The 65,164-nt window shown below is 48.7% G+C and overlaps 5 protein-coding genes and 1 long non-coding RNA gene across 7 annotated transcripts; 4 read left to right on the top strand and 2 right to left on the bottom strand.

Annotated features, from left to right (window-relative positions):
* The first annotated feature begins 17,083 nt into the window (after positions 1 to 17,083).
* LOC136474897 (uncharacterized) lies at positions 17,084 to 20,330 on the top strand. 2 transcript variants are annotated; one of them, XR_010763039.1, is made up of 6 exons: positions 17,084 to 17,212; positions 17,358 to 17,449; positions 17,533 to 17,630; positions 18,431 to 18,497; positions 18,670 to 18,745; positions 19,892 to 20,330. It is a non-coding gene; the product is annotated as an uncharacterized lncRNA (long non-coding RNA). The 2 variants fall into 2 exon arrangements; XR_010763038.1 differs by lacking the exon at positions 17,358 to 17,449 and having other exon boundaries at positions 17,092 to 17,212.
* A 4,432-nt stretch (positions 20,331 to 24,762) lies between these two features.
* Positions 24,763 to 26,764, top strand: LOC136474896 (transcription factor bHLH94-like). Its single transcript, XM_066472468.1, has 3 exons — positions 24,763 to 25,488; positions 25,913 to 26,350; positions 26,456 to 26,764. The coding sequence occupies exons 1-3, from the start codon at positions 24,991 to 24,993 to the stop codon at positions 26,564 to 26,566; spliced, it is 1,047 nt and encodes a 348-aa protein (XP_066328565.1). The 5' UTR covers positions 24,763 to 24,990; the 3' UTR covers positions 26,567 to 26,764.
* Positions 26,765 to 37,762: 10,998 nt separating this feature from the next.
* On the top strand, positions 37,763 to 39,070 carry LOC136474895 (blue copper protein-like). The gene is made up of 2 exons (XM_066472467.1): positions 37,763 to 38,063; positions 38,187 to 39,070. The coding sequence occupies exons 1-2, from the start codon at positions 37,892 to 37,894 to the stop codon at positions 38,657 to 38,659; spliced, it is 645 nt and encodes a 214-aa protein (XP_066328564.1). The 5' UTR covers positions 37,763 to 37,891; the 3' UTR covers positions 38,660 to 39,070.
* Positions 39,030 to 39,863, bottom strand: LOC136470613 (uncharacterized mitochondrial protein AtMg00810-like). Its single transcript, XM_066468397.1, has 2 exons — positions 39,555 to 39,863; positions 39,030 to 39,107 (listed from the first exon to the last, which is right to left on the bottom strand). Exons 1-2 carry the CDS (start codon positions 39,861 to 39,863, stop codon positions 39,030 to 39,032), a joined length of 387 nt encoding a protein of 128 aa, XP_066324494.1.
* Positions 39,864 to 41,719: 1,856 nt separating this feature from the next.
* LOC136470612 (uncharacterized) lies at positions 41,720 to 43,288 on the bottom strand. Its single transcript, XM_066468396.1, has 4 exons — positions 43,133 to 43,288; positions 42,509 to 42,733; positions 41,975 to 42,463; positions 41,720 to 41,872 (listed from the first exon to the last, which is right to left on the bottom strand). The coding sequence occupies exons 1-4, from the start codon at positions 43,286 to 43,288 to the stop codon at positions 41,720 to 41,722; spliced, it is 1,023 nt and encodes a 340-aa protein (XP_066324493.1).
* Positions 43,289 to 49,200: 5,912 nt separating this feature from the next.
* Positions 49,201 to 50,095, top strand: LOC136474893 (uncharacterized). The gene has a single exon (XM_066472466.1). The coding sequence runs from the start codon at positions 49,288 to 49,290 to the stop codon at positions 49,816 to 49,818; it is 531 nt and encodes a 176-aa protein (XP_066328563.1). The 5' UTR covers positions 49,201 to 49,287; the 3' UTR covers positions 49,819 to 50,095.
* Positions 50,096 to 65,164: the final 15,069 nt, after the last annotated feature.

The raw sequence follows: 65,164 nt of genomic DNA, 5'->3' as shown, positions 1-65,164 counted from the left end.
AACTGCGCGTCCGTGGGGAGGACGCTGTATGTTCACACTTTTTGGTTATCGGATGGCCCACTTTTCTGCCACCTTCACCATGGTGGGCTCAAGCGATACGACTCGCTTTGGCTCACTGGAGTTTCCTGCACTCCCACCCATTGGGATGCGGATTCCACCTATCTTCAAGCCGTCCTAGGCCTTCCTCTTTGGAAGCTTGGACTTCATCGCTGACCTGCTCAGTGTACTACACCTCCGCGGGGAGGCAACCATCCTGATGCCCGTCGGAGGGGCGCCCTCCGTTGGCTCTAGGACACCCAACGACTTCAACGATGAGGCACCTACGCTTCATTCCGAGCAAACGCTCTGCTCAAACCCCGCTATGAGTAATGTATACACTATTATTTACTCCTATTTGCTAGCTTCCATCGATTATCTGGAGGGACCCCCATTGTCCCTGCCATGACCGCCATGTGACTGGTTCCCCTATGGTCTCACGTCCTCCCTAGATGCGTACGCCTGGGAGCTCCGAAGGATGCCGGCACCGCCCCCTATCACATTCGAGTTCATGGGGATGGTGAGCTATGCTCCACCTATTTCCTTGACCTCATGGATGATGATGTTGAGAGTGACAGCTCTAGCATTGGTGACATGGCACCTAGCCACCGTCTATCCCAAGAGTGCGCTATGGTGGATGCTCTAGAACAGCCACTGGTGGTAGCGGAGTCCTTGTAGACTCACACCCCTCCAGACCCTCGTGCGGGGACTCTCACGCTCACACAAGAGCACGATGAGGAGCTACGATAATGGTGGCAGAACCAACCGCCACCTGTGCTGGCATGCTCGGCACACCATGTTGCGCCCTATGTGCATAAACCAACGGTGGCACCCGGGGTCGCACCCGCCAAGTCCAGCGCAACATCATGGATGGGGGGAATGATCCTCCATAGTTTGCTCGGGTTGACCAGAACATCATCACCGCTGTGGCAATGTTTCTACGTGGCCTTCCCAAGATGAACGACCCCCAGGAACAGGCGATCCACCAAAACCTCCGGGCATTGATAGAAACCGCCGCAGTTCAATAGGCGGACAACTCCGTATCATGACACTGACTCATGGCCTCTCTCCCCGCCAGGGGAGTGGGGATGCACTAGACAAATTGCTCCACCCACTCACCGCTATAGCCGTGGAGCGTGGCATAGGAGGCTGCATCTATGCCTCGGCTTGACCTGGCGCCCGCTCCACACTGACCGCCTGTACACGAGCAGCTCGGACCGAACGAAGATGCTCGCAGCGTCATCAGCAACCGGCGTCGGTCCTGGCATGATGATGGCGCCCATCGAGCGGCAGTGATGGCAGGTGACATAGACCCTAGCCGAACCATCACGAGGAGTGGTGAAACACACCCCAGGCGTGGTCGCCAGTCGGACGACCGGAGTCATAGCCCAGATGACCTGAGACCACCGGTCTTTGTCCAACGCATCTGGAGCGCGCCACTACCGCAACACTTCAATGGAGTCCAAGGCAAAGGCAAGGCCAAGCGTGAGGATTAGGACAAGGGCCCCTCCATGCGGAGGGGCAAAAAGAACAGAAAAGATCATTGCCGACCGACCACTCCGCGTTAGTCACCATGGCTGATCACATGGGCAAGCAGCCCCAGCAGGGCCCTCCAGACCACTTCAATGAGCTCATGGAGAGCCCATGCACGAACCACGCCTACCCCATCAAACACCTCAACAAGGACTACGAGCTCCTCAAGCGCCTTCTGTGACAAGCCGGCGAGCCAAAGGAAGGAAAAGGCGAAGAAGCAAGGACCAAGAAAGGGGGCATAGCGGGCAAGGATTCGGACAACTGAAGGTCAAGGTGATCTGACCGAATGCCTATCGACTAAAGGACGACAACATTCTCACCAACACTTGGAACAACAACATCGTTTCTTCCCCTAAAATTTAGTCTTACCATTGTTTACTTAATGTTTGCTCCTATAAAAGCGCCCCGACCTGAACACTTTTGGCCTGGGTTGCTCGGGGGCTCCATGGGGGGTGCACTACCACCTCTCTTTTTGTTTACTATCATATGGTAAAACTCCTTACTACCCGAACAAAAGGGTAGTTTGTTCCTTTAAATTACCTTACGTAGCTTTGCTCTAAATATTTCAACCGATCACACCCCGCCTCTACCTATGATTACGAGCAGCTAAGCCTTGCGGGTCACCCCTAGGCTCCTAAGGTTGTAGCCTATGGGACAAACATGCAAGTGCATAAAGAAAGAATAAAAGACAAAATTATGCTAAGGTAAAACTAAAGAACGAATGTGACAAGCTTTCCCGAACAGAGTGATTCCATCACAAAAAACAAACTGATTGTATTCATTGAGCACACAAGAGATGTTTACATAGGGGCTCCCCCATGAACTTAACTTTTTACATCTGCTAAACTACTTATACTTTATAAGCTATTTCGGCTGCCTGGGGGCATCTGTTGTCGGTGCGACCAACGAAGGCACGGGGTTGCTCGCTCCTCGACTAGACGACATTTCGGCTCTTGTCAGAGGTAGGGCAATGTTCATCTCTGACCTGGGCTCCACTCCACCATCCCCGGCTAGGCGACATCCTCCTGACGCATGCTTTCGGCCATGTCCATGCGTGCGAGCACCATCACCCCCTACACGGAGATTTGCTCGGGCACCAACTTTGCGTATGGCAGCAAGCTCTCCCCGAGCGATTGGATGTACTTCGTGCTCAAGCCATCGGCATACCCGTTGTATATGGTGGCAAAGTCTAGGTCCAGGTGGTATGTTGCCACCAAAGTCAACACCCCCGATGCTCCATAGAATAGCGCATCGGTGATGAGGGCCCGAACCTCATCCGGAACCTCCGCCAGCCGGATGGCGGGCGTGCTGGTACTTGGCGTCGACCTAAAGACCTCTAAGATGATAGGCTAGGCAACATTACGGATTTGGTCAAGTTTCCCCCTCAAGAGCATGTTGCTCTTCAAGGGACTTGGCCAACACCTCCGCATTCTGGCCAAACGTCACCTTGGCTGTCTCCAGGTCCTGCTCTAATGACTCCACCTTTCCGCCCCAGCTCTGGAAGAAGGGGCGACAATCTCAAAAGCAAGCTAAAGGAAGAAACCAACATGTCAAAAGTTGAAAAGGTACATTACCAAGGCGGATGTTCTTGAGGATGGAGAGTCCCTCCGCCTACCAGGTCACCTACTCATGTAGCTGGGCATTCGCTTCCTCCATCCCCATCACCCAGCCCCAAAGCGCGAGCACTTCCTGGTCGGCCTCCGATCGGGCCTTCTGCTCTGATGTCAGGGTGCTCTGCTCCATCTCCAAGGTCTCTAGGGTACCTTGGAGCGTCGCCTCGGTGTCCACCAGGGACATCCGTAGCATTGCCTTAGACTCCACCGAGCGAGCCTTCGCCGCCTCAAGCCCCCGCTCGGCGGCGGTCGCCCGCTCTGCGTGAGCTGCTCTACCGCCCGCACCTTGGTCACCTCTACCACCCAGTCTTGGGACACATGGCAGGTGGACTCTAGCTCATGCTCGAGCTCGGCCATCCGGGCATGCTCCATCCGGAGGAAACAGGACTTGCGGCACGTCATCTCCTCTAGACCGTGCAAAAAACGAGAAGCAAGAATGCTAAGGCAACTGATGAAAGGACCAAGGGATCAAGAACAAACATAGGAAACTCACTGCCATGGCATGGGGCAGGTTGACCTTGATAGCCCACTGGATGGACTTAACTAGCTCCTAGGCATCCTCAAGGTTCATCGACAGCTTGGCAAGATCGGACTCCATGGCGAATCCTCTCCCCTCGAGTCCTCCTGTGAATCCTGAAGGACTAACCAAACCTTGGTCGGGTCCTCGGGGCAGGGCCACACCAGGTCAGTGTCCTCTAGCCCACTGGAGAGCCTAGCGTCTAACCAGACCACCGCCAGCTCCCGTGACAGCACCGGTGGCTCCACCTCGCCATCTACTTCATCGTCGGAGGGGACCTCCACCACCTCGATCTCACGATCCTCCAACGGTCGTTCCACCTCCGTCCTAGTCACATCTTCCCTTGGCACCTCCAAGTCCGACCGAGAGGGTGAACCGTGCGGCCCTCTGCTCAGTGAGGCAGGGAACTCGGTCTCCCTCTCCTCTTCTGCCATAGCCAGAGGAGGAGGGGCCACAAGGGTTACCTCTTTTGTCACCACTAGAATCACCACCAACACCGCTGCTACCGCTGCTGCTGTACTAGCAACCAATCCAAGGGGCGTCACCCCTGCAAGGGAAGGATCCACCACCACCGCCCTGCTCTCCCTGCCCGCTCGCCACAACACGCTGCAAGGTGGGCCTTCAAACCTCCTGTACGAGAGTTGGGGCGATGCTCAGCCCCATCAGCGTCCAGCCATTGTAAAAAAAATACAGGTCAGTCATACTCTAAAAAACTCAACAGCAAGATCAACAAGAAACAAAAAGGCATACCGAGATGAAAGCAGTACAACTCTAAACCCCTAACCCAAGGACAATGGGCCCATAGGGCAAGGACCGCTCCCGGGCCACGACCCATGCCCCCTCACTTCAACCGGGGGAGTCGACTCAACCGACCTCCTGCTTAGCCTATGAATCACCATGACCATCGGCTCGGGGCACGCTGACTGGAGCAGCTGGAGGACATCTTCCCACTATGAGTCGCATGCTGGCACTGGCCCTGACAACATGCGGGTTGCAAGCCCGCTCCTTTGACCGCCTGGCTTGCTCCACCGCTCCAGCGGCAGGCAGGGATGGGACCAGCGACGCCACAAAGGGCGCGGGTGACCGTGTCCACTTTGCCTCCTATTTGCCAATGGTGTCCATGCTCGTAGCATGCTTCTTTGGCATTGGAACATGGTCGCACCTCTCTGCCTCCTGCTCGCCGCTAGCAGATGCGGCCATAGGATCGTGATGCTTCACCGAGGTCGCAACGACCTCTCGGCTTTCCTCCTCCTCGGAGAAGATCATGTCATCCCCTACCTCTATGGGGTCCTCTGACTCGAGCTCTGACTTGACGTCACTCCTATTTTCCCTAGCCCACACGTGTTTGGGTGATCTCCTTCTCCTTCTCATGCTTCCGCTGAGCCTCCTTGGCTTTATTCTTCTTCCTGGCATCCACCTTCTCCTTCTGGGCAGCCTACCGAGCTGCGCCCTCTGGCCCCTTCAGAAGTTATGGCCAGGACTTGTAAACTCTAAGTCCCTATGAAACAGGTGACTCAATCAAAAAATAGGAGAACAAAGGGGAAAGAACACTAAGTAAGAAAGGGAGCCATACCAGTTTTGGACACACCGAGGAGTTGAGAGGTCTGGGCTTTCCATCGATGTTCTCCTTGGGCCCTTAGCTACAGCACTCAGTTAAGGCGACTCCAGACCTCGTCGTCTAGCAGCTCCTCTGGCAACGCACAGTCGGGGTCTATCGGGCCACTGTACTTCCACATCGGCCACGTCCTCTCAGCCAGCAGAGCAATCCGATGGTGGAAGAGGGTGTGGAACACCCGCACCCTATCAAGGCTGCACTACATGAGCTTCTAGAGCTCCGCCCTTAATGATCTCCACCTTCTTCTTCTACCGACTGGCGAGGCCCCACGACCAGCTGTCCAGCATCTCTGGCCTCCTACTAGTGAAAGGGGGAACGGCGCCTCCATTGGATTCCTAACGTAGAACCATTCCCTATGCCATCCCCGGTTGGAGTCACAGGGGATATACATGGGGTACAAGCCCCCTGCACTTGGTTTCTTCTGTAGGGCGAAGCCCCCCACCGGCGCAGTCTCGAGCGGATTCCCCACCGATAAAGTTCACCTAGAGAACATCCACTAGAAGAAGTCCACATATGACTCCATCTCGAGGAAGGCCTCGCACACAGTGACGAAGCCAGTGATATGCAGCACCCCAGTCGGATTGAGGTGCTATAGCTCTAGACCCCACTCATTAAGGAGCCCACATAGGAACCAGTGTGCGGAGTATCCTAGCCCACGCTAGTGGAAGGCGAGGAAGGAAACCACCTCGCTAGGCCAAGGTTGCGGGAAATCCTCCCTCCTAGGAGCCCTCTAGTGCACCACCTCCTTCGGTGGCAGAAACCCCTTCTTGGCGAAAGCAACTAGCACTGACTCCCCTCACGACAGATGACCTCTAGCTCAACATTTCACTCTAGGTTCATGGATGGATCTATGAGTTTTCTCCTCTCCCTCGCTCACCCCTTTATCTCCTAGGAACCACCGCGGGCACTCAGACGCTCTTAGCAAGAAAGAAGAAAGAGAAGAGACAGCAGATGAGGAATAAGCGAAGGAATAGGGCATAAGCCCTCTCCCTTCCCCTACTTAAAGAAAGAGGCACAACAGTTGGGAAATGTGTGATGATTAGGGAAAGGTGAAATGACGGGGGCAAAAAACCCTCTCCCTTCCCCCATTCAACGCGGATGGGATATGATGGGATGTGCCCTGACCTATGGGATGCCACCCTGCCTGACCCAACGGTGCCTGGTCAGACGGGACATGGCCTAGGTATGGCCCATGACTACGCATGACCGAGCATGAGAAACAAAGTGCCACCAGCATGGGCAGCTCTCCACCTTCCTAGGCAGGACTTGGAAAGACCCAAACAACGAGATCTCTATTAGGCGAGACCAATAGGCTTCCTGAGTCTAATCGAATGGCTCAGGCGAACACTGAGAGATAGGTAAGGAGCAAAGGGAATGCCCCATGTGGGCCATGTTGACTCTGTCATGAACGACGAGCATGGATCCCAGTCGGACATTTCTAGTTGGAAGCTCCTCAAACCTCGTCACTCGAGTCATCAAGGGTAACATTACCGACCCCCGTTCTTTCTTTATATAATTCATTCATACATCCATACATGCATTCATTCAATCCATTGCACCCGTGTCCCCTGGACGATTCTACCTAAATTGCCTAGGGGCTCGGGGCTTAAAGCATTGCATATGCAGTCAAATGTATCACAACGCTCTGTGTTGTGTCATGAAGTGGCAGTTGCCTCATTCAACATGAGCCAACGACCGACTGGGGTTTGAAGGCTGGCCCACGAAGGGCTCGAGGCCACCACGTGTCAAACAGAGCTAGGGAGGAAGAAAAAACACAGATGAGCCCGTGCGGCCCTCACCCAGTCCTGCCTCGAAGCAGACAGGGTCATCTCAACATTTCGTTCGATCCTAAATCTCGCCAAACCCACAGAAATCTCCATCAAGGGGAGGCCAGCGGGCCACCCGGGTCGGTCTTAGAATGACCTAGGCATCTGCCGGGTTGCAGGTTAAGGAGCAGTGGAATGTCACAAAAGGGCTATGCCAACCCCATCACAAATGACGGACCTGGATTTCTCTCGATCATACTTGTTAGCGAGCTCACCGAGTGCGTCACTCGAGCCTGAGCCATCGAGGCAAGCGACGTTAGCTTAGCCCCTCCGATTATGAGAAACCGAGGATGGGGTAACGTACAAAACTCAAACCGACACCTACCAAGCCCAACGGGGCTCAGTGGCTTAAGACACCCAAAAAACGCCATGGTTGCACCTAGGTCTGTGACTCTGACTCACCCAAACCCCTCGGCGCGCCCGACGCCTAGATCCATGAGTCTGTCTTGGCACGCCTGATGCTTGGATCCATGAGTCTCTTTTAACCCCTCGGCTACACCTGACGCTAGGATCCGCAAGCTTCGTCTTGCCCAATCCCTAAAACAAACTACCTCGGCTACACACGATGGGTCCACGAGTCCACCTTGACTGATCCCTCGCCTACGCCCAACACCAGGATCCGCTAGCTCCATCTCGCCCGATCCCTAAAAACCGCCTCGGCTACACACGACACCTTGGTTGATGACTCTGTCTCGACTAAGTGCATGCACACACGCCCGCTAACAAAAACCCCCTAGACGATCCTGCCCAAATCACCCGGGGGCTCGGGGGCTACATCCGCGGGTGCGCTCGCGTGCACCCACTAACAAAACTAAACTGCCCTGCTGGCAACACGAAACCCCCCTAGACAATTCTACACAAATTGCCTGGGGGCTACACCCATGGGTGCGCTCGCGCCCACCCGTCGTCAAAACAAAAATCCCCCAGACAATTCTACCCGAATCGCTCGGGGGCTCGGGGGCTCCTGTCGGGTTCATGAACCTGGGGTCCCTCATGGACTGGCTTCCCAGCAAAGGCTCGGCCCAGTAGCCAACGTCACAAACAATGCGCAACTTTTGGGCCGGCCCGAAACACCTAAATGATAGGCCAGAAGGACAATCCAATCTCCGACCGAAAGGCCTGACTAAGAAGGAACGGCGCCCGCTTCCGACTCCGCCTCTCTGACCGGAAGGCCCCACGAAGGAGGAACAATGCTCGCTACCAACTCTGGCCCGCCTCTCCGACTGGAAGACCTCATGAAGGAGGAACAACGCTTGCTTCTGGACACCGGCCCATCTTCAAACGGCCTCTCTGACCAGAACGCCTAGCCAAAACACCACTTCCGACTCTGATCTGCTTCTCCAACTGCGAATGCCGCCAAACCCCTGCTTACAGCTCCTCTCTGACTGAGGCAATCAGAGCCGACTGGGACCAACCGACTGAGGATGCCCACTCGGTAAGGACCAAGAAATAGACGGAGAAAGTAAGGCAGGGCACCCAAGTCAACCGCAATACCAAGGACCGTACCCTATACACCTATAGGACAGTACCCTGTGACCTCCCTGGCATGATAGAACCCAAGTAGTGTTGTAGGCGCCGACATTTTCCCCTACAGTATTATGGGCACCATCAACTCCCATACTAGACAAATACGGTAAATCCCCCCACATGCCTCTAGGCATCAACAGTATTGTGGGCGCTGGCATTTACCGTACCAGACAAACATGGTAAAACCCCCTACGTGCCTTTGGGCATCAATAGTATGGCAGGCACCGACGTCTGCCATACCAGAAGAAGACGACACAACCTACCATGTGCATATGACATTAAATAATATTATGGGCGCCTACCATCATCCTGTACCCGCCGGCGTGGGCAACAAGACTTAGTAGCATACACACTCTCTCCCTCTCACTTGTAAGGCCATCCCCTTCATTTATAAAAGGGATGTGTTCTCTCCCAAATAGATAGATCGATCAGTTCACTTGCATTGATTCACCCTCTGTAACTTTAGACACTCTAAAGTTATATTGAGCACACGCTCGAATACTTGACACATAGTGGGGCTCCCATCATTCTTGGCCCTTCAGACCAGAGTCCGACCGGACCTCTTGTACCCCCTATCTTTCTCCCTTTCGTTTGTAACTCCACAGCAAACTTCGAGCACCTGGGCTCAGAAATAAAGTCACCAATCGACTCAAACTAGACGTAGGACACGTTGTCTGAACTAGTATAAACCTTGAGTCATTGAGTGCTAGGCCACCTCTGATCACAATGTATAGCAAAACTACAAATATTTACTTGTTGGTCACTTTCTGCACCGACACCTACCGATCAACTTATGAAAAATATAATTCATCGCACTCTGATAAGTTGCACCAGCATTCTTCAATCCAAAAGTTATCACAACCCATTCAAATAAGCTGATTACACCAGGGCACCTGAAAGCTAATTTTGTTGTCTTCTTCAGGCATAAAATTTTGATTATAACCTGCATTACCATCCATAAAACTAATAACCTTATGCCCGGCTACTGCATCTACCAACATATCGGCTATTGGCATCGGATAACCATCCATTGGTGTAGCCTTGTTCAAATCTCTAAAATCAATACAAACTCTCAACTTCCCATTTTTCTTATACATAGGAACTATACTCGATATCTACTATGCATATCGGCATGGTTGGATAAATTTTGCTTCTAGTAGTCTTTCAGTGTTCTTCTTAATATCATCAAGAACATTTAGATTAAATCTCCTCAGAGCTTGTTTAAATGGCTGATATTCAGGTTTAATTGGCAACCGATGTTCAATAATTGATCGATCTAAACCAGACATCTCATAATATCCCCAAGCAAAACAATCTTTAAATTCTTTTAACAAATCTATCAATTCTTGCTTATACTCAAGATCCAATTTAGCACTACATATGTTGGCCTATGCCTATCTCTAGGACCAATATCTACCTCTTCTAACTCATCGACCGATATAAAGCCATGTCCTAGTTTACCATTTGTACCATCTATTGGATTATCCATTAAAACAAACTTTTAGAGCTGACTGCTTGGATCGGCTGTTGGCCTTCATCATTAATTCTAATGAAGCCTCCTTCCATAACTTGCCAAAAAAATACTTGAAATCTTCTAGTTCCCAATACATTGGATCAGCTGTTGCTATACCTATAGAATCATCAGCATGAACTAACTCAACATTGTCTCCATGCCACTAAATTAAGCATTGATGCATAGTCGATGGCACACAACAATTGGCATGGATCCAATCATGACCAAGGAGCAAACTATATGAACCCTTTCCATCAATGACAAAGAATGTAGTGAGCAAAGTCTTGCCTTCCAATTATCAATTCAACGTTTTATTGCCCTCCTGGTCTTGGATGCATTACCCCTAAATTCTTAAGCATCATGTCAGTCTCAATTAGATCTTTTGGTCCTTTACCAAGCTTGCAAAAAGTAGTATAATACGTTAGATTAACAGAGGCACCACCATCAACCAACATTTTACTCATCGGCTTCCCATCGATAAAACCGTTCACATATAAAGCCTTTAAGTGCCGATGCTTAACTGGTTTATCAAATATAGCTTGTTGTATCAATGTCAACTTGGCTACCATCTCTTCATACTCTGATTCATCAAAATTTGAATAGGACTTCTTGATCTGCTAGGGCTTTAAATTCTAATGGCAAATAAAAGCCATTTGAATATTAGCCGATGGTTGACCCTTATCGGCTATTTATTTAGCACACCATACTTGAGGTTTACCAGATTTCTGAGCCTGTTCTAATTCTCTGCTCCTTAGGCATTGTATCCTCCTAGACACCACTGTCCTTCCTGCCAAACATACTCTTCTTCATCATCTTCTTCTTCATAATCGGTCCAATTTTGATCAACAACTCGCTTCCCAATCCGATCATGAATGCTTCTATTTTTTAAGCACCAATCCACATCATTATGTTGATACTCAATTCGATCATGGATAGACTGGCAGTTGGCTTGAGATTGCCTAAACTCCTAATATTATTCGCTATAATCCTAGGCAATTATTTCTAGTTGGCAATCTCAAACCTTCATTCCAACAATGTCTGAAGAAAGGGCAATTTCAATGTGACTCAGCTTGTTCTCTTTCATATCTCTCTTCTTCTTGTGAATATGGATATTTTGATTTTTGATCTGCCTTGCTTGTATGCGGACCATGCTACCAAGTTTATCAACTCCATCTATGTTCTTGTGGATCCTTCCCTATATGCATGTATCATACTCCTTCAAATGTCCAATGTATGAGTCTCTCACCGTTATATGCAGCTAGCATGTTGCTTTCGGATTCCAATTTGTTCGCATCAATTTTGTATCTTTCTTGGACTGATATCTTTGATTATTGGACATGTAGCAAAACACCTTGCTCACATGCTAACTTCTGGAAGCCTTTCCTATGTGCACCACTTATGAACTTGTCCTTGATGATATCGGCCATCAAACTGATTAGGAGGTCATCGGCCAAGTATAGAATAACGTAGTATTTGCTCTTCTTCACTTCTCTTGGCCGAACCTTATCGATGAAACATAACCTGATGAGTATCTGACTTCTAATCAAAGGAGTATGGTCCCATTAGGTGTGCCAAAAAGTGTGTTGACAAAAAATATGGCGATGTGATCAATACACAGCAAGCCAGAAGATCTAAATGGAATGAGACCAGAGATCTGCTTAGCTTCAACACAAAACCAGCCGATTCTGAAAATCCAATGACGTGCCAGTCAATTTGACCTGCAATTGACAAGGAGAGAAAATCTTATCAATAATTTAAGATGGAAACATGTCGGTGTTGCTCCAGACAGTTCTAAATATATGGCTAGATAGCCGATTCAATAAGGCTATCGACTATATAGTCGATATCCAGCGTATTCATGAAATGAAGATCTTTAAATCAAGGATTATTGGTTAATATTAAATGATAATAATATGAATCAAAACAATCGATGCTCATGGATCATAGTAGATTTATGGTGACTGATTAATCAAGACAAAAATGAGTACAGTACACCCAAATACAAAAATCAGAAGATATTTCCTTAAAATTCCAATATATATAACCAAATGGTCGATTGATGTTATCAATCGATTACAGAGTTGATAATCAGCAAAGAAGCGATATGAGAAAACATCATCGGCTAAATAGAACATAATCAGTATAAAGTGTGAGCTGATAAATTTGATGAAAAGGGTATGACATGCGAATAATCGACTATCTAATATAAATAAATCCACAAACAATCTGGATCTAATCTATTATCATCAACAGTGAGGTTCGACCGGATCGATGCAGCTATGATAATGATAACAAACTAAAGCCGAAGAATCTATAAAACCATCTATATGTCGACAGATTCATGAAAACATGCTATATGCGTGAAGCTATAGGCAATTGGCTAAATAGCCGATACAGGCATAGCAAATAAACAAAGTACATATCTCGATCATAAACAAAACCACTAATCAATAATTTCTAATCTAAAGTCTTACTAGTGAGGTTCAATCGGATCGATGCAGCTATAGTAGTGTCATTAAATTAGATCTTATTAACTAGTGAGTTCATTCAAGATTGAAACGTGTCTTTGAATGCATACTATGTTCGATTGAAATAGAGATAAAACAACCGATCTAGCGGATTAAGCTATCAATCATAAGATTTAAAGCATGACCAGATTGGGAGATGACCAATTAAGATAATATGATGCCGATCTCTCTATATTAATGATAACAAGATCGATAACTGGTGAATCAACCAAAAATAGCAAGGAAAATCTTACTAATCTTAGTAGATTCGATAACTGGTGATATTGTATTAAATAACAAGTTATTTAACACAAGATCGATAACTTTAATCTATATTATGATTCGTAAAAGATCAATCAACTGATGTAGCCTTACAAACAATAGTATGGATCGATAACTAACTTATATTATAGCTCATAAAAGATCAATCAGTTGATACAGCTTTACAAACACAATACAAGTTATGATGGTACTCACAAGCAAGCTGGAGGTCGATCAGTCGATACAACCCTATTTGCTGAAGAACTAGCCGAGATCTATAGTACTTCTACTCCTAATGCGATGGCGAAAGCCAGAAAGATTGTATTGATTGAGTGTTTGTGTCCTTGTACAATAACCAGGGTCTAATATTTATATGCAGAACCTAAATATGAATCCTACTCAAATACGACTCATTATAATTCTTGAAATAAAAGGAAACTTCCTAACTTAACAATAACTTGGACCCTAATTTTCCTTATTTGTAGAGTTCGACACATCTTCCTGACGCCATTCAAGCATACATTGACGCTGTCTGGTGACGTCATCTACAAAATAGCCAATTCTGATATCGCATCTAAATCAGCTGATACAGATTCACATCTAATCGATTCCTTGATGATACAATCTTGGAAGCTTCGAGTTCCCGCGTTCCTCTTTCTAAATTTTGGTGTAAACAATAGTTATCTTCTCTATTCACTTTTATGCCTTTCATAGTATGGTTAGTATAGTTATCATATCTTAGCATGGGATCTTTGCTCGCATTGAGTGCTCTAGTTATTATATGTGATTAGAATAGTAATTAATAGTGTAGATGCGGTGTCTAGACTATGAGTACCTGAGATTGCACCCAACCCCACGGATAGTTGTGGTAGCCCCAGGTGGTGACAGTCCTGATGGCCGATGTAGTCCACCACGTTTGGGTTGGTGTTTTGTAAGACCATAGTCGGAGCTCTTAGTCCCTTTCTCATCTCTTTCTGTGGCTAGTGTTCTGATGTCCCAAAGTGCTATTGTGTGTGATCGCTAAATCTACCTATGCTTTAGTTATGCCCTCTAGTCTAAACTAGAATAAAACCGAAGTAATAGAGAAGTATTTAGGAACCTTGAACTCAACTGTTGTCCTCTCAATTTAGCTAGACTGCTCATTTATATACCATGGAATCCTCCTATGTGTGTTATTATTCATAACTCTTAACATCATCAACACCTACCCCCACTTTAGTTCAGTTGGTATACTAGTGAGTAGATACATGATGGTGAACTATCAACTTCTTTAACCATTGTTTCCCTATGGATAAATACGATACCTTGAAATACTCACGGGTGAAAGCTACAATGGTATCCGTTCGCTTGCGGATTTATCTATATGCGTTTAAAAATACCAACAGCCACGCAAAAGAGGTACTTCTATTCTACACAAGCAAGAAGTCAACTAGCAAGCTACTAAAGCTAAACTAGTCACAAGAGCAACTACACAAGCACAAAGTATGAAATATAAATACAAGCTTGTGTTGCGTGGAATACAAACCACCTAGAAGATGATGAAGACAATATTGACATGGTGATTTTCTCCCGAGGTTCACATTGGTTGCCACCAAGCTACGTCCCTATTGTGTTGACCACTCACTTGGTGGTTTGACGCCTAATTGGCATCACCCGCTAAGCCCGCACGTCGAGCACCACAAGAACCTACCCGAAAGTGAGGATAGCTCAATGACACGCTCAACTAGAGTTGCTCTTTGAGATCCCCATGGGGTGAGCACAATCTCCCTCACAAATCCTCCTCCGGAGCACCGCACAATCTTCTCGCGTGCTTCAATGGAGTCACAAGCCACCAAGTCATCTAGGAGGTGGCAACCTCCAAGAGTAACAAGCACCACCGGCTTGCAACACAATTATCTAGTACCACTCGATGCAACCTCACGATACAATCGCACTAGAATCGTTCACCTCACTCGATCGGATGATCACTATCAAGCACAAGTGAGTTAGAGGGCTCCCAAGCATATCTACACAAGCCACCAAGGCTTAAGGGAGCTCAACAACCAGCCCAAGCCCGAGCTCCACCTCTATTTATAGTCCCTAAGCCAAATAGAGCCGTTGGAGCAAAGCTACTGGTTTCTACGAGGGCACCGGACACGACGGTGCCCGCCCAACGATTGAATTCCAATGGCTATTTCAACTAGTCGTTGGTCACCGGACAGGGTGGCGATGGCAACGCCCTAGGGGGGCAGTCACCCAAAAACCCCTCTCTGGAAAATTAGGGTGGTGCACCGCCGTCACCATGGCGGTGACCATGGTGGTGACCAGCCCTGCTTCCTCCCTCTCGACTGAAAAGGGGTGGTGCCCACGGCGGTGGCACCGGACATAGCCTGGTGGTGCACCGCCGTCCCAAGGGCGGTGCACACCACCACTGGCGGTGCCAGCCATAGCACCAGCTCCTCTCGGCCCAATCCAGGTGGGCACCGCCCTAGGGGTGGCGGTGCCACCGGATAAGGCACTGTGGTGCCAGCTCCAACCCCTGCTCTCTGCCTCGACCAACCAGTAACCCCTACTAGGGTGGTGGTGCACCAGATAGCTAGGGGCGGTGCCCCTAGGGCAGCACTCCGAGCCTGGCTTCGCCTCCTTTCTTCACCTTTTGACTTCTCCTTTGCAAATGTGTAACACCACCAAGTGATCATCACCTTGTGTACGTGTGTTAGCTTTTCACAAATATTTTTTTTAAAGGATTAGCACTCTTCTTGCCACGCTACTCGATCCTAACACGTATGTAAAGTTAGATCGCTCAAGTGGCACTAGATGACCGATATACAAACAAGTTTGCCCCTCTTGATAGTACAACCATCTATCCTAAATCCAGTCATAAACTTCTCTACACACTTATAATCGATGAAATGAAATGCCCTAGGTTATATCTTTGCCTTGGGCATTCCATTCCATCTCCTCTAATATTGATGCAACACATGCACCAACCTTGATAAACAAATGATATGATCCACTTCATATCATCACGTGACCTTGTTGGTTCATCGATCTTGACTTCACTTGCTTTTCACCATTGCCTTCATCCATCGGCGCCAAGTCTTGCTCAAGCTTCACCGCCACGCGGTCCATCGCTCCAAAACCTCCAACTTGCCCTTCACACTTGCAACCAGTTCATCAAACAAAGTCTTGTCTTGATCTTCTCCACCTTAGTCACATGACTCTATGTCATGTCTTATATGCAATGAGCTCATTCATCACATGTGTGGGCCTTGCTACATATCAAGCCATTTCCACCTCCATGTCATGTGTTGCTCACACAAGTGTACCTGTGGACTAATCACCTATGTATCTCACAATTAAATACATTAGTCCACCTAAATTATCACTCAATTACCAAAATCAAACTAGAGACCTTTCACACTTCCAGAGAGCTCCCCGAGCGGCAAAACAGCGACCGGACACATCAGGTGCACCACGACCAGACGCACCCCAGCGTCAAGTCCTTGTTCTCCTCTTTGTGCGTCACCATGTCATCAAGACCAGACTCAGCCACCGCGTGTCAGGTCACAAAGTGACCCAGCGTCCGTTCAAACTATAGACAGAGCCCGAGCGCGCCTCCTTGTTTTATAAATGACCGGACTTACCGATCCTACGTCCGGTCACACCAGGAGCAGCGTACGGTCACTGTTTTTTTAGTGACGATCACCCCCTTCACTTCACCAATTTCTCCATCCTTGCTCAAATATGCCAACCACCAAGTGTATCACATTGTGCATGTGTGTTAGCATACTTTCACAAACATTTTAAAGGGTTTTAGCACTCCACTAGATCATAAATACATATGCAATGAGTTAGAGCATCTAGTGACATTTTAATAACCGCATTTCGATATGAGTTTCACCCATCTTAATAGTATCGATCCTAAATATGATCACACTCGCTAAGTGTGTTGATCACCAAACAAAAAGCTCCTATCAAATTTCACCTTTGCCTTAAGTTTTTTGTTTTTATCTTTCTTCTTTTCCAAGTCCAAGATCATGTCCATACTATGATCACATCATGATCTTCATTTGCTTCACCACTTAGAATGTAATCACTTTAATAAATTAGGTCAGCACATAGAATTTGATCGATTCATCGAAACCAAACTGAACTTTCAATCGTCTCCCGACCGCCTGCGTCACCGCGGGTCTCCTAGGCGGCGCAAAGAAGGCAGCGCAAGCAGCCACCTCCTCAGGCGGCGCGAATGACACCGGAGCTCTGATGCGGCGTCCACGGCGAGGTAAACTGCCATTTCCTCTCTTGCGCTTCAACCTCCTACCATAGATGGGATGGTGATGTCTCTTAAATTGCTTCTCTTTCATTCATGAGTACCGTGAGGTCCCCATCTGATGCTTCCTTTGCTGTTGGTGTTCTGTGCCCTTCAGGTGCTCGGTGAAATGCCCAAAAGGGCTTTGCTTGCTAATTTTGCTCAGTTCGGCGCCTTGCAGTCATCTAACTATTCCTCTGTGTTGCTTATGTATATATAGCTGAACGTGTGTTATCTTTGCAGCTTCAGTATGCATGTACTTTAACATCCATTAGTTTTGCTTTGTGCTGCAGGAAACCCAACCAATCAATAGCTGAATGAGGCTGACTCATCTGCTTCAGCTTTGCATTTACGAATGCCAATTTCAGAAACCCTGAGCGTGAGCATCTAGGTAATATTGACTCATCTCCTTCAGCTTCACATTTCCGAATGCCAATTTCAGAAACCCTGACCGATTGGTCAGGCAATAGCTCCAGGTTTCGCCTTTAAAATTTTATTTCCCTGTAATATTGCCTACTGCTATCCTCATTACATTGCATGCTTTTCTGGCTATGGTGTCAGGTTTCCATTATTAATAAAGCATTAATTAAGTTGACATAAGGTAAACTTGAAGCTCCATCTGAAGACACGGTTATTTGGACAGCCATGCATATGTGTACATTTCTTATTACTATATGACTACACCTTAAAAAAACGTAGCAGATATGCCTTCTGGCTATGGTGTCAGGTTTCCATTATTAATAAAGCATTAATTAAGTTGACATAAGGTAAACCTGAAGCTCCATCTGAAGATACGGTTATTTGGACAGCCATGCATATGTGTACATTTCTTATTACTATATGACTACATCTTAAAAAACGTAGCAGATATGCCTCATGTATGCACAGGCAAAGGCCAGCCTGCTAATATGATAGGTCCCTACAAACGCAAGAAATGGAGCAACACATGCATAAAAAATCCGCTTCTTTTTCCCACCTGTGACATTGCCATTGTTTTAGGTTTATCCAATTCTCCAGGTCTCTACCTCCAGCTATGGAACACATGCTTTTTCTATGATTACTTGATCAGTAAAATGTTTTCCCTACGATCAATAAACTGCCTTTTCCCTGATTGGTAAAATCCATCCCTCCATACCTGGCCAAACTATGCATGTCATCATATGACCGAACTCTGCTCTTTGTTTACAACAGATATGACACGTGCAGGGTTGTCCATTAGGACTGAAAATCGCAGGATATGCTTCTCCAAGACAATAAGGTAGGTTCCCATATTTTAGCAAAGAAACAAGAGTTCTAGACATCACATCGTTCTTATTTTCCTTGCGTGTTTTTTTTTTTTTTTTTTTTTTTGCTCTTAGCCATACTTCTTCTGTATCTTCATAACATGATTATTGGTTATACATATTCATACTGCATCTGATCCTTTTCAGGATAGCAATAGGTATAAATACTATCAAATGCAGCTAACAGCTTAACACCAAGCAATGACCCACTTATACTCCACAGGTACTTACGTTCCTAACATTCACGCACATCTAACAATGTCTACATGCTTCGAGGGACTTCCCATAGGTGTCTACCCACGTCACCTAAAATATATCGTGTCTTGAAGCCTATGCAAATGCCCTTCTGTATGGTTATTTAGTATTTTAAAAGTTAGAACCATATACTTATTCTCCACTGTTACATGAGCGTGCTACTTGAGCACTTCATGAGACCATTTACACCTTTAATAATCTCTATTCCTTTCATCTTTATTTAATCATTTTGGACGGTTTAATTTCATCATAGGTCAAATAGCTCCCTGCGGCAACAAAACTAATCTTATATTTTCTTATACTAATTGTGCTTAAGGTAACAGAGGAACCAATCTGGGTGGCAAATTTATCAGTTTCGCAAGTTAAATGCTCTGTTTCTTATATCCCAATGAGTTGTTGCTTCATTTTGAGTAACTCTTACAATGCTCTAATTCTCTCCCGGATGCATCTAGGTACTTTTCTGTTTTACTGATCCCCTTGGCTCTCAATTTGAGGTCAGATTTAACTGAACAAAAGTGAATCTCGCCTGAAAATTTTGTGAAGCCATTTCATTTAGGTTTCCGGCTGCTTTAGTACAATTGTACCTGATTCTTGATTTTGGGCTATCAGCCACCAAAACATTTCCCATTACTGTTCTTACCATATCATGTCCCTTTCCTTTTTCTCTTTTGTTGATTTCAAATTTTTGATATCATTCTTCCACAGCCTATATTTGATTTTGCACGCTAACAAATCATACCTCCATCCCCTCGCAAAGCGCGGGGTTACCTGCTAGTTGGAAGTTATTACCCTAGGAAAAAACTTAATCCTTTGAATCTTTAGTATCTTTCAAATCTTTATTATCCTTCGAGTCTTAAGCATGTTTTGAATCCTTGTAGGGAAGGCTATAAATTATATGGCCCTTGCTAGAATCATAGTGACTTACCTTAATTTTGATGATGTCCCCCATCAGTATTTGTATAGAGCTAGACCAGATCTTTCCTAAAATATAGCCTAGGATGATAGTGTCATTCTCTGGGTGTTGGGGATTCAACCTCAAATAATGCAGCCCCGAAGCCGATTAACAAGTTTTAACTAATGTCTTTTCAAATCGCAAATTGTCTTTGTTGTTCAGGATAGACTGCCTAAATGAACAAAGGAGAACCTTCAAAGGGCGTCGGCGAGGCCCAAAAAGCGAAATCAAAGTTTAAGAGATTAAGGACCGAAGGCCTTCGGTTTTTTATCATATTTTTTCTCTTATTTTCCAATTTTTATTTTCAAGATGGGAAGTTCTGAGATAGAATTCAGATACTACATATGGGACCATTATCGCATATAACATAAAACTTCTCTCCCAATTCTATTTATCCGAGCTTCTCGATCTGTCATTATACCTCGAGTAAAGAATAGCAATTTCCATCCAGCTCAAAGCCTTTAGGACTTCCTTGATAGCTGGCATTAACTCTTACGCCAAACCAGCTGATAAGCTTTAAAAAGTTCTAGTTCTACATATTCTTTTTTTTAGCCTTTTTCTTTTGATATCACAAAATTGAAACCAAAAGAATTTCTATTATTTTCCTCATGTTTTCAAACACGTCCAATAAAGTCCTCCCATAAAAATGTTTTAATAGTTCTTTTTGCTAATATTTGTGTACACTACTCAAACATTTCCTTTTGTATTCATACCTGTATTTTTATATAGGATAGTAAATCAGCAATAATATTTTTCATAAGACTCTAATTCCATGTCTCTCTTATTTTTTCTATAGTCAACGTGTTTTCTTTTTTTGCTTTAAAATTTTGGATCTTAAAGCATATACACGTGGAACAACTTACTGTTTTTTCTTTAATTTATAATCTCATCTACTTTATTTATAATACTACTTCATGAGCTAATAAAATTATTTTAGTAAAATTCAATTCTCTCAGCGACCACGTTAAAATCTCTCGAGGTCCTTATTGGAATTCAGGGAGTCCGCGATTGGAAATCAAGAAACGTTACATTACAGGAGAGAGGAAAAAAAAAGAGGACGTAAATAGTCAGACCACCACTCTCTTCACTGTAGGGTTCACGCGTGTGCAATAGACCAAAAGACGTATAGTTACAGTGCTCTTTTCTTTTGGAGTTACTATAAGGTATAGTATATATAATAGTCGCTCTGTATACTGTGTACGGTACATATGGTATAGTGCTATCCTGAATTCTTGATACATACTCCCTCCATAAAGGAAAAAAATGCAATTCTCGCTTTTCGAGGAGTCGAACCGTTTGAATTTTGACTAAATTTATATAAAAAAACTAGGGAGAATTGTCTATTGGGCATTCAAAGTGATGGTCCTTTACTAATGGACACCTCCTTTGAAGCATTTTATCATAAGACACTCTGGTTCGGTAAAATTAGACCACATGACACCGCAGACCGGTTGCAGCTGGTTGAGGAGTGAGAACAGCGATGAAATGACATTCTTGCCCCTGCCGCTTTCTTCTTCCTCTCTCCCTTACTCTTTTTTCGGTTTCCCGTTCACTAGCACGCCGTCCAGCCCTGGACGTCCCCTCCCTACGACAACCCGTGACGGCTCCTCCCGACCACGGCGCCAGATGCGTGGCCCCCGGCGTCGGCGCGAGCAGTAGCGCCGCTCCAGCGCCGGCGAGGTCGCGGAGGCAACAACAGCAGCTTTGGCGAGCTCGTGTGGGTCCGGCACGGAACAGCAAGGTCCGACGGCGAGGTGATGCGCTCCTCCCCCGCAACAACCCTCTCACCATGTATGTGTGTGCGCCCCTCATCATCAGATTTGGTTGCTTGCAGGTTCGAGGAGCTCAAACTCAGATCCGATGGTGCTCACGGCAGGCTAACCTCCTCATACCGTGTCCGACGCATCCGGCCTCAAGCGATGGTCGTGGCTTCCGGATGTGATAGCGGCGGCCCCGACTTCCAGCTGCGACGGCGGCTAGGCTATCCCCGCGCAGATGCGCCTCCCGCCGGTGGCGCAGCCAGCCTGGTGCAGACGGTGCCTCCCGACGGCGGCGTGGCCAAACCGCGCGGCACCAGCTGGCGGCGGCGCACCCTGTGTGCACGACACCCCCGAAGGTAGTGGCGGCGGCCCCTTCCAATACATCGGTCGCAGCGCCCCACCCTCCCAACGGCAACAGCACCGGTGCATCCGGGCCATAAGGCGGCGCGACTCGCCCTGCGTGGATGCTCCCCCGCGGTGGACGGCACGGCCGTGTTTGACGCCGACGGCCCGGCCTGTCGTGCACACAAGGCGGCCATGGGCGGCGGCGCGGCTCGCCTGGCGGGCGCACCGGTCGGCCAGCCACGTGGCCCCCGGCGTCGGCGCGGCCAGATGGCCCCCCGCGTCCGCTCTTCCTTCTCGCGTGTGGAACAGACGGCGACGGCCCGACCAGGCGGTGATGTGTGGCCTGTGTTAGTTGGCCGGTTCCCAACAAGTAGCAGCAAATCCCGGTGGCATTCATGCAGCAGGGACAGGAAACAGAAAAAAGAAACGGAGAGAGAGGAAGAAGAAAGCGGTAGGGACAAGAATGTTATTTCATCATTGTTCTCTCTCCTCAATCGGCTGCAATCGGTCCGCGGTGTCATGTGGCCTAATTTCACCGAACCAGAGTGTTTTCTGGCAAAATGCCAGTAAAGGACCATCACTTTGAATGTCCAACAGACAATTCTCCCCCAAAAACTACTATCATTCATGATATAAAATAAATATCATTAGATCGACTCTATATACTATGTACAGTACATACGGTATAGTGCTATCCTGAATTGTTGATACGTACTCCCTATATCCAGGAAAGAATGCAATTCTCGCTTTTTGAGGAGTCGAACAGTTTGAACTTTGATTAAATTTATATAAAAAACTACTATCATTCATGATATAAAATAAGTATCATTAGATTAGTTATAGAATATATTTTAATAATAAATTTTGTTTAGAGACATAGGCCCTGTTCGGCTTACCCCATATTCGACTTGTTTGGCTTCTTTTTTCAGCCGAAACAGTGTTTTTCTCTCACAACAATTCAGCCGGAACAGTGTTTTCAGCCAGTTTCAGCCAAGTTTCAGACCAGCGAACGGGGCCATAAATGCTAATATTATTTACTATAAACTTGATAAACTCGAGTTGCATTCCCATGATTACATTCTTTATCGGACTGTGGGATTATCGTTCACGTATCAGTACGCCGCAGGCAATTCCTGCTAGGCTGCTACCCTACCATCTAACCACGATTCATAATTAGCCTGTTCGTTTCGGCTGAAACGATCGTGTATTATAAGTCAGAAGTATTATTGGTGGGTTTAGTGTGAGAGAAAAATACTGTTGCAACTTATAATTCACGATCGTATAAGCCGAAACGAACAGTCTGCAAAACACCTGTTTGCTGTAGCATAGCAGCATCTTCACTCCGCTGCACACGCACAGTGAGCGCGCGGCGAACTGTCCGATCGCAATTGCGCCGAGGCTTTCGACGCTGACCGCCTGGCCGGGGCGGGCCGGAGCTGCTCTCGCCAGCTCGCTACCCCCGGCCGCACCGATATGCGCCATCAGGTGCATCACGCATCAACCAACAGTGCCATCCAACAGCTGCGACTGTGAGCGACCGTGGCGGGACAACCCGCGGTTTTCCAGATTCCGCCACGGACGACGCCCGGCCCCGCTGTAGCCGGCGCGCTGCCTACGCCCGCTCGTACCGACGTGTGCACCACCGCCCATCGTTTCCTCCCCGTAACCCCAGCCGGTGTCGTCGGCTCCCTTTGCATCCAGGAGATCCAGGAGGGGCGGGCAGGGGCCAGCCCATCTCTCTGCGCGGCTAGCTCCCTTTTGCACGAGGACGACGAGCCCAGCGCAGCAATTTCTCGGTTCTCGCAACGGTGGTGGTGTCACTGTCTGGGCTTCTCAGGCCCGCGATGTGACGGCGCTCCTTCGAGCAGTGTTCCTGAACATGGCCGGGCATGCAGGAAGGCTGGGCGTTTGAGGTGAACGGACGGACCAGCGCGTGGGACGGGAGACTGATGGCGATCGGTGCCTTCCCTTTCGGGCTCCAGCACAGCAGCGATGGCAATGGGCAGTGAAGTCAACAGGACTAGCTAGTGTGTGTGTCTGCACTCGACCAAGATGATGAGGGTCCGCGTCCGTCCAACCGGAGCTCGGTAGCGTTAATTGGGAGCTAAGCCGGCATGGTATCTCACCGATCGTCCCCTGAAATCCGGGGCAAAAAGCCTTTAGGACCGGGATTGCCACGAGACCTGCAGCCCGGTGAGGTCAGTTTCTTGCGAGCTTTGGGTTACTCGTCGCCGATGGCAGGTGCGCGTACTTGGCTTTCTCAATCGGGGAACTCTTGCAGGGGCAGCGCACCTCGTGCTCCTGGTTCCCGACTGCGACGCCAGTGACTCAGTGACTGTGCAAACGCATGCGTCGTTCTCGTTCAGCATCCGTGGGCCGAGGGCATGCCGGCTGTAGCTGCGAGTGCGAGCTGCTCTTATTCGGTTTCTGCCGACTGCAGGGTTGCAATGCACGCCTCTTTGTTGGGATTGGGGGTTCGTCATGGCAAACCGAACTTTTTCTTAAAAATAAAATAAAATACATCTACTGAATGGTCAGAGTCATCCTGCTACTCTGCGCTGGTGAAGCCTAGCGCAAAAATAACCGAGGTAGCAATTGAAAACTACCGGTCCGTACAGCAAATACGTAGTTAAGTAAGGTAGCATTTGAAAACTACCGGTCCGTACAGCAGATACGTATAGTTAGTACCAAAAAAGAAAAAAAGATACGTATAGTTAAGTAAGGAGTAGACATCAGGAACAGATTACTTGCTGTTAATCTTGCTCTCAGGTACACTACCAACCATACTTAACGAGAGTAGCTCCAGAGCGACAGGGCGGACATGCGCAGATATAGGAGTATGTCGTTTGCCTCCCCTGACCCGCCCTCCCGCGCACTCCGTCGGCCCTCGCGTTCCAGAGCCCATGCCCCGTGGCACGGTGGCAGACCGGGTCGTTGTCTCCATTGCCCGTCCATGTTATTCCACACCCGCTTTAAAGGGACCACCTTGTCACTCTTCCTCCCCCATGTCCATGGTCATCGTGGCGAGGGCAATCCAGCCGAGAGTTAGTCACGGTTAGTTGTTGCCTGCCTAGCATGCAGCTCTAATTCAATCCGTGCAGCAGACGCCAAATCGTGACAGGTAGTAGCTAGGAAGGAGGGAGGGAAGGGCAGGCCATGGCGCTCGAAGCTGTGGTGTTCCCGAAGGAGCTCCTTGCGTGCACGGTGAAGGCGCGCCCGGCGTCACTGGGATGCGGCTTCCATACCGAGGAGCTCGAGGACAAGGGCGGCGTGGTTCTGCAAGGAGAGGCCGCCGAAGCGCTGCCGCCGCCCGGTTCCGGTTCCGGTGCGGCCACCACGTGGGAGTGGGACGCGGTGCTCTTCCCGTGCTCCACTGCACCTGGCGCAGTGGAGGAGTGCTGGGATGTGCAGCACCAGCTCTCCGTGTCCCCGCCGCCGCCGGTGCCCTCCGCCATCGCAGCGTCGTCGTCCGCGCGCGGCAAGGCTGCCGCGGCGGCACGGAGACGACTGCGACGCCCGAAGGCGGTGAAGAACACGGAGGAGATGGAGAGCCAGCGGCGCAACCACATTGCCGTGGAGCGCAACCGGCGGCGGCAGATGAACGAGTACCTCTCCGTGCTCCGCTCCGCCATGCCGCCCTCCTACGCGCAGCGGGTACGTACGTACAACAATCTCCTCCATGGCTCTCTCTCCAGCTGTGCAATGAGCGTAATGTACCCGCCGCTCCCCGGCAGGCAGTATTGTCCTAGCTGCAAGAACTTTGCAGGTCATGTCACCATGCCATGCATGTGCACGAACGGCTGCATTGTTGATTGCCGCTGTCCCCACAACTTTTACTGTAACGGATGTCAAATCTTGCTGGCCCCCTGGCCTGGCCATCCGCTGCTGGCTTCTGCCTCGCCGCGCCATGCGCTTTGGTTGCATATGTCACGGAATCTCTAGCGATCGTGTACTGCCTGCAGGTGCAGGCATCAAAAGCCGCACCTTCTTGAGCGCCGAGCTCTTGGTCGCGACCGAATGGCATGTTCCGTTTGCAACGTACCGAGCGTTTACGTTAACATGGTGTACGGCGGTGCAGGGTGACCAGGCGTCGATCGTGGCTGGTGCCATCAACTTCGTCAAGGAGCTGGAGCAGCTGCTGCAGTCGCTGGAGGCGCAGAAGCGGCGCCAGGGCGGGTGCACCGAGCCACCGCCACCTCCGGCGCCGTTCGCTGGCTTCTTCACGTTCCCTCAGTACTCCACCGCCGCGACGGGTGTGGTTGGCTCTAGTGACAGTGCTGGCTCCGGCGGTGATCAGAGTGGCGGCGGCTGCGCGGGAGCGGGAGCGCGGCGGGGCGTGGCCGACATCGAAGTGGCCCTGGCAGAGAGCCACGCCAACGTGAAGGTGCTCGCGCCGCGGCGGCCGCGGCAGCTGCTGAGGATGGTGGTGGCGCTGCAGTGCCTTGGCCTCACCGTGCTCCACCTCAACGTGACCACCACCGCCGATCACCTGGCCTTCTACTCCCTCAGCCTCAAGGTAACAAACTACCGGCACTGCGCAGGCGCGTGGCTATTCGATCGACTCCAGCTGAGCTCAGCAATAACACTCACTAACACATTCTCCTCGTCCTTGCTGCTGCAGATGGAGGATGAGTGCCGGCTGTCGTCGGTAGATGACATCGCCGCCGCGGTGAACGAGATACTCGGCAAGATCTCCGACGAGTGCGCCGCCAATTACTTATTAGCTGCTTAGCTGGAGCACTACGTATATCTTAGCAAGTGTCATGTATGATTGTAACATCAATTTGATCCTAGTACATGGATAACACTGGCAAGTGGCAATTCGCGCCACTGTCAGGCAGTACTACCACTCCATATGTTTGCGTGCAAGTAAACATGTATCGATTGGACCAGCTTACGTATGTAGTCTTTTGCAGCGCAGTACTGTACGTATTTGTCTGTATCCAGAATTCAGATTCACATCTCACATCAGCGCCAATTATTAGCACCGATCGATCGAGATGCCTGCGTGTGCACACGGGTGACCTGTTCGACTGTTCGAGGTCGTCGATGAACTGGTGGACCAGCGCTTTTCCTGACGAGTTTTGCTTCAGAAAACTGCTTTCTCTGACCAGTCAGCACGCATTAACCAGATAAGAATTAGCATGGATTATCCAGCTCCTATCGTATTTCAAGGTGATAGAAATAGAATTAGCCGGCTGCAATGCAATCATCTCATGTTACCATCGTCGCAAGTGGCAACGATCTTGCGTGTGTTCTGATGGCTCCAGGCATCGAGTTTACACATGAAGAACGTCGTTGACAGCATGACACACTGACACGTCTCGTTCATTGCTCTCGAGTGCAAGTGGGTTGGGTGAATGAACCTGCATGTGTAGAGCCTTCGCTTACATCATTCTGCTGGCACTGATCGGGGCAAAACTTGCATTGTAGGATCGGATCAGAATCCTTTCCCAGCCGCAAGGTGACTTTTGTTGGACGTGAATCATTAGGGCATAGGGTCTTTTGCTGATTGGGCGTTACGAGCATCAGTTCGGAATCATCGCGTTGTGCCATGAATTATGAACAGCCATGTTTGTATATGGACATGAGAGGCGACCAAAACGACCTAAAACAAAAGGGTTGAGATTCGACTGTATGTACGGACAAGTTTATATATTTACGAAATCGCTAATAAAAACCATCACGAAAGCGTGTTCCATGCAATGTGTAATGACATTCTAGGTTATTTTTCTCCCCCTTGTAGGGGCAATGAATCCGTGGAAAGATTGGAGGTAAAAACAAACGAGCAAATGGACCAACGGTACTGTGGTTACTGCTGTGACTACTGAAAAGAATGTTACTAGGACGTGCATGCCTAAGAACTGGTGCACCTGGCACTAAAGTCTTTCGTGCATGCATATGCCAGCCTGCTTTGTGTGTTTGCTCTCGATGCTACATGTCGTAGCTTTGCTTCACGTCCTACCCTCCCCCTGTTCCTTCGATTTGTAGCCTGACACTTGCTGGACAAACAAAACCGGGCCACATATGCAGATTCCGTGCAACTGTGGAACTATATACATGTCGCCCTTGAATTTTTGTTTCAGTGGATTTCCTTTTGGGGTTTAGAGTGACAAATAAAACTGCATGGCTATTTGTTGAAATGTTATGAGCCTGATCATATTCTATTGCTCTCTGTTAAGACTTCAGAGTGATGACTGATGACTAATGACAAGCATAGACATCATGCAGCTGTAGCATGACAACCGAGAACTCGACTACCAACGCAAACAACCCGCAAAAGGTCATCTAACAGCCCCCCACAGATTTTGAAATTAGGCTTTTTCCAGGCCACTCAATCAAGGCACATTCTGATGCTTCTAAAATCAGACAACAAGATGCGTCGCCTTCGGAGGAAAATTTGAAAATTTCGTAAAGCGACACCCCCCCCCCCCCCCCCCCCCCCCCCCCCCCCCCCCCCAACTAAGGCTGCCTAATTGTGGAGAAATACTCCAACTCGCCTTATAAAGTCCTGCTACATATTCCCAGTGGGGCAAGGAATCATTCGCTCGCACGATTTCTAGGCCCTGGTGATAACTATATGGATCAGCAGCCTGAAGAAAGTCGCAGAGCAAGACAATATACATTCCCTTGTCTAGAGGCTGATAGTCTGTACCTCTGGATCTTGTCCTGAACTGGCTACGGCATTATACATTCCCTTGTCTAGAGGCAGGCTACAAGGAGGAAGCACATGCGGATGTACACACAAATTGTGGGATTAACTGAAGTACTGAACTACTAATACTAGTAATAATACGTAACATCACAGATTAGATTAGACAGCCAGATTAGAGCATTTGGGATGTCTGAAAGGAACGTTAATCTTCAGTGGTCCATTGAGCTTCCAATCGAGGAACATGCCAATGGCGCTACCATCAGAAGGATTCCCCGCATCAGATCGACGGAGGGGCTGCAGAGACCGTATAGAAAAGTTGGATAGGGACGGCGGAGTGGCATACGTGTCTCCGCGGACAAGTCTCGCTGTTAGATACGTGCCTCAATAATTGAGCTTAAGAAGTTAAGTATCAGAAAACGTAGCCTCAGCTCCTGATAACTAAACGAAAATAAAAAAATGGGAGCATTGTTATGGCATACATGGAGATATCGATCTCCATGTAGACGAAGTAGAAATTCCAACTAATGTTTTCAGACATCGGATTCAGGGCATCTTGGTGATTACACGCCAATTTGGGAATCGACTAAATCCTAGTGGTGGCATACTGGCATGGTTGTTTCTTTTTTCCAAAATCAAGAAGCCTGCATAGCAATAAGAAAACTGAGGCCGGGAAACACATTTAGTTCAGAATGGCACGCCAGACATGCGTTAGCCGTATGCAGACACAGATAAGCACAATTCAGACAATACGTCTTACCTACCATCCGATACCCTTCTTGCCTCTTTGGATCATCCAGCTACAATGCATGCAGTATTATTTTGCTCAGCAGTCTATCAGCCTAGCGTGCCATCGCCTGTCTGTACTATCTGGATGGTGCATATGCATCGAGCGACAGGCAGGGCAAACAGATCACCTGCTGCTGCTGTTCCGCTGCGTGCGGCATCAAAGACTTGTCAGGGGGATCCCTTACCTTCCCCGGTGATAAAGCTACCCTGCTGGCCCCTTCAGTCGATTCCTGTGCTAGTGTGCTGCACTGGGCACTGCTGCGTCGCCCCATCTTATGAAAAATTATTGCAGAGATTAAGAAACGACAATGCAATGGGGGAGGGACTGGCTGGAAAAAAGGTCGAGTCGAGACCGAAGGCAGCAGTTGGAACTTGTGCGTGGTACACCGGCAACAGTTTTAGTCTTTTAGGGGCTGATTGGTAGCCAGGTCCTCGCACGGTTTACCGACTCGTTCCAGCGTCGTGTTTGGTTTTTCTCCTCGCATCTTTCGTCTGCTCGGTCTCGTACCTCTACCCCCTCCATCCCGCACACCTCCGTCTTCTTGATTTCCACTTCCCTCTCGATGCAGGACGACTCGATTCTTGGCGCGAATGCTTCGGGCGAGCGCGGGAGATGCCCCCGTCCCGGCGAACGCGGATGTCGGCTAGGGTTACTGTCCCCCCGTTTCGCGCCTCTCCTTCCTCCATTGCTCTGGTGCGCCTTTCCTCTTGCTCCCCCTTGATCTCGGTTGACCGCCGAAGTCAACCTTGCCCGGCGGATTCATGGTGGTCCTCCGGTGCCGCGACAATAGACATCACCTGCGCCTCTCTCCTCTTCCTCTCTGTGCGGTGCTTTTGTTGATTTATGTATGGATTTTATTTGAGCTGTGCCATGATTCTAGAGTTCTTGTTCTTACATACTCAGATCTATGACCTGCTATTCCTGATCTACTTGTTCCTTGTTGTTTTTCTCTGGTTCCACGCTCAGATCTGGGGTACGGCTAACTTTTTTTATCTAAATATATGGTACACCGCAAATGCATGATCCCTGTCTGAATTTTTGCTTGCTCCTCGGCTAGAGTGCCTGATTGCAGGGGATGGATGTGTCCCAAGGCTTCATGGCTTTTCTGACACTCGGTTCCAACTATTTTCTTTGTAATTGTCTTTGATATTCTTGTTAAGCCTACGATGATACCTAAACTGCCATGTGTACTGGATTATAAAAACCTGATGACCTTGAGATTGTGAGGTACTCGAACTCTAGTCTAGTTCTTATTGGTTTTCATGTTTGTTTCTTACCAATGCTATGTTGCCTTTTGTGTTTCTTATGCTCCAAGCTCAAGGTCAACCGAGGAAAAACTGTTATCTGAGGCCAATCTGTTAACCACTTATGAAGATGAAAAGGTTATTGAGAAGCCTGTTGCCACTATCGTTGCCAAACCATCTTGGCTATTTCTTCTTTAAATGGTTCAGTCTTTCATGTTGCTGGTGCTCATCTTTTACATTGTTAAACGTGGGAAGAACTGCCTGTGATGATTAACCTATAACCATGTACTCATCAATTTACTTCAACATTGTGAGGTACTGGGACCGATTTGTTGATGTTTAATAGCTGGTTGGACTGTTGTATTATTTTATAATATCTCTTATGCTCCAAGGTCTTTGTTGATGATGATACAAATTGATCTGAGGTAATGTTTGTGTTGTTATGTTTGTTTGCGTGAAAATGATAGTAACCTCACCAAAGTGATACATGGGTGCTCACACCTCGTGCCATACTGCAAACCAAACACAAGGAGGAGGATCAGCTCATTCTTAAAATTAGTGCAAGTAGGCAACCAAACAAACTCACTGTCATCCAGTATCACTCTCAAAGTTACAACCAAACACAGCTAGGTATATGGTTTCACCCTGTCTCACTCCGTCTAGGACCGGCCTTCCGTCCCGGATCCCCTCCCCCGGAGCAACCAATCACGCCCTTGGAAGAGGAGTACTCCCTCAGTCCCTAAACGTTTCCCGATAAACAACTTTGACTAAATATATATTAAAAAGTATTAATATTTATGATATATAATTAGTATCATTGGATAGATATTTGAATCTAGTTTTTTTAATAAAATTATTTAGAGATAAAAGTGTTGCAAGTATTTTCTATAAATCGAGTCAAAGTTATCGGTACGTAAATCGTGGCGACAAACGTTAAGGGACGGAGGTAGTAGGTGCCATGGACCGACCATTCAGGTTCAGGCCATGCCTGCTCTGCGTGCCTCCTGCCCTGTTTGCTTGAACTTATCAGCCGTACCGTTTCAGTGAAATAATAATGTTTTTCTCTCATAACAAATCAGCATCAGTATCAGTATCAGTATCAGCCGTTTTTTCAGCCAGTTTGTGCCAGTGTGTGTGAGAGAGAGAGTGTGTGTGAGCGAGAGAGACAATATATGGTCACATTCTGAGTTCATGGATCGTCAGGCTCGTGCAACAGTAGGCTACGAGAAAGTGAGAGCAAATTCAGCTCGTAAAGAGACGAGCAACTGTTGGTCGTTGAAGCGGCCGGATGGGAATAGACGAATAGTTGGATGCCGCGGCCCGCGGATCTGAAGCACTGATGATGAACATGTCACGCCAGTGGAATTGCAGGAAGCCGCCGTGACCGCCGTTCATTTTTCTGAAGGCTCCTGGTCCTGGAAACTTGGACAGTGTCAGTGTGTGTGGGCATCCAGTATTCTGTCTGTGTTCGTCCAATAAAATCGTTAGAGAAAAAAAAGAAGTGAAGAAAATGTAGGTTAGTCAAAGATATTGTTTCACTTCGCACCGCTGGACTTTCTAATTCTCACGATTAATTCCTGCCTAGTACTCTGGTGCATTCATACCACATTACCACTCACATTCATCATTCAGAGTTCAGGTCTCTGAAGACAGGAACTGAACAAAGCCGTTGGTGTGTTGTGGACGACCAGCAGGCCGGACTACACGGCCCCAGCCAGGAATCCACGACAGGGAGACTGGCCTGGCCTAGTCAAAAGTGGACGAGGCAGGATACCGTAGGCACAGCCCACGGACCACGCTACGCTCGTGCTGTGGCAGACGGGCCAACCGCCCAACAGCCTCGTGGGGGGCGCATGCGGGATGCTACTGTGTTAGAGAGCATGAGCGGCTTGCTGGGCTGCCCCGCGTTGGAGCCCACCGGCCAGGAATTCCTTGCACGAGAATTAGGAAAAAGTCCACGTTAACTCCCTCATCTTATGTGAAAGTATGTTTTTTCTTCCTGAACTCTAAAACTAGGTAGAGCATACGAGGATCTTTACCAACATTTGAGTACGAAGGAAGGAGAGAAGGACATTTATAGGATGGCTAGGGTTCGTGAGAGAAAGACACGGGACTTCAACCAAGTTAAGTGCATTAAGGATGAAAGGGAGCATCTCTTGGTAAAGGAGGATGAGATCCGACATCGATGGCAAGAGTATTTTGATAAATTGTTCAATTGTGAGAATATGGACACAACCTTTCAGTTGGATGACTCTTTTGATGACACCAATAGGCGCTTTGTGCGGAGAATCCAAGAATCTGAGGTCAGAGAGGCGTTGAAAAGGATGAAAGGAGGTAAGGCGATGGGACTGGATGGTATCCCAATCGAGGTGTGGAGATGCCTCGGGGACAGCTGTAGTATGGTTGACCAAGTTGTTCAACCATATTTTTCGATCGAACAAGATACCTGATGAGTGGAGGAGAAGTATATTGGTACCGATCTACAAGAATAAAGGAGATATTCAAAGTTGTACAAATTACCGGGGAATTAAGTTGATGAGCCATACTATGAAGCTATGGGAGAGAGTTATCGAGCATCGCTTGAGAGCAATAACGCGGGTCTCTATGAACCAATTTGGTTTCATGCCCGGAAGGTCAACCATGGAGGCAATTTTCTTAATAAGACAAGTTATGGAGCGGTATAGGGAGAAGAAGAAGGACCTACACATGGTTTTTATTGACTTGGAGAAGGCTTATGATAAAATACCAAGGAATGTTATGTGGTGGACTTTGGACAAACATAAAGTCCCAACGAAGTACGTCGGGCTCATTAAGGACATGTACAACAATGTTGTGACTAGAGTTCGAACAAGTGATGGAGACACAGATGACTTTCCGATTAGGATAGGACTACATCAAGGGTCAGCTTTGAGCCCTTATTTGTTTGCTTTAGTGATGGATGAGGTCACAAGGGACATACAAGGGAACATCCCTTGGTGTATGCTTTTCGCGGATGATGTAGTGCTAGTTGATGAAAGCCGGACAAGAGTGAATCAGAAACTGGAGTTATGGCGGGAGACTTTGGAGTCCAAAGGTTTTAGACTTAGTAGAATTAAAACTGAGTATATGAGATGTGACTTCGGCACTACTACTCGGGAGGAGGAAGATGTTAGTTTGGAAGGTCAAGTAGTGCCTAGGATGGATACCTTTCGATATTTAGGATCAATGCTACAGAGGGACGGGGATATTGATGAAGATGTTAGCCATAGAATCAAAGCAGGGTGGATGAAGTGGCGGCAAGCGTCTGGTGTCCTATGTGACAAAAGGGTACCACAGAAGCTAAAAGGCAAGTTTTATAGGACGGCGATTAGACCTGCTATGTTGTATGGTGCAGAATGTTGGCCTACGAAAAGACGACATATTCAACAGCTAAGTATCGCGGAAATGCGTATGTTGCGTTGGATTTGCGGGCATACAAGAAGGGATCGAGTTCAGAACGATGATATACGTGAGAGATTAGGGGTAGCGCCAATTGAAGAAAAGCTTGTCCAACACCGGTTGAGATGGTTTGGACATATGCAACGGAGACCTCCAGATGCACCGGTGCGTAGTGGAATCCTAAGTCAGGATAGTAACGTGAAGAGAGGCAGAGGAAGACCGAAGTTGACTTGGGTAGAGGCAATAAAAGGAGACTTGAAAGGATGGAATATACCCAAAGACTTAGCCTTAGATAGGAGTGCTTGGAAGACAGCTATTCACGTGTCTGAACCTTGATTGTTTCTGTTGGGTTTCAACTCTAGCCTACCCCAACTTATTTGGGACTTAAAGGCTTTGTTGTTGTTGTTGTTGTTGTTGTTGTTGAACTCTAAAACTAGGTAAACCACCTCGCTGAGCTTTTAAAACCGTTCGTTTTACCTCCCTGACAGGTTATAAGCGGTTTTATCTTTATCTTTTTTATTTATTTCGACTAAATCTTTAAAAAATCATAGTAAATCACAGAAAAATCATAAAATAGAAAATCCAATTTTATTGAAATCCATATGAGTAGATTTACACAGTATACATATAATATGGTATGTTTTAGTATAAATTTTTTGTTGTAGCTTTAGATCTATGATTTTTAATAATTAATTCATAGCTGTAGTTTTTATGGTCTAATTGTGGTGAAATTTTTATGGTGGACTAATTATTATATGCTTGAACTGTACTTATTGGATCATATATAACTTAGTTAGATTCATAATGATAACTTATAGGAAAAAATGCACATTACCTTATCAATTTTTATGAAAGTCTATTTTTTCTTCCTGATCTCTAAAATCGGATAAACCACGGTTTTTTAAGTTCAGGGAGAAAAAATAGACTTTCGCAAAAGTTGAGAAAGGTAACGTGAACGTTTTCCTATCAATTATATGGAAGCGTTTCCTTGAGCTACGGCAGTAGCAGAGTTCTTTCGGTTAGTCTGACCAGAGCAGCTCACCACTAGGCCAACAGGCTTGCGACTTACCTGGACTAGGTATTTAAGTTGCTTGGCAGAGCCCCCAAAGTTGAACTTCGGTGCCTTCCTTTAACCATAAAACCAGAAAGGGATCTCAGTGACTAGAAAATCGAGCACCGCTCTTCATGGAGCAAAGTGGAGTACTCGCGAGGTATGCTTTACGCTTGAAAGCAGGGAAGCCAAAACAAGGGTATACACCGATCATATAGCCTTGCAGTCTTAAGACTTACACGGATGTATAATGGTCAATAATTAAGATTGTGTTTATTAGTTTAGCTTCGAGAAAGTGTTTCTATTGCCAAAAGACAGAACGTCAATCAAACGGATAGATTCTGAAGCTACTTTTTTTTTCGAAGCACCTGTTTTTGTATAGTATAATTTTTGCAGCACCTTAGACTCTGCTTTTGAATTTTCTAAATGGGTTTCAATAGCCAAGCCGATTCTTTTTGAGGGGTTGGGAATTGTAGATTTGGAAAATTTTAGCAGAGCACTGAGACTGAGATGGTTATGGTTTGCTTGGACCAACCCTGAGAGACCTTGGAACGGGATGCAGTACCAGACTACCAGTGGACTCAATAGATTTGGCGTTATTCAACGCTGCGACAAGAGTAACTGTCAACAACGGGTGTAAGGCCGCCTTCTGGAAGACTCATGTAAGTTTGTTCCCACTCCTGGAAGACTCTAGCTAATCAGCAAAGATAACAAGAAGGAGCACTCACTGACGATCTTGACCACTTGGAGTATCTGGAAGCATAGAAACGCGATCGTTTTCAGGGATACTAGGAAACCGGCGCAAGAGTTTTTTGAGGAGATTAAGGACACATGTAATACCTAGTCTAGGGCAGGGTGAAAAGCCCTTCCAACTCCTAACATTTGTAAGAACTAATATCGAGTAATAGGTTTTCTAGCTCTTAAAACCTTCGCAGCTTAGGCTGTTGATGAAAGTAGCGCTGCTCGCGCATGTAAGCTAGTTGTATTGCTACCTCTTTATTATTTATAAAAAGCTAGGTAACCGGATCTTTTAAAAAAAGGTGAAATTAGATAAACACTTCACAACTGTTTTAACATAAAGAAGGTAGGTTTCATGGTTGTCAACCAAACAGTTTACAATATTTTCTTAGCATATACTTCACAATAGTTTTTTTTCACATCTTATAGTAGCTTTTTTTTACTGTTGATATAGCTAAACCAAACACATGATAAGTAGTACTCTTTTTGTTTCAAATTGTAAGTCATTTTGGCATTTCTAGATTCATAGTTTCTATTATGTATCTAGACATAATGTATATATCTAGATTAATAGAAAAACTAAAATGACTTACATTTGGAACCGAGGAGTACGGAGTACTTAGCAATTGCGGACTATAAAGTGGAATCGAGCCATTCCTTCGAATACTTAATTTGACATCCCTCTCAAAAGCAACCGGCCGGAAATCAAGAAGGTACTCAGAGCATCTTTGGCGGTTTGACCGATCCAACAAAGGATGCAGAGCCCTGCGCATAGGCCTTAAATTCAGGTGCTCATGCGGTGCTGTCTCCAATCTGAAAGGAAGAAACCGACCAAAAAGAAAACAAAGTGAGATGAATGGAAACTCTAGACTGAAAAAGAAATCTAGGAGGAGCTGTGTGATGAACTGCAGGAACTTTAACCCTGAACCTGCAATCGAGTGCTTTTAAGCTCGTAGTACAATCGAGTGCATTCAAAGTACGAGGTACAGTTCATGGTTTGTCTTCTTTGGTGAGCAGCCTAACCACTAACCAGTTCATGTCCGGTAACCAGACGACCAGTTTTCGAGATTGCATCAGTGCGCTGTTTGATCGACGTTAAAAAAATCTGGATCAACCCATCAGTGCGACTGCAGCAAATACTGCCATTTTGCCTTCTAATCGGGGTCTAATTCGCACTGTACCTCAGCTAACAATTAATCGAGCAATGTTTAGGTCAGGGTCTTGGTCATCAATGATGGAAAACATAGAAACTGTTTCTTTGTGTATCTGTGTGTTAATCGCCCATTGGTGTAAGTTCGAATTAAAGCGTTTTCTCATGTCCGCGGTATGAAAAATGGAAAATATGCACCTTGAGCGATCGACATGCAAGTGTGAAGTCATTGTCAAAAGTTTAGGTAGCTTAACCCAACTGATCTCCATGTGAAGAAGAAAATCAGATGCCACGCCGACGGCACCGGACACAATCAGATTCACTTCACTTTGGCCTATACTATCATATGAAAAGATATGGCACCTAAAATGCCAAATATATAGGCGCAAAGCGATAAAGGTGTTTTTGATGCATATCTCCCTTGGTCCGCGAATCTGTAAATAAAATAGGTGGAGTTTCATCTGAGCCACCCGTTTAAGATCGAATGTTCGGGACTAGTGTTGGGAGAGAATCTGTGTAGACGAAAAGATACTACATAGCTTAGTGGAGTAAGATTTACTCAAAGGATTCAGTTAAGCTGAGTGAAATGGATGTGAGAATGAGATCATATAGCGACAAAATCTATGGTCTCACTGAACGCTGATGAACAGACGACAAGATCCATCCATGCTATACAAAAGTCCTGTTGTTATGATGGAAAACTTGTTGTCGAAACTTCATTATGAAAACCTTATCATTGGTTGGTGGCATGAAAGCCTCCGATCCGAGCCTGAACAATCGCCGCTCTATTCATCTCGAAAGCGTTTCATTTCCTCATAGGTAAAGCGGCTAGCTCCATATATTCTTTCCCACACGGCCGGTGAAAGCCTATTGGCCACCAACTCCGCGTTGCGGTTATATAGGACCGTATTTCCCCGCGTCTTTGCGTCAGTTGTCATAGTGGAAGCGATCGACACCATCCATACTTTCTCAAAGCTGCTTTCGTAAACACTTGATCAGCACTACTGCTCGATCAATGGCTTCTTCCTGGGTTTCTCGGTTGCCTCTGGCAGTGCTGCTGCTCGTGGCCTGTTCCTCCACGGCAGCCGCCACCAGCTACACCGTCGGCGACGGGTCCGGCTGGACGACCGGCGTCGATTACACATCTTGGGCCGCCTCCAAAAACTTCAAAGTCGGGGACAATCTCGGTACGTATGCGTGGTGTCTTACCTCATGCATGTACTGACGTACATATGCATGCATGTCGATCGTCACGCGTTCTGATCGCAACAGATAGATTGGCTCACGAGTTTGTTTGATGGGTTTTGCAGTGTTCAACTACGCGAAAGGGCTGCACACGGTGGTGGAGGTGAGCGCGGCCGAGTACATGGCGTGCACGGCCGCCAACCCGCTGGGCTCCGACAGCAGCGGCGCGACCACCGTGGCCCTCAAGACGCCCGGCACCCACTACTTCGTGTGCAGCATCACCGGGCACTGCGGCGCCGGGATGAAGCTCGCCGTGACCGTCGGCGGCTCCAACTCCCCTGCCACCACGCCGACACCGACGACCCCGCGGACGTCCCCTACGACCCCAACCACGCCTTACACGACGCCAACGACCCCGACCACCACCACGCCGTACACGACGCCGACGACCCCGACGTGCTCTGGCGGTGGTGGCACCACGGCAACCCCGGGCATGACTCCGTTCATGTCATACCCCAGCGCAGCCGGCCTCGGGTCGGAGGCGTTGGCTGGCTTTGCTCTGGTTTGGTGTGTGATCGTCCAGCTAGCGCTGCTTTAGGCAAAGGGCCACATGGTCGACCAGGATGGAGGCAGAAATAGGTCATGTCGCCTGTAAGCTGTGACGTACTTACTAGTTACTACTGATGTGTTTGTTCTTTGTTCTTGTTCCGGATCGAGCTCGGGTACAGTATACTTGGACGAAAAACTGTTGGCGCTGGGATCTTCGGAACGGGTGAGCCGATCATTCATCGGCGATGCCGACCACACGCTATGGCTAGAGGTAGAAGAAGGAAGGAAGAACAGAGCGCACATATACAGTACAAACATCAGCGTTGGCCGGAGCTCTGCAGAGGAGATGGCAAAACTGAACTCGCTCTCTTTACTGAGTTGCAGTAGGAAACTATATATACAACTCTACCCATCTAATCCTAGTACACAGACATGTCAGGCTGCCATGCTGCTATAGTGACTAGATGTGACAGCAGGACTGACTTTGACGTCTGCCCCTGCCGAGCGTTCACACAGGGAAACAACAGATTACTTAACAATTCTTCTCCTAATCCCGCTGCTAACCCTAGAACCCCCGCCACATACTCTGCCTCGCACGTGAACAGCGCCACCACCTTCTGTTTCAGCGACAGCCATGAGATTGGAGCCGACCCGAGGAAGACGAGCACGCTAGAGGTGCTCCGCCGTCCGTCGATGTCCCCCACCGTGTCTGCATCGCTGAACACAGTGAGCTGCAGCCTACTTCCGTCGATCTTGGAGAAGACGATCCCATGATCCACCGTTCCCTTGACGTAGCGTAGCAGCCGCTTCACTACAGCCTAGTGATCCTCTCGAGGATCCTCCATGAAGCGGCTGACGTAGCCCACGGCGAACGCAATGTCCGGCCTCGTGTGGACTAGGTAGCGCAGACCTTCGACGATGCTCCGGTAAAGTGTTGCATCTACCTTCGCCGCGTTATAGGCCTTCGTCAGCTTCAGCCGCTCCTCTATCAGAGTCATGCACGGCTTGCACTTAGCCATGTCGCTCTGCTCCAACAACTTTGAGGCGTATGCGCTCTGACCGAGTGTGGGCGCCTCCTTCCCCTGTCTCACCTCGATGCCGAGGTAGTAGGAGAGTGCGCCGAGATCACTCATTCGAAAACGAGCCATCATATCGTGCTTGAAGTTGTCGATGTCCTCCGCACGCGCGCCGGTGACGATCAAGTCGTCCACATACACGCCGACGATGAGCTCCTCTTTCCCCCGTCGCCGCATGTAGAGCGCGTGCTTGGTTGCGCACCGAGTGAACCCAAGCTCGCCCAGTGTGGTGTTCCATGCTCGTGGGCCTACCGTAGCCCGTAGAGCACCTTGCGTAGTCGGAGCACCCTATGCTCCGCTCCCTTGACGGCGAAACTCAGAGGTTGCTTGACGAAGACCGTCTTCGCTAGCTTGCCGTTGAGGAAGGCCGATTTTATATCCAGGTGATGGACGCGCCAGTCCTTCGCTGCTGCCAAAGCCAGAAGCAGTGGGGCAGACTCCATGCACACTATCGACGCAAAGACTTCCTCAAAGTCGATGCCCTCGCGCTGGACAAAGCCTCGGATGATGAGGCGCGCCTTGTTCTTGACAATGGTGCCGCGCTCGCTCCCCTTGACCTTATACACCCACTTTAGGCCGATCGGACGACATCCTGGAGGTGGATCGATGAGCTCCCAAGTCTCGTTTTCCTCGATCGCCTTCATCTCCTCCAGCATCGCCCGTCACCAATTTGCATCGCGCTCGGCCAGCGCGAACGTGGGTGGTTTCTCTGCACTGACAAGAAGCAGCTCTGGGTCACTGAGCAGTAGACCCACCAGGCCTAAGGACCCTGTGTCGCCAACAATGTCGTCCAGCCTGTGAAACCGCATCTCCTCACCATCGTGGAAAGCATCCACGAATTCTGTGATGTCGTTTGAAGGTGAGGCAAACTCGATCAGCGTCGATGGAGTCCCCTGTTCTACCGAAGTGGTCGGCACAACACCTGGAGTGCTCGGCACCCCAGTAGCAGTGCTCGGCACTACTCCTGGACTGCTCATCACCACTCCTAGAGTGATTGGCACCACTGCAAAAGTGCTCGGCATCAGTCTTGGAGTGGTCGGCACCACTGCAAGACCTCTCGGCTCCGCTAAGGGAGCGTTCGGCACCCGTCCTGGAGTGGTCGGTACCACTGCAGGACCGCTTGACACCACTCCTAGAGTGCTCGACACCCTTCCCGGAGTGCTCGGCACCACCCAGGAGTGCTCGGCTCTGTTGCTGGAGTGGTCAATACCTCTTCTCTAGCATCTCCACCACCGAGGATGACCAAGTGCTCGACGATGAAGGTGCTGGTGAAGCCGCCAGCTTCCCTCGTGCCCGGACTATCCCAGTCCTAGGCCGCCTTCTCATCGAACATGACGTCGGGCGAGACGACCACCTTACCTCCGTGTGGGTCGTAGAGCCAGTACGCCTTGGTACCTTCCTCATAGCCCAGGAGCACCATAGGTGTGCTCCTGCCCTCCAGCTTGATGAGGACTGGCTTCGTCTTCCTGACGTGGCTGATGCAGCCATACCAAGCTTCGAATGATATCTTACCCTTTAGGGCCTTGGTGGGCGCACGGTTGAGGATGAACACCGCCATGGTCACCGCCTCACCCCAGAACCTTACCGGCATGCCCTTTGCCTTCATTATGGATCGAGCCATATCGACCACCGTTTGGTTCTACCGCTCCACCACACCATTCTATTATGGCGAGTACGACGCGGTGTGGTGTCGCACCACACCCTGATTCATGTAGTATGCAGCGAACTCCACTAAAGTGAATTTGTCGTCGTGATCAGTCCTTAGCACGCATAGCTTCTTGCCACTCTTTGCCTCCGCACGCGCCTTGAACTTCTTGATCGCCTCCGCCGCCTCGTCCTTACTCGTCAGGAGTTGCAGCCACATATAGCGACTGCAATCATCCACGAGCAGGAGGAAGTACCGCCGACCACCGTTTGTGGCTGGCGTGATTGGCCCACAGAGATCGCCGTGGACAAGCTCGAGAGCGTCCACCATGCGATACTTGGCCGCCTTTGGGAACGACAACCTCCTTTGCTTCCCGGGCAGGTAGCTATCACACTACTCGCTTGCATGCTTGATGTGGGGGCAGCTCTCGGACCATCTTCTCCAGTCGACCGAGCACGTTGAAGCTGAGATGGTTGAACCGGTCATGCCGTAGCCATTGCTTCTCGGTGTGCCATGCTGCCAGGCACACTAGCTGCTCCACCTTCAAGTCGAGCAGGTACAGTCAGTTCCGGGACCTTTTCACCTTAGCAAGAAGGAGCTGCTCCTAGTTCCTGATCCTAAGGACACCGTCCTTGATTAGTACCTCGCTGCTGCGCTCATCCAGCTGGCCAATGCTGATGATGCTATAACGTAGCTGTAGGATGTAGTACACATCCATTAGCGTGCGGTGCTCACTATTCTGGCACCTGAAGATGATGGTATCGTGCCCTCGGATCGTCACCCTTGAGCAGTCACCAAACTTCACCATGCCGGTCATGTTGCCGTCGAGCTCAGAGAAGGCTTCCTTGGAGCCCGTCTTGTGGTTGCTAGCGTCAGAGTCTAGGTACCATCGCTGCTCCTGTTTGCCGCCCACACGTCCGAGGTGGACTTGGGCGCATGGTTCATCGAGGTGGACAACCTTCAGAGCCTTCCTAGGCTCTTCCACTGCCATCCTCTCTCCCTTCTCCTTGGCCTCAACGTCATGCAGTGCACAGAACGTTGCCATCAGGAGATTGGCCTCATCATCATCACCAGCTTGTGCCAGATGAGCCTCAGTCTTCTTCTCCTGCTTGTGATTTGGGCACTCCTTTACCTAATGGCCCGTCTTTCCACAGCGTCGGCAGGCATTGAGGTTGACCTTCTTCTTCTTCTTCTCTGAAGAAGCCTTGTCATGGCGCTTGCCATCGCCACCGTGGCTAGAGGAGGCTTCCCTAGACTTCTTCCTTCGAGCAGTCCACTCATCCTCTATCAGCAGTAGCTTGCCGCTATCTGTCATTGCTGTCGCCTGCTCTAGGCGCTCGTCCATCACCCATAACCGACCAGTCACATTCTCAATGGTGAGGGTGGACAGAGCCAGCATCATCTTTATGGAGAGAGCGATCTAGATGTACTTCATTGGCACAGAGTGGAGGTACCTGGAGACCGCCTCTTCTTTATCGATGGTGACACCGTGACTCCTCAGCTTGCTGATGAGCGTCTGCAGACGGAGGAAGAAGTCCTCCACCGATTCACCATCCTTGAACTTGTGGTTGGCGTACTCCTGCTTCAGCAACTGGGCCATCGCCTTCTTTGCGCGGTCAGAATCGACGTGCATCGCTGCAATGGCCTCCCACGCCTCCTTAGCAGAGCTCTTCGCCCTCAACGGCTCCCTGTACTTCGCTGGCACAGCATCGAGGATAGCCTCCAACGCTGACATATCGTCTTCTTCGTTGTCGGTGCACTTATCAACAACATTCTAGAGCCGTCGAGCTCTGAGCTTGACCTTCATGGTCACCGCCCACTTGTCATAGTTTGTGCGAGTCAGCGTCGGCCAACTGGTGCCGTTGACCTCCCGCACCGTGCGCACAATGACCTCCTGTTGTGGCTGGGAAGCCACAACAGCGCCGCTGCTATCGCCCATCTCCAAATCATCCGTCATCGTCAGCGGTTAGTCTGACGACAGTGCTTGTATAGCTCCGATACCACTTGTTGACCCCTGGATCTTCAGAACGGGTGAGCCAACCACTCACCGGCGATGCCGACCACACGCTATGGCTAGAGGTAGAAGAAGGGAGAGAGAACAGAGCGCATACACACATAACACAAGCACCAGTGTTGGCCGGAGCTCAGCAGAGGAGATGGCAAAACTAAACTCGCTCTCTTTACTGAGTTGCAGTGGGAAACTATATATACAACTCTACACATCTAGTCCTAATACACAGACATGTCAGGTTGTCATGCTGCTATAGTGACTAGATGTGACAGCAGGGCTGACTTTGGCGTCTGCCCCCTGCCGCGCGTTCACACAGGGAGCAGCAGATTACTTAACAGAAACTGGTGTCTCGGCTCCGCTCTGAATCACTGTGCAAGTCACTTTCCTTGAACCAGTCCAATTTCCCTTTATGTCCAACTAAACGAAGTGCATAGTACTCCAGAAAAGGAAAAAGTCCATTCTACCTTTGATTTTTCTCTGGATAGATCTTTTGAAACCGTTCAATTACCTCGTGCCTTGGTTTTGAAGGTGGTTTCGTTCTTTTTCAGTTAAAAAATTCAGTAAATACTTGATAAAGGTTTTTAAGCCATCGAAAATGTCTGTATTTATTTAAAAAATCCAAAAAAATTGGATACTCCAAACATAAATAGATTTAGGTCCACGGCAAGAAGATAATTTGAACAGTTTTAAGAGTTTAGGTGATAAAATATCCGATTTTAAAGTCCAAAAAAAAAGTTCAGGAAAGCAGAATGGACTTTTTCCTCCAGAAAGCCCAAAGAGGGTTTCAGTCTCCAGACCGGCGGGACTCGGGTTGCTCTAAATCAGGCCCTCGAAGGAGTTAGGCAGAAGGAGGCCCACGTCAGAGATTAATTTAGCCCACCTGCTCATGAATTAGGCCTATGAAGGCCGACGTCGCATTAGCTGTGTAGTCGAGCCAGGCCGATGACTCCGACGCCGCGAGCTTCCGTTAGGCAGCCGTCTGCATAATGCCGTCAGGGCCAGCGGCTTCCGTTAGGCGTCCGTCAGCGTAACGCCGTCTGTTCCGGCGGCTTCCGTTAGGCTCCGGCGTCAACTATGCCGTGGAGGCTGCCGTTAAGGATTTACATATCTGCCATTCGGTGTTCGTGAATTCTCCCGTTTTTGCCATTGAAACATCATTCACATGTGGTGAAGTTTGATAACTTTTCAGTAAAAATCATAATCGGTGCCAGCATGAAGGTCGTTGTTTCACTGTTCACAGAATCACAGTTCTTCCTTGCCGTCATTGCCGACCCCAACCATGTTAAGCTAGCTAGTATAGTGTCTCTCGGACTCTGTCTGGGCAACTCTTTCGCTGAAGAAGAGAGGCGCTAGAGTAGGAACTAGGAAGCACGACCTGAGGATAATACCAAGCTGCCACTGTATTATGTGTGACAGGTATAATTAGTTTTAGACGACGGAACAAAATTCCGTTCCTTTCTTTGCTTCAATACACTAGTTCAGCACTAAGCTAATTTCATAACACCATGATGAATAAAGTCAGAAAATTGACAGATATGATGGGATTGGGGTGCCACAACAGTGCGTGTTCCAGATAAGAATTAAGCCATATTTTGACACTAGAGTTGGCATCTTGATAAGAGAAATGGCATACCACTAATCCTCGACTTGGGTCCGTACTTCTTAGACCTTGTTGTTAGTTGTATTCTAAAGTACATAAGGTGAACACCTTACAGCAGGAGATGCCTACACTAGACTACTCTCTTCGTCCTAAAATAAGTGTGCATCTCGCACTTTAAGGATTCAAACCGTCTCAATTTTACTAGATTTTTAAATAATAATATTAACATTTATATCTTTATTAATAAAATTAGTATAAAAATATATGATACGATTAATCTAATGATGATTATTTCATATTATAAATATTAGTGCTTTTTCGTAAACATTTGGTCAAACTTATTTATTTGACTTCTTGAAGTGAGAAATGTGCACTAATTTTGTGACGGAGGCAATACCACTCGTCTTCAGAGAAGTTTCAGAGCATGTGGTCTGAATATCTGCTTGCAGCCTTAATTGCATTCCTATTGTTATTTGACACTGGCCCAGGTCATTTGTTAAGGTTCTCACCGCCTTCTCAATTGGGCCGATCTAGGCTATCGCCACGAGCAAATTTTCTCCCTGTTTTGATCCAACAACTTCATACTGGGCCTGCAGCCCGGCTTTTGCCGCTGCTATGCACTTTAAGGTCTGGAGTGGAGCTAAAAACGAAAGTGGGAGATCCCGTTTACCGAAAATAGTTCTTGAAATATGATATTGTTTATAACCTTTTTCATTCATCAACGTGTTTACAATTTTGATTTTCTAATTTCTCTCAGTACCGCATAGTTAAATGAAAAATATGGTGAGTTTACGATCTTTGTTTCAGTATAAAAGATATAATTAAAGATCATTGTCTATTGTTTTCAACCCTAGTCTAGAACACGCCCTTAGTTTTTTTTATGGGTGGGTATGGGGTTTCTTAAGAAAATTTCTATCACTCTGGTGTCTGTGCTGTTGGCAAAGCTACACTCTAGTTACGACCCTGCGTCTATACTTTTAGCAAGAATTTCATCCACACTGGTGAAGAAAACTAAATCGACCAAAATCAGTTGACCTCCATATATATTACTCTCTCCGAGATTCAGCTTCATTTGCCTTACTTTGGAGATTGTGATCACTATGTGCTGGTCCATTTGGGCAGTGAGGAATAATATTGATCTTCAGAAGCATACCGTCCTCGGTGCAGCGTTGCAAGGCCATCTTCAAAGCAAAGTTTGCCTTAGTTATCCTAAGGGCAAGAGCAGCTCTTCATCCCTCAATTGATTTATTGCTAGAAGCTTATGTGTAATCTATTCTATTTTCTTCCATGCAATAAATGCACAGTAGGGGATCAAAACCCTCCTGTTTTCCTTCAAAAATATTACTCTCTCCGTCCCAAATAGATGATCTTATAAGATTTAAATTTTGTCCCAAAATATTTGACCTTATCAATTTCCAATGAACCTTTCTCCTTTTCCAATATGTCTCTATCTTAACCTCTCTATCTCTCACCTTTTTTTTGTGCACCACACCTTTTGATTTCTCCTTAATTTCTGCACACAAACCTAAATAGCCATTTATTTTTGAAACGGAAGGAGTATTCAGTCCGTTCGGCTGCGATTAACAACGACTGCTGCTAGATGTAGCGGGCACTGTGCTACAGTCAACCAGCAGCACCGGCCGTAAAACATTCTACTGAATAGACACATGTTCTACAGGAGACAGTGCAACAACACATTTGCATATGAAACGACCCAACAAGAAATGCATCAGCAACAAAAGAAAAGGAAAAGTAAGAAAGAATGCTTGTAACAAATAAAGCCTCATAGGGATACATTATAAATAGACATAATTTTGATGTTTAATTTAATAGTATAACAAAGAAATTTGATTAAATCGGTTAATGCCACTTAATAACATAATAAATCACCGATCACCAAATCACGCAAAAGTCTTAACTAAACAGACTATGAAAAATATTTGTTAACGGATTTGTTTTGGTTAAATTGGTTCGGTTCAGTTCGTTAAAATGATTCTGGTGCTATTTTGTGCACCGCTAGGGCTAGTATGCCGGGCTTTCCATGTTGTGACAACGTGCTTTCTGTTGGCATCTATCTCGTTCCCTGTTCAGGCCTTCAAGGAATCAGAGCTACAAAGCCTACAAACACCTGCCTCTGCTCTCAGGTTACTCCTACCTCCCTTGAAGGTGGTTGCACCTGCACGTAGTACAGGTGTACAGCAGTACGGAGAGTCTGACTGCTTGCCTTGCCGGTGACTCCGTGTTCTGTTGAAAGCCCTATCTGAACATGAAACCTAGTACACAGTGGCGAGGGGCCGGTCCCGTGTAAACAGGTTGAGTAGGTTCTTGACAGCGAGTTTGCGACGGCGTTCGAGAACGAGAATCCCAGGCGGTGCCGGTGCCGGTGCCGGTGCCAAATCCGGTCGCACCGCCACGGCGGCACCGACGGGGGGCGTCGCCCGAGATAAAGCAGAGCAAAACACAACCCCGTCCGCGTCTCGGCCGACGAGGAAGCGTCATCCATGTGCTGATTAGCGCAAGGACAACTGGACACGGAGCTGCCGTACGTACGCCAGGTCGCCAGCCACCACGCCGCCGCCGCCCCCGGCTCGGAGACCCCGCACTGGGCACGTGCCCCGCTGCCCATCTCGCGCCCCGCGCGCGGGCGGCGGCCGGTTGCGCGCGTGGCGTGCACGGCGGCGAGGCAAAACCGGCCACCGCGTTAACAAAACAGGATTATTTACGCTGGTCCCCTCGCCATATAACACCAAAACTATTCGAGATCGCGTCCGCTGGTGCCGACTTTCGTCGTGCGAATTACCAAGTTTGCATTCTGCAGTCTGCACTCGGCACGCCCCACGTCTGGTGCCAAAATTTGTTTTTGCCTGCCGAGCAAAGTTTCACGGAAGTCGTAGCGAAGGCAGGATCGTGCACCGTGCTTGCTTGCCGTCGAAACCATGCCAGGAAGTTTCATGTCTCGTTAGACCAGCCTAGGGCTATGGCTATGAACTTTCCCTAGCAGAAAATCTTCAAAACAGAGACAGCAAGGTTAGACCAACTGCGGCGCTTTCGGACTCGGTCTAGCGCAGACAGAAGCAAGGGCCCTCATTTTCCGCCGCCGTGGAAGTGGAACCAGGAAGCCGTCAAACGTCAATCCATCTTGGCCTGTTGAAGTGGTTTCGTTGACCTGATTCAGACGCCCGGATTCTACAGAAAACATCAGATCGATCCCTCTTCACGTGAGCACGGCTGGACGCATTTCCGCCGTTTTCGCAGCTGCTTCGCAACAGCGCGAGCTCACTGTGCGCCTGTGTCTGATGGAGATGGGATCTCTGTGTTTGCAGTAACGTCAACCTAGTTTATGCGCCAAAAAAAAGTAACGTCAACCTAGTTGACAGAATTTAGCTTGATACATTAAGAAGACAAATTCCAGGAGCATAAAATGGTTAATTAATTTTCCTTCTGAACAAAACTCAATAGAGCTCCTGATTACATGGGATAGGGAGAACATCAGAAAAGGAAACACATGGTTCGGTACCTTCATTTTTCTTTCCATTTAGGAAAGCCCATAACCTATGTGTCTCCGATCTCCATCACCTATCAACAGTTCCCGGCTTCCTGACGGCAGGCGCACCAACACACAGACGCACAGTAAAGAAAGTCTCATGGATGGCGATCACCAGACCCATCACCAGCAGTAGTCAAACGAAAGCAACCCCAGACAAACCCAACACAAGCGCGAGAGAGAATGAAGTGAAATTCCCCGCCGTGGAGCTGAGCTGACGAACCACCGCGCATGTCATCGTAGATCCAGGGTCGGAAGCTTCCAAAAAGATCCCTTTACGAAAAGCCAAAGAAAAGGCCGCGAAAAAGCTGAGAAAAAACCCCGATCGACCCACTAAAAAACCCCATGCCCCGATGCCCGATCAAACGCCGTGCATGCCTAGTACCACTCTTCTGCTCCGCAGTTGTCCCTAGTAGAGTAGTCGTCCGTACCGCACGACGGCACGAGAGCACAACCCCCCGACCGCGCGCACACGCCGCCAGCCCGGACCCAGCCAGGCTCCTCCGCTGCCCGCGCCTCGCCTACGCACGGCCAGCCAGGCCACCTCAAAAAGTCCAACCGCATCGCAACTCCTCCTCCACAGCTCGCGTGCAACTGCAGCATCCGCGAAGCTCCCCTCCCCCCGCTACGCAGTCCGCACCCACACCGCCTGACCTGACCCACGTACTATATATATTGCAGCACACGAGCGCGCCCACACACGGTGACAGGTGACTGCTGGGTTTTTTACACGAGAACGAGAAGTGGTGGTAGCGTTTCCGGTCCTGTCGGCGAGCTGGTTGGCGGTTCGGTTTCGGCGGCATGGTGATGGGCAACAACAAGGCCAAGTCGGGCAAGGCGGAGGGCGCGCGGTGCCGGCGGCACCGGCAGCAGGGGGCGGGCGTCTGCGCGTCCTGCCTGCGGGACCGCCTGTCCCACCTGTCCCTCTCGTCGTCGCTGCCCTCCGTCGTGCGCGGCGAGGAGGCGGAGGGGTACAGCAGATACCACGACGAGGAGGCGTCCACGGCCTACTCCTCGGAGGGCTCCAGCGCTGCGTCGTCGGAGTGCGCCAGCCCGGGCGACGACGAGCCGGCGTTCCACGACGAGATGAGGCGCGCGGCGCGGGTGTCGCTGCTGATGCGGCACGAGCGGGTCGTCGGGGACGCCGACGCCGTGGCGGCGTTCCTCCGGGCGAGGAGGGAGCAGAGGAGGAGGACCACGGCCACGAGCTTCTGGGCCAAGCTGCTGCCCGCGACGCGGGGAGGAGGGAAGAAGGACCAAGGGTGCTCGATGGCCGCGCGCGGCAAGACGCTCGAGGAGAGGGCCGCCGCGGCCAAGTGGGTCCTCTTCTGAATTCTGATCGGGACATCTCGTCTGGCCATGCACGCAGGCAGCCCGCTCCTCGCTGTGTTGTTCTGGTTTCGTCGATGATTTATTTCTAGTGTTTTGCGAACAATTTTTTTTTGTTTTGTTCTTTTGGTGCATTTTGTTGATGGCTTTCGCCTAGCTAGGTATCGAAGAGGCATGCAGCTAGGCTATCCAGAATTCATGCTTTGTACAGATCTAAAGCAAAGAACTTGTACTTTGATCCATTGATCGATATTCTTTGATTGGTTTTAACATCAACTCATCAAGTAATGCCATTTTTTTTTGTTAATCTAGCTATACCTATGCTGCTACACGAGCTGTATACATACGTGGCATATCGGCGTCCCCTCTGTTGACTTGAATTGTTCAAGCTGAGTCGCCGACTTTTGCTTTGATTCAGTAGAAATTTGAAGAGATCAACAAGGCACACCTGACGACCCATTCCTCTTTATGCTACTAGCCTAGAATACAATTTAGGCATAAATAAGAATGCGCAATTACACCCTAAAAATTACTAACCACTAGAGTTTTAGGGTCTATCGAAGTTCGAAAAAAAAAGATAAGCATTTCGCACCCTTTTTTCAAACGTGTCTTTTCTTAGGCAACAGGATAAATCTGGATTCTAGTATTATTTCTTTGAAAAAAGTTTAAGTTATTATCGAAGTTTCTAATCCATTTTGTATGTGAACAAAATTTCATCTCAATTTACTCCCAAAATTGTTTCACGTGGTAAAACATACCCATATTTAGATTAGTCTTTTTTTTTCTCTCTCCACTTACAAGTCGACCTAACACAATTTGTAGGATAGAGAACATGGAACACTATGTACAAGATACAATAAGATTTTTTTAATCACTATTTTCATATAAATATTGGATCTCTATGGTTAATATAAGATTGCGAGCTTCTAACCTAATCAAAATTGATGTGTTTTTAGCATAAATCATTATATACTCTGTCACTAAAAAAACAGGCCCCGTTTAAATCAGTACAACTTTTTATAAGTTGTAATAGCTGGAGGGAACCTGCAATTAGATTTTTGTAAGTTGGATGGTCGAACAGTTCAAATTAGACTATAAGGTGGACTTTTTGATAAGCTAAAACTTTTTTTAGTAGCTAGGAACTTATTTTAGTCAATCCAAACAGAGCCCTAGAACTACAATTCAATGTTTAGTTTGTCACCATACTTTAACGATGTACCTCAAGACAGATAAGACAATCCAACTAAAATGGTTTGAGAGAATAAATCAAGCCAACTATACTTCATTCGTAAAGTCATCAGAAATATAAATCATCTAGATTTATTCTAAATCAAACGCTTTTATTGTAGATTATAGATATCTAAAACTTTTTATGGATCGACAATATCATATCAACATTACTAGATTTATAATAAAAAAATCATAGTATCTAAACCGTGTGCATTGTGCCAATGTTGTAGTAGACTTTTATTTCTGATCTAAGGAAGTGAACGATTAGTTTGTCACTACACAAAGTGTATGAGTGCATGATGTCTTCCTCCAGCTATGGGAGCAACAAGACTACAGACACATCTAGACCCCAATGTAGTGTTTATGGGGTTTTAGTGATTAATGAGACTAACGTATGTTTTGCATAGGTTAATGCAGTTGAGTTAGTTGCAATGTGAATGATCACAAGTGTCTTGATTCCAAGACTTGGTGATTGATCGACTTATGGTGCAAAGGATGATTGATAAGACTAAGGACACTCGAGAATGAGTGTAGGCTGCGTGCATGGGGATATTTGCTAGTAGTATGTATTAGGGTTTTGTTTTTCCTTTGGTCGTGCTATTAAGGGGTCCAAGGCATCCAACTTGAAAGAGTTGACGCGAGAACATGTGGATATGGCGGAAATATTTCGGTAAATTTCCAACTAGCTACTAGCTGAATCAGCTAGCACAACGCCACTATATGATCTGGCATAGCTAGAGGTTGGCGGATCATCTGGTAATGTCTGCGTCTGTCAACTTTTTCCAATGGCTATGAGCCTCTTCACCATTCCAAAGTGGCAAACGGATATTCACTAGTGGATAGGAGATTAATCAAGTACTTGTGACTTAGGTGATCCAACGTGGAGTAGGGGGTTGTGGCAATAACCTGAGACCATGGGGAAAATTATGTTGCCTCTTTAGGTTTCTTACATTACTTCTTGCTCTAGCTTTTTTGTGTACAAGTTCTCTTGTGTGACTAGGATTGTTTAGCAAGTGTGCTATCTTAGTGTAATCATGAGCTCCACTTTAGTAGTCTATCTCATAGGTTGTATAAAAAAGTGTGTGAAGTTCATAATAGACTTGGTTAACATGTTCCTCTACTTATCTTGCTAAGGACTTGTGTAGGATGGTGGCCCTAAGGACTTCATAGTATGTTTTTGTCAAAAACTTAGGTGCCAAGGTGCTTTGGATGTTTAGAGTTGGCATACTGAAAGGTCCTTGTTTGGTTTTGGTAATTGAGTGACAACCTAGGTGGACTAATTGTGTTTATGTGAGATACACAGGTGATTAGTCCACAGGTACATGTGTGTGAGCAACATATGCCATGAAGGTGAAAATGGCTTGAAAATGTTGCAAAGCTCACACATGTGATGATGAAGGAGCTTAAATGCACATGAGACATGACATTGAGTCATGTGATCAAGGTGGAGAAGAACAAGACAAGACTTGGCTTGATGGACCGGTTGCAAGCATGAAGGGCAAGTCGAAGGCTTTGGAGTGATGGACCGCGTGGCGGTGAAGCTTGAGCAAGACTTGGCGCCGATGGACGATGGCAACGGTGAAGAGCAAGTAAAGTCAAGATCGATGAACCAATATGATCACGTGATGATATGAAGTGGATCATATCATTGTTGATCGTGTTGGTGCATGTGTTGCATCGACATTGGAGGAGATGGAATGGAATGCGCAAGGCAAAGGTATAACCTAGGGCATTTCATTTCACCGGTCATAGGTGTGTAGAGAAGTTTATGACTGGGTTTAGGATAGATGGCCGTACTATCAAGAGGAGCAACCTTGTTTGCATATCGGTCATCTAGTGCCACTCGAGTGATCTAACTTTGCATCGTCGCTAGGATCGAGTGGCGTGGCAAGTTGAGTGGCTAACATCCTTTGGAAAATGATTGTGAAAAGCTAACACACATACACATGGTGGTGTACACTTGGTGGTGTTGGCACATCTACAAAGGAGGTGGTGTTTGCAGGGTTGAGATGGGTTGAGATTCGGCGTTTTCGGGGAAATGGAATGCCTATTTTCTATTGCGCCGGATGCAAATTCTTGCGGTTGGCACATTGGAGCAAGGGTGAAGAAGTTAGAAGTGAAAACGAGTTGATCGCGAAGACGCTGGCGTCGGTCAACTGATCGGACGCTGGGTCTGAAAGCACCGGACCCTGGCAGCGTGCGTCCGGTCAAACTGACGGGTCTACACAGTACCGAGGGTATTGCACCGGACGCTGGTCTGTGTCCGGTCAAGGTAGACCGGACGCGTCCGGTCGAAGAAATACGCCTCGGGGAGCTTACTGGAAACGACCGGACGCTGAGGATTCTGCGTCCGGTCAGTTTAGCCGGAGCGTCCGGTCAACTACGTAGCCGTTGAAATCTAACGAATAGCGTTTGAAGCTAGTGACACGTGGTATGAATCAGTGGACCGGACGCTGGGTCCAGCGTTCGGTCAGTTGAAGCTGCTGCATCTGGTCAGGTCAAGTGACCGTTGGAATTGGGACACGTGGCCGTCTGCGGGCGACCGGACGCTGAGGTCCAGCGTCCGGTCAACACGACCGGAGCGTCCGGTCAGCCCGACTTTTGCCCAGTAAAGGGGTAACGGCTAGTTTAGCCCTTGGGGCTATAAATAGAAGTGGCTCTCGGCCATGTCAAGTGCTGAGCACCTTGGGGGACTTAGTGTCCATGCTTGTGAGTGCTTGGGAGCCATCCATCTCACACATACTTGATAGTGATCATCCGATTGTGTGAGTGAGCGATTCTAGTGCGATTGCATCGTGAGGTTGCATCGAGTGGCACTAGGTGATCGAGTTGCAAGCCGGTGATGCTTGTTACTCTTGGAGGTTGCCACCTCCTAGACGGCTTGGTGGTGGTCTCCGTGGAAGCCCGCAAGAAGCTTGTGCGGCGCTCCGGAGAAGTATTTGTGAGGGGCTTTGTGCTCGCCCCGCGGGAGCCGCGAAGAGCAACTCTAGTAAAGCGTGTCATTGAGCTACCCTCACTCAAGGGGTAGGTTCTTGCGGCACCCGACGTGCGGGCTTAGCGGGTGATGCTAATTAGCCGCCGAACCACCAAGTGAGCGGTCGACACAACGGGGACTAGCGTGTTGGCAAACACGTGAACCTCGGAAGAAAAATCATCGTGTCAACCTTGTTTTTCCCGTTGGTTTGCATTCCCATTACACAAGCTTGCAATTACTTTTATACATATTAAGCTTGTGTAGTTGCTCTTGTAATTAGATAGCTTGTGTAGCTTACTAATTACCTTCTTGCTTGTGTAGCATAAAAGTAGCTCCCTTACGTGGCTAATTTGGTTTTAGTAACCTTGTTAGTCACATCGCTTAGTTTGTGTAGCTAAGTATTTGCGCTCTCTAATTAGGCATTGGTTGCCTTGTTATTGAGCATTGCTAGTGAGCTTAGTTAGCTTTGTGCTTTTGCTTACTAGCATGTATATGAGCTCCCTTGTTGCTTAAGTACTAGTGGTATAGGTTTGTATAACCTTGCTCCTAGAATTGTTTAGGAGAGCTCTAGCTAGCCCGGCACCTTAGTTGCATAATTAGTATCTTTGCAAGGTGCTAATGAACATATATAGAGGGGTGTAGTCTTGGCTAGACCGATAGTTTTAATTCCGCACTTGTTTCGGTTAGCCAACGTGATTAAGTTTCAAAAAGGACTATTCACCCCTCCCCTCTAGTCGCCATCTCGACCCTTTCACATACCTAAGATTGTTGTTTTACGTATTTTATATCTCAATTCAAACCCCCCTGGTCATTCAATCTTTACAACTAATCTTGTTCTACAGGCGTCATCTCCTCCTTATCTATGACTGTCACCTTAGGCCCTCCTGCACTACCACCCTTGGTCCCTGTCGACGAAATATGGTCGGCAGTCTACCTAGGGGTATGCCCAAGGTAGTAGATTATCGGCAGACAGATGCGCAAGCTCCAAACAAGACGGTGACGCAAGACAGACACGAGGTTTTATCCAGGTTCGGCCGCCAAGAAGGCGTAATACCTACGTCCTGCGTCTGATTTGTATTGCTGTATGTCAATGAGAGATGTTTTTTAGAGGGGTCCCCTGCCCACCTTATATAGTCCGGGGGGCAGGGTTACAGATCTGGAAACTAATCCTAGTCAGTTACAATTGCCATATGTGGCCAGATAAGGATTCCTATTCTAACCGACCAGGATCCTGCTTGGTCGCCAAATCCATCTTGATTCCTTGTGCAGGACTCCGATCAGGTTGACTGAGCCGCACGTCGTCTTTCGCGTGGACTGAACCCATCGATCCGGGCCAGCCCAAGCTTAGCCGTAAGGGTATAGGGGTTAATACCCCCACAGCTAGTCCCCGAGCATCATGTATTATGCTGCGACACGCCATTTTAACCTTCTCCGACAAGCGAGGCTTGAATCCTTGACGCCTCCGACCACCGTCATCACCGGAGAAGTAGGTTGTCCGAAGAATGTATGGTGCTCTTAAGAAAAAAGAAAAAGATTTCTGTCCTGAGAAGTGTGCCCACTTGTATTTCTGAAAAGAAATGTAAGTGGTCTTGAAGCATAGCGCCCTTGAATATCAGAAGCGTAGGGGTCGAAAAACAAACACATTCACCGCAAGGTGAAGTGTGCCCACTTAGTCCCCGAGCCTGGTAGTAGGTGACGTAGGCACGTGGTGCCAGGGTCTAAAAAAGAATTCCCAGTTAAGTTGAGAACCCAATCGTCGTACAGGCGATACGAGATGCACCGGCAGGTGCATCGTACCGATGTAGTCCCCGAGCTTGCTGGAAGGCGAGGTATGAGCCTTGTAGCAAGGTCTAAAGAAATGTCTCTTAACTGTATGTGAGTACAAATCACATGTAGCCAAGGAAAAACACTATTCAAGCAGTGGTCGGGGCAGTCCCCGAGCATATTAATAATCCTTATAATCATTCAAAGCACAAACACATTCACCGCAAGGTGAAGTGTGCCCACTTAGTCCCCGAGCCTGGTAGTAGGTGACTCAGGCACGTGGTGCCAGGCTCTAAAAAAGAAATTCAGCTGAAGTTAAGAATCCAATCGTCGTACAGGCGATACGAGATGCACCGGCAGGTGCATCGTACCGATGTAGTCCCCGAGCTTGCTGGAAGGCGAGGTATGAGCCTTGTAGCAAGGTCCAAATAAATGTCTTTCAACTGTATGTGAGTATAAATCACATGTAGCCGAGGAGAGCAAAACTCCAAAAAGTGGTCAGGAGGGTCCCCGAGCACAGCGGTGGTCATAGCAGTTCCTGAATATAGTAATGGTCGGAGCAGTCCCCGGGCACAACCGTGGTCGGAGCAGTCTTCGAGCAAAAAGGTGGTCTGGACAGTACCCGAGCACCGTAGTGGTCTGGGCAGTACCCGAGCAACGTAGTGGTCTGGGCAGTCCCCGAGCACCGTAGTGGTCTGGGCAGTCCCCGATCGCGTGCACTGCTTGTACTATTATTTGGTGTATTTATTTTTCTCTACTCTCTGCCAAGTCTAGTCTGTCCAGCCTGACACGTCTGGTCAAAAAAACAAATAGGTATAGTACGTCATTCTGTCTTCTTTTTGTTTTCTGGCAAACAGTCGGTTGACACCTGTATTGAGGTGTGTCAGTGTGGGCCCTCTTACACCATCAACGAAGAGGCGCGTACACTGTTAACGAAGGAGCGCGTTTATTGGCGCAGATTTCGGGGTTGTGTGAACAACCGTCCGCGGCGCGTGCGCACGACTCCCAATATTCTCGGGCGGACGAAACGACGGTGCCCTTTTGCTTTATATAATGTAGGTCTGGTAAGTTGCCCTCACCATTCCCCATTGTCATCCGCCGCCGCAACCTTCTTCTTCCTCCTGCCAAACCCTATTCCCCAAAGATCATCACCAATCCCCTCGGTCTCCCGCATCCACCCACTTAGTAAGGACGAACTAATGGCGAAGAGAGACGCCCAGAAGAAAGGCGGGGTCATGGCGAAGGAATGGTGGAAGTCGCGGAGCAACGAGCAAACCATCGAGGACCTCGTCGCCATGGGAGTGCTCCACAACAAGGCACTTGCGGGATGGCGTGCACCCGAAGGAGAAAGCTTCCCCGATCCACAACCAGGTGAAATTGTGGTCTTTGAAGATTTTTTCAAACGGGGTTTTGGGATTCCAGTGCACCCTTTCCTTCAGGGGCTCTGCTTGTACTACGAGATTGGGATTTGCAATCTGCATCCCAACTCGATTCTTCTCGTCTCTACCTTCATCCATCTCTGCGAGGCGTATGGTGGCTTCCAGCCCCATTTCGACCTCTTTCGCCACCTGTTTTGCCTTCGGAAAAAGGGAAGCGGTGGCTCGAAGATCGCCGGAGGCGTCTACCTGAACCTTCGGGACGGTATGAAGGCTCAATACCTGCACTGCCCCTGGAACACCTCATTGGACGAGTGGTACAAGAAGTGGTTCTACATCCGTGAAGAGCCAAACACCATCACTCTGTGCGATGTGGGACTGATTCCAGAGAAGAAGAGCAGCTGGTCGGAGAGGCCCGACAACCTGGAGCAGATCGCCGAACTACTCGGGTTGATTCCGTGGGGAAGGCTTGACGGCCCGAGCGTTGTCGGCAACTTCATCAGCCGTAGAATTCAGCCGTGCCAGAAAAGGATTCACCCCGGCTTCGAGTACCAGGGAGGCGCTGATCCGACGAGGACCAGAAAGGAGCCGCTCGACAAGCTGGAGATCAAGGCCAGGATTGGAGAGCTATTCAACCTGGCCGATCCCAACTATGTTGCATTGAACGCCATTGAACACGCCTTCAAGCTGGCTCGCCCTCCCCCAAAGGTAAATGACGCCTCATTTTAACTGTAAAGTCATGTTGCACCAAGAAAATAACTGTCTTTTCCTTCATTTTGCGTCTCAGTATAATGGCCGTGACCGGGCAGGAGTGTTTGTGTCGCCTCCCCCCGGTGTAGAGTGGCCGCAAGTTACGGGACCAACCGCCCAGACCAGCGCCAGGACCGACGGCGTTCACTGGGCGGTACTCGAGACCGTTGAGGACGCCTCGACCAGAGCCGCCGGCAAGCGTCCGGCTACTAGCAAACGACGCCAAGCCATCATCTCCCAGTCGGACGACGAAGCAGAGGATGCGGACATCTTCCGGCTCGTCCCCCGAAAGAGGAGAAGGCAGGTGGGGCCGTCGGAGCAGGGTGGCTCCTCTGTGCCAGCAGTGGTCACAGCACCGACCACGGCAACACAGAGCACAGACGAAGAGAACATGCCGCATCATCCTCCGACGCCCGTACCGGAGGTTGAACAAGTCCCGGTGGAAACTGCCGAGCAAGCAGAGCAGGGGCGGTCGAGGAGACGTTCCTTCGCCACATCCTTCCGCAAGTCAAAACTGTAAGTATATATATTTTGGATGTAAGCTTGTCATTTTGCATTGGATGCTATTGTCTTATGAATTTGTCCCTGAATGTATTAGATCGGCGTCCACCGAAGGCCCCGACCAGCTAGCAGGGTGCGGGACGTCTTCTCCAAAAACGGCGGGACAAACTGCGCAGCAACAAGCCGTGGAGGAGCCCATGGAAGGGACTCTGCCTGGGCCTCGGCAGGCGTACGACCAGACGCCAGTCCCCGAGCAGAACACAAGTGCTCCGAGCACAAACCCTGATGAGGAGGATACCACAGCACCACAGGAGCTGGATCTAGCCGAGGGGCAGCAGCCAGAAGTTGCCCAGGACAAGGGTGCCGACGCGACGGCTCGTGGGAAAGCCCTGGTGGTCGTGGAGTCTGCGAACTCCGGACCACTGCCGCCTCCCGAACAGGAGGCTGAAGAGGATGAAGTAGAAGAAGTCCTGGGCCGCCCCCAAGATAGACGACAACATGTATATGTGTCGCGCTATCGGAACGACGAATGGGTCATGCACGAGGAGATCCCAGAGGCCGAGGAAACCTTAAGAGTTGAGCGAGCAGCCAAACGCCTGGTGACTGAAGTCCAGGTATATTTGGCTTTAGTCCTTAAACCTCTTGTGTAGTCAAGCTGTCTGACGTAGCTTGTCTGTATGCAGGACGTGATGAAAACTGCGAGGTACCGAAAAAGGTGCTTCGACCAGATAGAAGTAGTCATGAAGACCAATAAGGAGCTGACGGCTGAAGTTGAACGCCTACGGCGCCAACTTGAAGCCACCGACCAGGAGAGGACAAAACAAGAAGCACAGAACCAAATCCTGGTCGGCCAGCTCAAAGACAAAGAGCAGGAGAAAACATGTAAGTGTTCACCGTCCTGTGTCTTTGGTGTATTGTATTGAGATGTATACTGTATCATAGCAAGTGCTGGACTTGTGTTTTTTTTTTTTTTGTTCCTGACAGTAATAGCTGTAATGCAGGTTTAGAAACTGAAGTGACCCGCCTCCAGGGGGAGAACAGCCGCGCGCTTGCAGAATGTGGTCGCCTGAAGGAAGACAACGAGAAATTGGCACGCCGCCAGTCGGAACTCCAAGACCACACTAACAGAATGAAGGACGACCTGAAAGGTAAGCACTCCAGACCGCCTTGCTCATTCAACTGCCCACATTGCCTTGTCGTGTCATCACGTTTGATGTCTTGTAATATTTTCAGTTTTGAAAGTCAATGCCAAGAGGCACCTTGAGGCCGTGATCAAGGAGCGCGACGACTGGAAAGCACAATGCCTTAAGGCCGTCGAGGAGCGGGACACGTGGAGCAAGCGGTGCCAAGAAATGGCAACTGGCATTGTGCCCGTCCTCGACCTCATCGACCCGGCGCTCACAGAGGAAGAGCTAAGGACGCCTCAGCTCGGACTGGTCGAGAGATGCAAGCAAGCATGGGGATGGTTCCAAGACTTCGTGAAGGAGGCAGGTGAGTACACGGGCGCCCATGTGCTAAGCATGGTGCGTGCTCACTACCCCCTGATCGATCTCAAACGCTTGGAGGCTGGGTACCCGAAGGAGATAGACCCAGACAAGGCCGAAGAGCTTCGGACGGCCCAGCTGGACTTGTCGTCAAGGATAATTGGCGATATTAACCTGTGCGGAGGTGGGACAGCACCTGTGCAGGGTATGCCATCGACAAGCCAGCTGGAAAAGCCATCACCTTCAAGCCAACCAACGAAGCCTGCGGTCTTGACCAGCCAGGCACCGGCGGGGCCATCCCCTTCAGCTTGACTAGCTCTAGAGTCCCCTAGAATCGAGTAGGGTATCGGAGGCGGCGAGCAGTAAATGCCATGCGCCCCGACCAGCCAATGTAATAGGCTTAGAGCTGTAGAAGGAGGACATAGTTGTGTTATTGTAAACTTGAGCCTTTTCAGGCAAGCTTGTAATAACGTAACTGTATATCATTATAAGCTTATTTGTTTTATACAAAACGCACTTTAAGCTTGAAAATTTTTTTTTTGTCGGTGTAACTAAGTGGGAACGTGTTAACGCTCTGTTTTAGTTGTACCGTTTTGCTCGACACGTCATCCTGAAAAGTTTGTGCGGCCCCAGTCTGGCATGTGGTCGGAGTATGAGGTACTATGACCTGTGCATACGTGGACGCAGACAAGTCAAACCAGAGGGGACCTGCCGATCACCCGCAACGCAGAGAGCAGATCCCGTGCACGTGTTGGGAGGAACCGGAGACAGGGCCTGCTCCGAAAACCGTAGAAGGAGTGGTGGTCGGCTTGTACTGCCTTAGGTTAGAATAACCATAAAATTCGGAGTGACACATTAGAGTGGTCGGAGAAATCATAATTGCTTTATTAAAGTAAATCGAAAATGTAAGTAGAGTACATATCTCAGTAGTTAAGCATAGAAACGTCTAAGCTTGTCGATGTGCCACGAGTTCGGTACGTCCGTGCCATCCAGGTGAGCTAACCTGTAAGACGTTGGACGTGTGACTTCCTTGATCATGAAGGGTCCCTCCCATGGGGTTGCGAGTTTGTGGACGCCAGCCTGGTTCGTCTTCCACTTCAGGACTAAGTCCCCGACCACGAAGAAACGCTCTTTAACGTTCTTGTTGTAGTACCTGCGCAAAACAGCAAGGTATTTGGCCGTGCGTACGCAGGAATCAAGCCTTTTCTCTTCTGCGCTGTTGACTTCTAGCTCCCGTACTTCATTGACCCTGCCTTCATCGAAGTTCTCTACCCGTGCTGATCTGAAAGCTATATCTGGTGGGAGGACTGCCTCAGCGCCGTAAACCATAAAGTATGGTGAGACGCCGGTGTTACGACTGGGCTGAGTTCGGAGGCCCCAGACCACGGCTGGTAACTCCTTGAGCCATCTTCCAGGAGCTTTATCATTTTCTCTGTACATCCTCTTCTTCAATGCGTCCAAGATCATGCCATTTGCCCGCTCGACTTGTCCATTAGCTCTAGGATGCGCCACCGAGACGTATTTTACAACTATGCTCCTTTCATCGCAGAAGTCCCAAAAAACGTTCCCGGTGAACTGAGTACCTAGATCAGTAATGATGCTGTTGGGCACGCCGAAACGGTGGATGACCTGGTCGAGGAATGTGACAGCTCTCTCTGAGGATGCCTGTACCAGAGGCATGTATTCTATCCACTTAGAAAACTTATCAATCAGCACGAAGACGCATGTAAATTTCCCAGGGGCTGGTTTGAAAGGCCCGATCATGTCCAGTCCCCAACATGCGAAGGGCCAAGAGGCTGGAATCGTCTGGATCTCGTGTGCTGGTACATGGATTCTCTTGGAGAAGAACTGACAACCCTCACAGCGGCGGACTAGCTTCTCTGCGTCGGCCACTGCTGACGGCCAATAGAACCCTGCTCGGAAAGCCTTACCGACCAGTGTTCTTGAGGCCGCGTGGTTGCCGCAGGAGCCAGAGTGGATTTGGTCTAGGAGATGCTCACCTTCCTCCTGGGTTATACACTTCATCAAGATTTCCTCCTTAGCGTTTTTGCGCCATAACTTGCCATCGACGAGCAGATACTGCTTACTACGATGCATCAGGCGCTCATTTTCTGTTCGATCGATATAACCGCTACCATCTGTCAAGTACTTGATAAAAGGCGTTCTCCAGTCCGGCTCTTGAGTGGTCGGAAGCGGCTCGATTGTGCTCGGCACCGGAACCGTAGCCACTAATTGCTGGTCTGAAACTTTGTCGGTCGTTGAATCTTCGTCTTCAATGGATGGCGTGAGCAGGTCTTGGACGAATACGCCATGTGGGATTTTGGCTCGGGATGATCCTAACTTTGACAACGCATCTGCTGCCTGGTTCTTGTCCCGGACCACGTGTATGTACTCGATGCCATAGAACCTGCCTTCCAGCTTTCTTATCGATTTGCAATATGCGTCCATCTTTTCACTGGTCGTGTCCCAGTCCTTGTTGAGCTGGTTGATGACCAGAGCCGAATCTCCGTAGACATAGAGACGTTTAACCCCAAGCTCAATCGCAATGCGTAGACCATGCAGGCATGCTTCATACTCGGCGGCATTATTAGATGCTGGGAAATAAATCCTGAGGACGTACCGGAGCTGCTCCTTGGATGGTGACACGAAAAGAACTCCTGCTCCCGCACCGTCAATGTTGAGAGAAACATCGAAGTACATCGTCCAATATTCGTCGGATCCCGGAGAGGCAGGCGTGCTTAAGTCTGTCCACTCGACGATGAAATCGACGAGTGCCTGAGACTTGATTGTAGTACGGCTTGCAAATTCCAAGGAAAGGGGGCATAGCTCCATTGCCCATTTGACGATGCGCCCGTTCGCATCCTTATTGCGAATGATGTCCCCCAAAGGATACTCGGTCATGACTACCACACGATATCCGTCGAAGTAATGTCTCAACTTTCGGGATGTTATCAGTATGGCGTAGAGCAGTTTCTGAATCTGTGGGTACCTGGTTTTGGATTCGTTGAGTACCTCACTAATGAAATAAATTGGCCGCTGTACCTTGTAGGCGTGGCCCGGCTCGTCGCGCTCGACCACCAGTGTAGTGGAAACCACCCGATCGGTTGCCGCAATGTAAAGTAGGAGAGTTTCGTCTTCTCTGGGAGCAGTAAGTACCGGAGGTGACGTGAGGTATTGCTTCAGCTGCGTGAAGGCAGCGTCTGCTTCCTCCGACCACTCAAACTTCTCGGACGCTTTGAGCAGTTTGAAGAACGGTAGCCCTTTTTCTCCTAACCTTGATATGAAACGGCTTAGAGCAGCCATGCAGCCGGTAAGCTTCTGGACATCCTTCACCTTTCTCGGGGGCTTCATGTCTAAGACAGCTTTGACTTTCTCCGGGTTAGGGCGTATGCCGTCGTAACTGACGACGTTGCCAAGCAATATGCCAGAAGGGACACCAAAGATGCACTTCTTTGGGTTTAATTTCCATTGGAAAGTATTAAGGGCTGCGAAGGTGCGTTCCAGATTGCCAACAAGGGTATGAGCTTCCTTGGTTTTGACAACTACGTCGTCGACATAAGCCTCGACGAGGCCGTCTTTTATCTCGTCGTTGAGGCAGGCCTGTATAGCGCGTTGGTAGGTAGCACCGGCGTTTTTGAGCCCGAACGACATAGTCGTGTAGCAATAGGCGCCGAAAGGCGTGATGAAAGATGTCTTGATCTGGTCGTCTTTTTTGAGAGCGATCTGGTGATAACCAGAGTAGCAATCGAGAAAGGAAAGCAGCTCGCAACCGGCGGTTGAATCTACGACCTCGTCTATGCGAGGTAAACCAAAGGGGTCCTTAGGGCAGTGTTTGTTGAGATCAGTGTAATCAACGCACATTCTCCATTCATTATTCTTTTTGCGTACAAGAACCGGGTTGGCTAACCATTCCGGATGATACACTTCTTTGATAAATCCGGCTGCCAAAAGCCGCGTAACTTCTACCCTAATCGCCTCCTTTTTGTCGCGAGCGAACCGTCGTAGCTTCTGCTTGATTGGTTTGGCCTTGCTGCTGACATTTAAGGAGTGCTCGATCAAGTCCCGAGGTACACCGGGCATGTCGGAAGGTTTCCATGCAAACACATCCACGTTGCCCCTCAAGAACCTGACGAGCGCGTCTTCCTATTTGGGATCCAGGTCGGCCCCGATGAGGGCCGTTTTGCTGGGATCGTCTTCGACCAGCTGGATCGTCTTGTGCTCCTTGGATCTGATGTTCTTGCGCGGAGCCTCGAGCTCTGGGATCTCCAGGTGGTCGGCCGGGGTCTTCTTAGCGTCGAGCATGGTCTCGGCCATGCGAATAGAGAGGTCGTGGGCCTCTGCTATTTTGAAGCTGTCGTCCTCGCAGGTATAAGCTGCGTATACGTTGCCCCTGAGGGTTAAAACTCCTTTCTCAGTAGGCATCTTGAGCACCAGATACCTGTAATGAGGTATGGCCATGAACTTGGTGAGCGACGGTCGACCAAGAATAGCATGGTAGGTGCCGTCGAAATCAGCGACCACGAAGTTGACGTAGTCGGTACGGAAGTGGTCCGGGGTCCCAAACTGCACAGGTAGCGTGATCTGCCCGAGAGGTGTGGAGCTCTGTCCGGGGAGAACGCCCCAGAACTGCGCTTCGTACGGCTTTAGGTCCGCCTGGGCTATTTTCAGAGCGGGCAGACTGTTCTTGAACAGAATATCGATGGAGCTGCCGCCGTCGATCAGGACCCTGTCGAATTGAACCTTGTTGATACAAGGATCGAGGACCAGGGGAAAACGCCCTGGCTCGGGTATGGCGGCCCATTGGTCCTTCCTGCTGAAGTAGATTTCACGGTGAGACCACGGAGGGAGCCGCGGATCGGTGAGAAGGTTATCGGTGTTCGCCACGTTCAAGCAAGCGCGGGCGAGCAGCTTGCGTTCTCGTTTGGTCTCAATGGACACCTTGCCGCCGATGATGGTGTGCACGCGATCAGTCGGCTTGACGTATTTATGACGAGGATCTGCATCGTCGTCGTCATTGTCCTCGTTGCGCTGTCCCCCCGCGTCGTTAGGCTTGTCGGACGTATCCGGAGCCTGTTGACGCGTGTAGATAGTCTTGAGGACGCGGCAATTCTCCATGGTGTGGTTCGATTTGGGATGGAGCTGGCAGGGTCCCTTCAATGCTTTGGCGTAGTCGTCCTCGTAGTTTCGACGTCCGCTGCCCTTTTTCACGGTATTGACCTCGCCGTCGTCCTCCCGAGCGCGCTTGCTCCTGTAATCGTCGCGGCGGTTGC

This window comes from Miscanthus floridulus, chromosome 8, assembly GCF_019320115.1.
Source record: "Miscanthus floridulus cultivar M001 chromosome 8, ASM1932011v1, whole genome shotgun sequence".
NCBI lineage: Eukaryota > Viridiplantae > Streptophyta > Magnoliopsida > Poales > Poaceae > Miscanthus > Miscanthus floridulus.
Note: the sequence above shows the minus strand (reverse complement) of the source record. Positions and strands in the feature narration are given on the sequence as shown.

What these genes read in the sequence shown, in the direction of transcription:
- LOC136474896 (XM_066472468.1), top strand. Translation starts at nt 24,991, where the DNA reads ATGGCGCTCGAAGCTGTGGTGTTCCCGAAGGAGCTCCTTGCGTGCACG. An exon ending in CGCCCTCCTACGCGCAGCGG is followed by an intron (nt 25,489 to 25,912) that starts GTACGTACGTAC and finishes ACGGCGGTGCAG; the next exon opens with GGTGACCAGGCGTCGATCGT. An exon ending in TCTACTCCCTCAGCCTCAAG is followed by an intron (nt 26,351 to 26,455) that starts GTAACAAACTAC and finishes TTGCTGCTGCAG; the next exon opens with ATGGAGGATGAGTGCCGGCT.
- LOC136470612 (XM_066468396.1), bottom strand. Translation starts at nt 43,288, where the DNA reads ATGACGGATGATTTGGAGATGGGCGATAGCAGCGGCGCTGTTGTGGCT. An exon ending in AGTGGGCGGTGACCATGAAG is followed by an intron (nt 42,734 to 43,132) that starts GTCAAGCTCAGA and finishes CTCTCCATAAAG; the next exon opens with ATGATGCTGGCTCTGTCCAC. An exon ending in CAGAGAAGAAGAAGAAGAAG is followed by an intron (nt 42,464 to 42,508) that starts GTCAACCTCAAT and finishes ACGGGCCATTAG; the next exon opens with GTAAAGGAGTGCCCAAATCA.
- LOC136474895 (XM_066472467.1), top strand. Translation starts at nt 37,892, where the DNA reads ATGGCTTCTTCCTGGGTTTCTCGGTTGCCTCTGGCAGTGCTGCTGCTC. An exon ending in CAAAGTCGGGGACAATCTCG is followed by an intron (nt 38,064 to 38,186) that starts GTACGTATGCGT and finishes TGGGTTTTGCAG; the next exon opens with TGTTCAACTACGCGAAAGGG.
- LOC136470613 (XM_066468397.1), bottom strand. Translation starts at nt 39,863, where the DNA reads ATGCGGCGACGGGGGAAAGAGGAGCTCATCGTCGGCGTGTATGTGGAC. An exon ending in AGGCCTATAACGCGGCGAAG is followed by an intron (nt 39,108 to 39,554) that starts GTAGATGCAACA and finishes AACGCTCGGCAG; the next exon opens with GGGCAGACGTCAAAGTCAGT.
- LOC136474893 (XM_066472466.1), top strand. Translation starts at nt 49,288, where the DNA reads ATGGTGATGGGCAACAACAAGGCCAAGTCGGGCAAGGCGGAGGGCGCG.